At 45.0% G+C, this 72,089-nt stretch overlaps 1 protein-coding gene and 2 long non-coding RNA genes across 11 annotated transcripts; 1 reads left to right on the top strand and 2 right to left on the bottom strand.

The window, feature by feature from the left end:
- Positions 1-8,384: 8,384 nt before the first annotated feature.
- On the bottom strand, positions 8,385-13,195 carry LOC142913384 (uncharacterized). 3 transcript variants are annotated; one of them, XR_012934643.1, is made up of 6 exons: positions 12,971-13,195; positions 12,550-12,596; positions 10,624-10,763; positions 10,403-10,480; positions 9,925-10,017; positions 8,385-8,895 (listed from the first exon to the last, which is right to left on the bottom strand). It is a non-coding gene; the product is annotated as an uncharacterized LOC142913384 (long non-coding RNA). The 3 variants fall into 3 exon arrangements; XR_012934642.1 differs by lacking the exon at positions 8,385-8,895 and adding an exon at positions 8,903-9,244; XR_012934644.1 differs by lacking the exons at positions 8,385-8,895; positions 12,550-12,596 and adding an exon at positions 8,903-9,244.
- A 1,245-nt stretch (positions 13,196-14,440) lies between these two features.
- LOC142913359 (uncharacterized) lies at positions 14,441-34,231 on the top strand. 2 transcript variants are annotated; one of them, XR_012934634.1, is made up of 4 exons: positions 14,441-14,730; positions 19,748-19,952; positions 22,142-22,264; positions 34,153-34,231. It is a non-coding gene; the product is annotated as an uncharacterized LOC142913359 (long non-coding RNA). The 2 variants fall into 2 exon arrangements; XR_012934633.1 differs by lacking the exon at positions 34,153-34,231 and having other exon boundaries at positions 22,142-23,311.
- Positions 24,532-42,492, bottom strand: LOC142913358 (heterogeneous nuclear ribonucleoprotein L-like). 6 transcript variants are annotated; one of them, XM_076060869.1, is made up of 14 exons: positions 42,403-42,492; positions 40,345-40,745; positions 37,854-37,972; positions 35,369-35,606; positions 34,902-34,987; positions 34,674-34,770; positions 33,164-33,233; positions 30,661-30,747; positions 29,917-30,173; positions 29,440-29,561; positions 28,565-28,766; positions 27,896-27,953; positions 26,950-27,045; positions 24,532-26,493 (listed from the first exon to the last, which is right to left on the bottom strand). In XM_076060869.1, the coding sequence occupies exons 2-14, from the start codon at positions 40,594-40,596 to the stop codon at positions 26,438-26,440; spliced, it is 1,740 nt and encodes a 579-aa protein (XP_075916984.1). In that variant the 5' UTR covers positions 40,597-40,745; positions 42,403-42,492; the 3' UTR covers positions 24,532-26,437. The 6 variants fall into 6 exon arrangements, with proteins under 6 accessions (XP_075916984.1, XP_075916985.1, XP_075916989.1 ...); XM_076060870.1 differs by having other exon boundaries at positions 40,375-40,745; XM_076060874.1 differs by lacking the exon at positions 37,854-37,972 and having other exon boundaries at positions 40,375-40,745.
- Positions 42,493-72,089: the final 29,597 nt, after the last annotated feature.

Here is a 72,089-nt window from a genome sequence, read left to right as displayed (position 1 = left end):
TAAAAAAATGTGGACCCAATTTCAAAGCGGTATATTTCACGATGGCAACAACACGTTACAATTACACAACAAGTTACAAACGTAACAGTAGGGGTCTTCCCCCTTTTTTCTGACAACAAAACTGAAACCTTTTTAACAAGGATTCATGTCTACTGCATTAACCACAATACCTGCGGTCAAAATGCAAACAAAAAACATACTATGATCATATATGATGCATTGTCATTGGTGTGGACCAATCAGTTTCAAGGACAATGCCACATATATTATCATAGTATGTTTTTGTTTGCATTTTGACTGTAGGTATTGTGGTTATGCAGTAGACATGAATCCTTGTTAAAAAGGTTTCAGTTTTGTTGCCAGAAAAAAGGGGGAAAACCCCTATTGTTACATTTTGGTACTGGCAAAGGAGGTCTAATGAAGTTACAAACGCTTTAATGAGTTATCAAGATTTACTAACCATTTTATAAATTCTCTATGTGCCCTCCACCAACATCGAGACGATAGTTGAATTCGTCCCAAACGCCTCTCAAAGCGAAGTCTTCTCTTCCACTGAAGTCACCGCTTGCCGTGATTCTGTTTTTGAGGTCATCCAGATGAGTCGCTGATGGTAGCACCAAAATCACTCTACGGGTCTTTGACGTATCACCACAAGGACAAGTCGCAGGGTGTGGCCGGTGAATGACTGAGGCTAGGGGATGTTTGTGCGCTGGCAGAAGCATCTAGCGGTTATCATTTTAAACTCTATGCCCCGCCGTTTCAAGTGGTATTGCCCGATGACGTTGGATGTAATTACCAGCGTAACGTCACAGTACTAATCAAACTGTAAATGTTGTGGATTCACTCTTCAACCACCACCGGTGTGGGGCTAAAGTAGTGAACTAATTGTCTTTTTTCAACGTGACGCTTTTTTTGCTGATTGGCCGTGTCGGGTGGTGGAGGGTTACGACACAGTTATAAATAACACCATCTAACCCAGAAAACCTTTATTGTGGATTATTATGAAGAGTTCGTGGTTTGCAGAGATGTAGCGATTTCAAATCGGGTCAATGTATTTGAAACACCCTGCTCTAAAATCCTGACCCGAACCTTAATAACACGATTATATTAAAACATTATAGCAATGCATTGATAAAAATTACATATTTACAGTGGTGGTAAATATTCAACATGCAAAAATAATGTGCGGTGCTTCGAAAAGTATTACATTTGCATCTTCCGGCATAATTATGAAGACAACCTAGACTGGATCAGCCCATCATCTGTCGGGGGTAGATACTGTGGAGGAGAAGTCAACAGTGGTTGCCTTTATGTGTTTACTTGCCCCCGCCATAGTAACGTCGAATTTCCACCACGTGGCTCAGAGCTCTTAAACGGGAGATGAGCACCGCCTAAATGCTCACTTTGTAAAAAAAATATTTTTGAGATCAGAACGCATCAGTACAAATACAATATTACAGTAGAGTTCACATTGCAGCAGTACACAGACAAGTCACAATCATTCATTGTTATTATTTTATCCAGGCGAGATTGCAGGATTCAATCCATGCAACCTATCTTGGCCACGGATCAGTAACGAAGGGATGGGGAACCTTACGACTTCGGCTGATTGTTGATCCTTCAACAACAACCTTGTGCCATTGTAATGTTTTTTATTTAACGTAAAGGCATTTATGTTTTTTAACTTTATATTTTGAAAAGTAATGTCCGTTTGTGTTGACCCTGCAACCACAGCCTTCTGATTAATTATTAGACGGTTGGCTATTTTATCATTCGTTATTTTACAATAATTAACTTTACTTCTGAACAATCACTTCGCTGTCTCCTGTAAATCGTTCATTGAATGTTTTTGATATTTTTATTCTGAATCTGCTCGTGTAAAATCGATGTTTTCATTTTATTAAAAAATTTGAGCGATGCATCAATGCGTTTGTTTTTGTCAATTTCCCCGTGTCTAATCGGCACCAGTGATTCTGTCAAATTCGCTTCAGAACGATGGACCCACAAATCAACTTTGGTTACAGCCTGCTTTGTCGAGTCTTAGAAGATGTGCAGTTTGTGGATTAACGCTCCACGATTAATTGGTGATGTACAGTGGGATGATGCATGAAGAAATATTTCATACTGTGGGAATTGCAGGTTAAACTTCACAGACTGTACCCAGTCTTTGGGGGGTAGGGGAGGGAAAATGTCCTTCCTTGTTATAGTAATAGGTTTTACCCTTTTAATTGGCACAAAAACTGACACCTTTATTCAAGGCATCATGTTTGCAATAACCACAACACAAGCAGTCAAAATGCAAACAAAAGCGACAACTCTGATAATAATATGCACTGTCCTTGAATTTGATTGGGTAAAACCTATTACTATATCTTGTTACTGGCAAAGGAGGTCTCATAATGTAAATCTTTCCATGTTGTTAAACTCCAACCCTCGCTGTGACCCTGTTGAAGCAACGCTGGATGGCGCCCTATTCCCATTGTAGATCCTGAACTCGCGCTGTGCAGAGTGGTCCTGATGTCTTGTGACTCCCAAAATTAATTGACCCCTAACATATTTGTAATTTGCATGTTAAATGTTGGGTTTTAAATAAAGCCTCCCATTACAATATTAAGCTTTAGAGAATTCAATTAAGAACGCGAGACATTTGGACCACCCTGTATTTGTAGCCTGGAATTCCATGTTGCTGATGGTGGCCAGTTTACATTGGTTGGCTTCTCACAAAGTGATGCTCAATATACACAATAAATATGAAAATAATGGAAGATAAAAACATCTCGCATTCTGAAGGATTTCAGCTCAAAGTTCAGCTTTAAATGTGACCTGTTTTGTTGCCAGAAAAAAATGGGAAAACCTATTCTCATATAAATCAGCTAATGAACTGTCATTCCACTGAATTTGTATCTGAGATATAGACAGGGTTTTCATAATAAATTGATGGTGGATAAAACCAGCAAGTGGCAAATTCCGCAACAGGTTACTTTATAAATTTCTATAAATCTCGGAATGAAATGTGCGTGTGTGTTGCGGTTTTTCTGTTTAATTTTTGTTAAAAAAAAGTTACTTATTAACTTTGTACCCAGTGGTGTTGACAAGAATCAATGATCAAAGTTAATGACACACCCACAAATGAAAAGACGGCTGATAAGTTAAAGAGCCAAGCTCCATACTCTTTGGTTCTATTGGGTAAAGTCACGTAGGTAAAAAAATAAAATAACAAGCCAAGCTCCATTGGAAGTCGACAGTGACCAGTCATTTTATTGTCGAGATACGTTACACAAGTGCGCTACTTGGCGGGCTGCAGGCCAACAGTGGCCGTTGAAGATGAGATCAGATTGCTTCATTGATGTTTTGTTTCATCATTAGACCTCCTTTGCCAGTACCAAAATATAATAACAGGGGTTTTCCTCCTTTTTTTCTGGCAACAAAACTGAAACGTTTTTAACAAGGATTCATGTTACTGCATTAACCACACACAATACCTGCAGTCAAAATGCAAACAAAAAAACATACTCTGATAATATATATGTGGCATTGAAGCCTCGACCCAATTGGTGCTCGACCAGATGACGCCAAAAGGCTCAAAAGAAAGCCGTCCCTTGGTGTGGACCAATCAGTTTCAAGGACAATGCATCATCATATATTATCATAGTATGTTTTATTTTTGCATTGAGACTGCAGGTATTGTGGTTAATGCAGTAACATGAATCCTTGCAAAAAGGTTTCAGTTTTGTTGCCAGAAAAAAGGGGGAAAACCCCAATTATTATTATTATAGTTGTTTTGTTATTACTGGATTGGAGTCTCTCTCGGAGCCATGCCAGCATCACCACAGTTTAAACACTCGCACACAGATCATACATTCGAGATTTTGCCTCTACGGTGCAGTGTTCTTTAGATGGAAGCTTTCAATTTACGTGTGTACAGAATGTGAAAATTCCAGTAGCTAAATATATATTTGTGTGTGTGTGTAAAGAAGGATGACCATTGTGTGGGTGGAAGGCACCTAGCCCTGAAAGACACTGGTAACTGTCAGTCGATAAGGTATGTTACAATATACAGGAGTACTATCTGTATACTTGATGTATACTGCACGTACAAAACCCCTTTTGGCAATGTGCTGTTTGGATGAGGGCCCTCTCCACGCTGTCTGGGTCATGGACACGATTTTGCAGGATGGTGAAGGCAGGGAGTCATAGACGTGGCAGTTTTAGAAGTGCAGCACAATTTATTTTACTTCGCTGTCATCTGCTGCCCACAAAACTCGTCTTTAATAAGTGTCGTTTGTTTTTTATTAACATAAAATAGTCACGTTCCACAAGGTGCTCCAGATGTCTTGTGACCCCCCCCCCCCACACACTTAATTATCTTCATACGGTATATATTTTATGTAAGGTTTATTTAGAAACAGAAATTAATACGCAAATGAAACACATTTTCCGGCGTCAGTTAATTGGGGGTTATAAGACATCTGGACCGTCCTGTATAGTACACAACAGAGAGTCTGCTGTATTGTCACGTGGCTAAACTCTTAGTACTGGTCCTGATTTAAGATGGTATATACAGCATGGGGCAGTAAAGACACATTTGAGAAAAGCATACTGTATACAGTAGTGTATTGTTAAAGTTAATTAAAATAACATACAGTATATCTCCATATATATAAAAGGCAAAGTTGTGATTGTGTCAGTTTAACACGTAGCAAGCTTTCGCGACCAATATTATTCACAATAAAGGTTTTTTTTAGTTAGATCGCGTTATTTATGAATGTGTCGTAACCCTCCACCACCCGACACGGCCAATCAGCAAATAAATTAGTGAACTAATTGTCTTTTGTCAACGTGACACTTATTTTTTGCTGATTGGCCGTGTCGGGTGGTGGAGGGTTACGACACAGTTATAAATAACGCGATCTAACCCAGAAAACCTTTATTGTGGATTATTATGAAGAGTTCGTGGTTTGCAGAGATGTAGCGATTTCAAATCTGGTCGACCTATTTGAAACACACTGCTCTAAAATCCTGACCCGAACCTTAATAACAATACGATTGATTAAAACATTATAGCAATGCATTGATTAAAATTACATATTTACAGTGGCGGTAAATATTCAACATGCAAAAATAATGTGCGGTGCTTCGAAAAGTATTGTATTTGCATCTTCTGGCATAATTATGAAGACAACCTAGACTGGATCAGCCCATCATCTGTCGGGGGTAGATACAATGAGTAACACACTGTGGAGAAGTCAACAGTGGGGTTACTTGCCCCCGCCATAGTAACGTCGAATTTCCACCACGTGGCTCAGAGCTCTTAAACTGGAGATGAGCACCGTCTAAATGCTCACTTTGGAAATTTTTTATTTTCGAGATCAGAACGCATCAGTACAAATACAATATTACAGTAGAGCTCACATTACAGCAGTACACAGACAAGTCACAATCATTCATTATTATTATTTTATCCAGGCGAGATTACAGGATTTAATCCATGCAACCTATCTTGGCCACGGATCAGTAACTAAGGGATGGGGAACCTTACGATTTCGGCTGATTGTTGATCCTTCTACAACAGCCTTGTGCCATTGTGATGTTTTTTTTAATGTAAAGGCATTTATAATGTTTTTTAACTATATATTTTTAAAAGTAATGTCCGTTTGTATTGACCCTGCAACCACATCCTTCCGATTAATTATTAGACGGTTGGCTATTTTATCATTCGTTATTTACGATAATTAACTTTACTTCTGAACAATCACTTTGCTGTCTCCTGTAAATCGTTCATTGAATGTTTTTGATCTTTTTATTCTGAATCTGTTCGTGTAAAATCGATGTTTTCATTTCATTAAAAAATTTGAGCGATGCATCAATGCGTTTGTTCTTGTCAATGTCCCCGTGTCTAATCGGCACCAGTGATTCTGTCAAATTCGCTTCAGTACGATGGACCCACAAATCAATTTTGGTTACAGCCTGCTTTGTCGAGTCTTAGAAGATGTGCAGTTTGTGGATTAACGCTCCACGATTAATTGACGATGTACAGTGGAATGATGTATGAAGAAATATTTCATACTGTAGGAATTGCAGGTTTAACTTCACAGACTGTACCCAGTCTTTGGGGGGTAGGGGAGGGCAAATGTCTTTCCTTGTTATAGTAATAGGTTTTACCCTTTTAACTGGCACAAAAACTGACACCTTTATTCAAGGCATCATGTTTGCAATAACCACAACATAAGCAGTCAAAATGCAAACAAAAGCGACAACTCTCATAAAAATATGCACTGTCCTTGAATTTGATTGGGTAAAACCTATTACTATATCTTGTTACTGACAAAGGAGGTCTCATAATGTAAATCTTTCCTTCTTGTTAAACTCCAACCCTCACTGCGACCCTATTGAAGCAACGCTGGGTGGCACCCTATTCCCATTGTAGATCCTGAACTCGTGCTGTGCAGATTGGTCCTGATGTCTTGTGACTCCCAAAATTAATTGACCCCGAACATATTTGCATATTAAATGTTGCGTTTTAAATAAAGCCTCCTATTACAATATTAAGCTTTAGAGGAGACATGAGACATTTGGACCACCCTGTATCTGTAGCCTGGAATTCCACGTTGCTGATGGTGGCCAGTTTACATTTTTTGGCTTCTCACAAAGTGATGCTCAATATACACAATAAGTATGAAAATAATGGAAGATAAAAACATCTCACATTCTGAAGGATTTCAGCTCAAAGTTCAGCTTTAAATGTGACCTGTTTTGTTGCCAGAAAAAAAATGGGAAAACCTATTTTCATATCAATCAGCCAATGAACTGTCATTACACTGAATTTGTATCTGAGATGTAGACAGGGTTCTCATAATAAATTGATGGTGGATAAAACCAGCAAGTGGCAAATTCTGCAACAGGTTACTTTATACATTTCTATAGATCTCGGAATGAAATGTGCGTGTGTGTTGCGGTTTTTTCTGTTTAATTTTTGTTTAAAAAAATTGTTACTTATTAACTTTGTACCCAGTGGTGTTGACAAGAATCAATTATCAAAGTTAATGACACACCCACAAATGAAAAGACGGCTGATAAGTTAAAGAGCCAAGCTCCATTGGAAGTGGACAGTGACCAGTCATTTTATTGTCGAGATACGTTACACAAGTGCGTTACTTGGCGGGCTGCAGGCCAACAGTAGCCGTTCAAGATGAGATCAGATTGCTTCATTGATGTTTTGTTCATCATTAGACCTCCTTTGCCAGTACCAAAATATAATAATAGGGTTTTTCCTCTTTTTTTCTGGCAACAAAACTGAAGCCTTTTTAGCAAGGATTCATGTCTGCATTAACCACAATACCTGCAGTCAAAATGCAAACGAAAAAACATACTATGATAATAAATATGTGGCATTGAAGCCTCGACCCAATTGGTGCTCGACCAGATGACGCCAAAAGGCTCAAAAGAAAGCCGTCCCTTGGTGTGGACCAATCAGTTTCAAGGACAATGCATCATCATATATTATCATAGTATGTTTTATTTTTGCATTTTGACTGCAGGTATTGTGGTTAATGCAGTAGACATAAATCCTTGTTCTATGGGAGCCTTTAACATTGAAGTCTATGGGAGCCTTTAGCATTGAAGTCTATGGGAGCCTTTAACATTGAAGTCTATGGGAGCCTTTAATATTGAGGTCTATGGGAGCCTTTAACATTGAAGTCTATGGGAGCCTTTAACAGTGAAGTCTATGGGAGCCTTTAACATTGAAGTCTATGGGTGCCTTTAACATTGAAGTCTGTGGGAGCCTTTAACATTGAAGTCTGTGGGAGCCTTTAACATTGAAGTCTATGGGAGCCTTTAACATTGAAGTCTATGGAAGCCTGTAACATTGACGTCTATGGGAACTTTTAACATTGAAGTCTATGGGAGCCTTTAATATTGAAGTCTATTTGAGCCTGTAACATTGAAGTCTGTGGGAGCCTTTAACATTAAAGTCTATGGGAGCCTTTAACATTGAAGTCTGTGGGAGCCTTTAACATTGAAGTCTATGGGAGCCTTTAACATTGAAGTCTATGGGAGCCTTTAACATTGAAGTCTATGGGAGCCTTTAACACTGAAGTCTATGGGAGCCTTTAACATTGAAGTCTATGGGAGCCTTTAACATTGAAGTCTATGGGAGCCTTTAACATTGAAGTCTATGGGAGCCTTTAACATTGAAGTCTATGGGAGCCTTTAACATTGAAGTCTATTGGAGTCTTTAACATTGAAGTCTATGGGAGTCTTCAACATTGAAGTCTATGGGAGCCTTTAATATTGAAGACTATGGGAGCCTTTAACATTGAAGTCTATGGGAGCCTTTAACATTGAAGTCTATGGGAGCCTTTGACATTGAAGTCTATGGGAGCCTTTAACATTGAAGTCTATGGGAGTGTTCTATGTTGAACTTCTTTCGCTCCGTACGTGGCCAGCCATGCAAACCCACTGGCGGCATTCACAAAACAGACCCAGCACCCGTACCTCTGATTAGCACGGTTGGCCACGTAGGGTGCGAAAGAAGTTCAGGGCACGTACAGCCCTCGCGACAGGGAGCTTCGAGGCGCGTCGTCAGGGCCGTCGTTTGCGACATGGCTGGATAGCTTCTGAAAAACAGCTGCACGGCTCGGTGGGCATCAGGCGGTGAAATAAACAAAAAGAGTCTCCAGCGAGCGGAGAGCGAGAGGAGAGGCGGAGAGGGACGGACGCTCAGGCGCGGCGTTCGGTCTCACCACAGGATGGTGGCGGGCGGCCACACCAACACCGAGCACTCCATGTACACCGCCTCTCCCTCTCTCGCTCTGTACATCCTGTCTGGCTCCGACAGCATCTGCGGGGCGCTGGCTGTGTGAGGCTGTCGTCGGGGGGCTGCCGCGTCCCCCCCTACGAGTCGTGGAGGGGGGGGGGTCATAGAAGGCGATTCGCACAAAGTGGGTTTTTTAAAAATATAAAAAAATCGATTTTCAGAACCCTCTCTCTCTCCCTCTCGCCTGCAAGGTTCTGCGGCTCGGAGTGGTTGTTTCTCGCGTTGGCCTCTCGTCACCGTGGCGGTCGCGTGGATTTCTCCCTCCGGGTCCTTCCGGGCGTCTCTCCCCCCGCGCCGCACTCAGAATCGACGTCGCGCGTTTCAAAGCGTTTGGGCCGCAAAACAAAAAAATGTCCGCGCCCGCTGACGACGGCGACGGCCCGGTCGCCGGTGAAAAAGCGCCACGTAGCTCGGTGGGGCCCTTACCTGCCGGTCAAACACAAAAACAAAGTTTTTCGCAGTTTTAGTTTTCCTAACGAGGGGACGCCGGCCCGGCCCCCGGGGGTCGACGTGGGGGGGGTCACGCTGGGGTCGCGGGTCGTGAGCGACAACTCCGTTGTTGTCCGCCCGGCGGTGGGAGTGAGCTCACCGCGGTGCTTCCCGTCTAGGCGGGTGGCACGTGGTGGGGTGAAGTGTGGGACACTTCAAGAGGTTTGGCTGGCGTGGCGGAGGAGTGGGGTCCAACGTGCCCTGCCTAGAGGGGAGCTCCCTACAGCGCTCTGTGCAGTGAAGGACCTCCTCCTTATCCTCCTCCCCCTCCTCCTCCTCGTCCTCCTCATCCTCCTCCTCATCCTCCCCCTCATCCTCCTCCCCCTCCTCCTCCTCCTCCCCCTCCTCCCCCTCCTCCTCATCCTCCTCCCCCTCCTCCCCCTCCTCCTCATCCTCCTCCTCCTCATCCTCCTCCCCCTCCTCCTCCTCATCCTCCTCCCCCTCCTCCTCCTCCCCTTCCTCCTCCCCCTCCTCATCCTCCTCCCTCCTCCTCCTATTCCTCCTTCCGCCAACAGGGGCACGAGCAAGTACTTGCAGTGCTGCACCTTAACAAACTGCGTACTCAACTGGGCCCTGTACATGTGTATGTGTGTGTGTGTGATGTCGCAACCGTGCACCTTTCCGTCGTGTGTCCGGAGGTTGCTGCTTTGCTGCATACACCTGATGTGAGCTTCTTTGGTACCGTACGTGGCCAGAGATGATAACCGCAGCTGTGGGCGAAAATACAGCAGAGTGTTAGTAGGGTCTCTGTGTGAGTAGTGTGTGGGTCTCTGTGTGAGTAGTGTGTGGGTCTCTGTGTGAGTAGTGTGTGTGTCTCTCTGTGAGTAGTGTGTGGGTCTCTGTGTGAGTAGTGTGTGGGTCTCTGTGTGAGTAGTGTGTGTGTCTCTCTGTGAGTAGTGTGTGGGTCTCTGTGTGAGTAGTCTGTGGGTCTCTGTGTGAGTAGTGTGTGGGTCTCTGTGTGAGTAGTCTGTGGGTCTCTGTGTGTGAGTAGTGTGTGGGTCTCTGAGTGAGTAGTGTGTGGGTCTCTGTGTGAGAAGTCTGTGGGTCTCTGTGTGTGAGTAGTGTGTGTAGTGTGTGTGTCACACAGATACCTACAAGTGTTTCGAGTACTCGGCCCCGCTTGAACGTCGAAGTGCTTCGTTGAAGCCATCATTTGCAAGAGCCGGAGCGCTTCTGAAAAAAAAAAGCGCCACGAAGCTCAGTGGGCATTGCCTGGTGAAGTCAAAAGAGTCGAGTTTAGTCGATGGCCTTTAGTGGGAGTAGCGTTGAGAGGGGGCATCGTCTCAAGTGTGGTAGCGGCGCTGTTTGCTACTCACGGTCAAGGGGCAGGGCGAAGGGGTTGTGACGACGGTCGCCCAGCACAACGACCAGCAAGGCCACTAAACGGGTGGTGGTGGAGAAAGTCTCCATTGGGGGGAGGTGGCAGATGGTCGGCCTGGCGGCTTCCTTCACTTGGCTAGGAGGGGTGAAGGGGAGGGAGTAGGAGGAGCAGTGGGAATGATATTTATTTAGACTGCAAGAGGAGGAATCCAAAGCGCTACGAAGCTCTTTTTGTCACAGATGTCCAGCTGTGGCACTGGGTCAGAACATGACAACAAACACAAAACAAAAACACGGCGTGAGTGCAGAGTTACAGGAAGAGTAAAACAAATCACTTTAAAAATATATATACTAATAAAACTAACCAATGTTTAATGTTGCCACGGGAAGCACACCACCGTGCTACATAGCTCTTTTTTAAGAAGAGACCTTGGCCCATAAATGGTGGGCTGATATCAAGTGGACATTCAGGGCAAAATACTCTAAACGCGTGGCGTTTCGGAATGCGGAGGGGGAAAAACCGGAGGACTCTGGGAGAAAAATCCACGCGGCCGCGGGGAGCGAGAAACGTCAACCCCAAAGAAAGAGCAGGGAGTGTCAGGGTCGGTATCAAACCCCACGACCTCCTGTACACCAGGTGACAACCATGCCGGGTTAAAGACCTCCTCCTTCACAAGGGACAATTGGATGCATGCCTAAGGCTCCCTCACTGATGGACACGTTCCTCCTGTGTTGAGCAAAATGTTTAGGTTCTCATCGTTTCGCAGAGGCTGCATTTTTTGCCACCGCAGAAAACGAACGTTGGGGGAAACGCCTCCTCGCATCGGACTCTTTCTTTTTTTTTTGCTAAAGTCACGTAGGTAAAAAAAATATCTATAAAATAAATAAATGAAAAAAACAACTCAATTAAAATCACGTTTCGGAGGCAGCAGCACAAGCTTCCGTCTTGAGGTGGAAACCGTCACGGCAAAATTGCTGCATCAGGTGAAGAGAACTCTAAGACACCCGAGATTGTATACAGGTTAAGGGGGGGGGGAGAGACAAGAAGGGCCGTGGGGGGGGGCTAAGTTAAGCCACCTTCTGTTATGCTGCAGGGGGTTGGGGACGGAGAGATGGCCGTGTGCAGGTTGAAGAGCGTTACACACGTGAACCAGAGGCAGAAGGCAGTAGTTAAGCTGACAAACTGGTTGCCTTGCGGAGCATACTGCTGTAAACTATAAGGCTGCTAAAGTTTAACTTGGGTTTAACTTTATTTTTTTTACCAGCGCGACTTTACCGAAAAAAAGCTAAAGACTATGAATCCTTGCACATCACGAAAGCTTCAAATCTAGCGCCTCACATCGTGTTAGTTTGGCACCGATGTTCGTGCTGATGTTTTAAACTAGATCAATAAAACAACATTGATTACAGCCCCAGCTCAGGTTATTTTCCCATCAATGAAACAGCCCCTGGAGTGAGAGCACCTTCCAGGATATAAACCAACACTGCCGCACGTCTGTCCAAGAGCTGTGTAAAAAAACAATTGAGTTGAAAAAAATGTCAAGCCGACAGGGAAAGGGGCTCCTGGCAAGTGTGACCACCAGCCAGGTCGATGTATTGGTAATGAGAATGTGCAATTGTTTTTGTCCTTGGAAACACGAACTATGAATAAAACGAGATATTCTTAGCTCTTTCGGTAAAGTCACGTTGAAGGGAAACAATAAAATAATAAAATATATATAAAACAATAAAATTTCTCACGACGTTTCGACCATAACACAAACGGTTGTCATCAGGTCGAAACGTCGTGAGAATTTTAATTATTTTATATATATTTTATTATTTTATTGTTTCCCTTCAACGTGACTTTACCGAAAGAGCTAAGAATATGAATTATTGCAGTCACGAAAGCTTCAAATCAAAATTTAAAACGAGATACTCACAGAGTTTACGCTTCTGAATGTGCCCTTGTTCAAGCGGTTCACTCGGCCTAAGAGGCAGACGCACGGTAAATTATTGGGCGGCACTTTGTAAGCTGCTAAGGTAGACAAAGTGAGCTTGAACACGACGCGCTCGAGTGAAGTCTTTGAGCGACGCATCACCACGTTGACACGCGTGCATCGCAAACAATTAAAGTTTAAAACACGCAGCAAAGATTCGTTACAAAAAGCCGAGCGGCAGCCTTCACGCATCCTTTGGAAGCTTGCTAACCCACAACATAACCTAGAGACCATCTTCCAGGTCTCCATGGAGACCATCGCATGACAGCGGCATCTGTAGCCGGCCAAAGTGCCGCCTCGGCCGGCTGGGCAATCTAGCCGAGACCGGTGACACTCCCGGAATAGGCCTCAACGCGGCACTCACCAGCGCAACGCTGCGTAGGTGCTGGGGAGGGGGTCTTGAGCTATATCCTCCTTCGTGGTGAGGTTACAAACAAAACAATGTCCTCGTGTGGTCGTGGTGGAGGAGGAGATTCGACGTTCCGTGCCTCGAATCACGGGCAGGCGACTCGGCGGGGCTGTTATCACGTGAGGCCTTAGCAGGGCGCTTTTATAAATCGTAGTGTGGATAGGCGAACACGCAGTGCGAGCGAGGCTCAGATTCTGTAGAATTGATAAACACTGCCCATAGACTCAGCACTGCCCATAGACTCAACACTGCCCATAGACTCAGCACTGCCCATAGACTCAGCACTGCCCATAGACTCAACACTGCCCATAGACTCAACACTGCCCATATACTCAACACTGCACCATAGACTCAACACTGCCCATAGACTCAACACTGCCCATAGACTCAGCACTGCCCATAGACTCAACACTCCCCATAGACTCAACACTGCACCATAGACTCAACACTGCACCATAGACTCAGCACTGCCCGTAGAGTCAACACTGCCCTAGACTCAACACTGCCCGTAGACTCAACACTGCCCATATACTCAACACTGCCCATAGACTCAACACTGCCCCATAGACTCACCACTGTGATCTCTACATTGGGTCAAACTTAACATATCTTAATGTTCGACGGCTTGTGCACCAGATCTTATTTATTCACGATGTACTTACAAAAAATTCCGCAGACTACCTACTGGATCTCCTCTCTGTTTCAAAGAACAAATTTGACCTCAGGTCTTCGCTCATTTACCAGCTTCACATTCCCTATTGCCGTACAAAAACAGGAGGAAGGGCCTTTGCTATTGATGCCCCCAGGGTCTGGAATGCTATTGCCAATAAACTGCAACTTGAATCACTACCTATGAGATCTTCACTCAAAACTGCTCTAGAGGAGTTGTACACCCCTAGCTGCCACTGCTATTCAGTGGCCTAAAATATGGCTCTAGATTTTGGTGTTATAATTTATTTATGTAGTTTATTGTTAAAAATTCGGTCACAGTCCCTATGATCACTGTTACATTGCATTTATGGCTTTTATTTTGGTGATTTCGAAAAGTTTTTATTTTATTTTTGGCCATGTTTTTGTTTATTGTAGTACGGAGTTAGACTGATGGCCTTAATCTTAGTTGTCTTGTGGTTGTTGTTGTTGTTTGACTTGCATCCCACTGGGATTTTTTGCACACAGCGTTGGTGTACGGTGCTATTTCAGGAATATTTTTGATGTTTTTTTTTTCCTGTATTTTCTGTTTGCACAGTCACACATAATCACTTTAAGATGTTTTCATGTTCATGTTTTTTTGTTTGTTGAGGTTGCACCCGATTCAAGAGCCGAATGGCTCACAGGGCTATACCAAATAAATTAAACTATGAACTACGACCTCCTGTAGACCAGGCGAGGTTTTAAAAATTTCCCGCGCTTTTTGTGACTCCGGGTCACGTGGCCCCGGCTGCCTCCACCCCCCCTCGCGCCCTCGGCAGCGCCTCTCAGTCCCTGAAGGCCACCGCGAGGTTGTTTTGTTAACAAAGTAAATAATCTCCTCATCTTGTACATGTACACACGTGTGTGTGTATAGAGAGAGAGTGAGTCACGAGTGATAGATAATTAATAATTAAGCTGAAGTTAGCCGTCCAAGTGGGAACGTGAAGAGTTTGCGGCGTTGGTTTTGGTGACGGTTTGTTTTTGGCGGGAAAAGTGAAAACGGCTGCACTGGGGGCTCGCGTGAGGTAAACTTTTAATTAAACACAACTCTTAAATTACTCGCCTAATGTTTATTTTATCATCGTAATATACACGGCGTTTAATATTTGCGCAGGTTGACCAGCGTGGTGAAGTATGGTCAGGTCACATTGACCAGCGTGGTGAAGTATGGTCAGGTCACATTGACCAGGGTGGTGAAGTATGGTCAGTACACATTGACCAGGGTGGTGAAGTATGGTCAGGTCACATTGACCAGGGTGATGAAGTATGGTCAGGTCACATTGACCAGAGTGGTGAAGTATGGTCAGTCCACATTGACCAGGGTGGTGAAGTATGGTCAGTACACATTGACCAGGGTGGTGAAGTATGGTCAGTACACATTGACCAGGGTGGTGAAGTATGGTCAGTACACATTGACCAGCGTGGTGAAGTATGGTCAGTCCACATTGACCAGGGTGGTGAAGTATGGTCAGTCCACATTGACCAGGGTGGTGAAGTATGGTCAGTACACATTGACCAGAGTGGTGAAGTATGGTCAGTACACAGTGACCAGCGTGGTGAAGTATGGTCAGTCCACATTGACCAGGGTGGTGAAGTATGGTCAGTACACATTGACCAGGGTGGTGAAGTATGGTCAGTACACATTGACCAGCGTGGTGAAGTATGGTCAGTACACATTGACCAGGGTGGTGAAGTATAGTCAGTACACATTGACCAGGGTGGTGAAGTATGGTCAGGTCACATTGACCAGGGTGGTGAAGTATGGTCAGTCCACATTGACCAGGGTGGTGAAGTATGGTCAGTACACATTGACCAGGGTGGTGAAGTATGGTCAGTACACATTGACCAGCGTGGTGAAGTATGGTCAGTCCACATTGACCAGGGTGGTGAAGTATGGTCAGTCCACATTGACCAGGGTGGTGAAGTATGGTCAGTACACATTGACCAGCGTGGTGAAGTATGGTCAGGTCACATTGACCAGGGTGGTGAAGTATGGTCAGTACACATTGACCAGCGTGGTGAAGTATGGTCAGGTCACATTGACCAGCGTGGTGAAGTATGGTCAGGTCACATTGACCAGGGTGGTGAAGTATGGTCAGTACACATTGACCAGGGTGGTGAAGTATGGTCAGGTCACATTGACCAGGGTGATGAAGTATGGTCAGGTCACATTGACCAGAGTGGTGAAGTATGGTCAGTCCACATTGACCAGGGTGGTGAAGTATGGTCAGTACACATTGACCAGGGTGGTGAAGTATGGTCAGTACACATTGACCAGGGTGGTGAAGTATGGTCAGTACACATTGACCAGCGTGGTGAAGTATGGTCAGTCCACATTGACCAGGGTGGTGAAGTATGGTCAGTCCACATTGACCAGGGTGGTGAAGTATGGTCAGTACACATTGACCAGAGTGGTGAAGTATGGTCAGTACACAGTGACCAGCGTGGTGAAGTATGGTCAGTCCACATTGACCAGGGTGGTGAAGTATGGTCAGTACACATTGACCAGGGTGGTGAAGTATGGTCAGTACACATTGACCAGCGTGGTGAAGTATGGTCAGTACACATTGACCAGGGTGGTGAAGTATAGTCAGTACACATTGACCAGGGTGGTGAAGTATGGTCAGGTCACATTGACCAGGGTGGTGAAGTATGGTCAGTCCACATTGACCAGGGTGGTGAAGTATGGTCAGTACACATTGACCAGGGTGGTGAAGTATGGTCAGTACACATTGACCAGCGTGGTGAAGTATGGTCAGTCCACATTGACCAGGGTGGTGAAGTATGGTCAGTCCACATTGACCAGGGTGGTGAAGTATGGTCAGTACACATTGACCAGCGTGGTGAAGTATGGTCAGGTCACATTGACCAGGGTGGTGAAGTATGGTCAGTACACATTGACCAGCGTGGTGAAGTATGGTCAGGTCACATTGATCAGGGTGGTGAAGTATGGTCAGTACACATTGACCAGCGTGGTGAAGTATGGTCAGTACACATTGACCAACGTGGTGAAGTATGGTCAGTACACATTGACCAGGGTGGTGAAGTATGGTCAGTTCACATTGACCAGCGTGGTGAAGTATGGTCAGGTCACATTGACCAGCGTGGTGAACTATGGTCAGGTCACATTGACCAGCGTGGTGATGTATGGTCAGGTCACATTGACCAGAGTGGTGAAGTATGGTCAGTACACATTGACCAGCGTGGTGAAGTATGGTCAGTACACATTGACCAGCGTGGTGAAGTATGGTCAGTACACATTGACCAGAGTGGTGAAGTATGGTCAGTACACATTGACCAGAGTGGTGAAGTATGGTCAGTACACATTGACCAGCGTGGTGAAGTATGGTCAGGTCACATTGACCAGGGTGGTGAAGTATGGTCAGTACACATTGACCAGCGTGGTGAAGTATGGTCAGTACACATTGACCAGCGTGGTGAAGTATGGTCAGTACACATTGACCAGGGTGGTGAAGTATGGTCAGTACACATTGACCAGCGTGGTGAAGTATGGTCAGTCCACATTGACCAGGGTGGTGAAGTATGGTCAGTCAACATTGACCAGGGTGGTGAAGTATGGTCAGTCCACTTTGACCAGGGTGGTGAAGTATGGTCAGTACACATTGACCAGCGTGGTGAAGTATGGTCAGTACACATTGACCAGAGTGGTGAAGTATGGTCAGTACACATTGACCAGCGTGGTGAAGTATGGTCAGGTCACATTGACCAGGGTGGTGAAGTATGGTCAGTACACATTGACCAGCGTGGTGAAGTATGGTCAGTACACATTGACCAGCGTGGTGAAGTATGGTCAGTACACATTGACCAGGGTGGTGAAGTATGGTCAGTTCACATTGACCAGGGTGGTGAAGTATGGTCAGTACACATTGACCAGCGTGGTGAAGTATGGTCAGTCCACATTGACCAGAGTGGTGAAGTATGGTCAGTACACATTGACCAGGGTGGTGAAGTATGGTCAGGTCGCATTGACCAGCGTGGTGAAGTATGGTCAGTCCACATAGACCAGCGTGGTGAAGTATGGTCAGTACACATTGACCAGAGTGGTGAAGTATGGTCAGTACACATTGACCAGCGTGGTGAAGTATGGTCAGTCCACTTTGACCAGAGTGGTGAAGTATGGTCAGTACACATTGACCAGAGTGGTGAAGTATGGTCAGTACACATTGACCAGGGTGGTGAAGTATGGTCAGGTCGCATTGACCAGCGTGGTGAAGTATGGTCAGTCCACATAGACCAGCGTGGTGAAGTATGGTCAGTACACATTGACCAGCGTGGTGAAGTATGGTCAGTACACATTGACCAGGGTGGTGAAGTATGGTCAAGCAAATCCCTCAACCTCTCACTTGGGAGATTAGAATGATGTTTTGTGTTTCTCACTCGTGAAGAAATACAATAAAATTACATTAAAACAAAAAAAAACAATCACGACGTTTCGATCACAACGCAAGCGATCTTCATCAGGTGTCAAGAACAAATCGCGGAGGTAAATACAGCAAAAAGATGAGAGACGAGAATTCAACAAACCTGAAACAACATTACGTGAAGCACATCCAGTCAGGCCAACAACACAGTTAGACACTTCCTGGCGGACCACGAATTTCAGAAGAGTGTTACATTTCGTGTTCAACCTTTGGATTGCACATAGCAGCATAGATAGAATGAAAAATACGAGGTACACGGTGAGTAGAAATACATATACAAGTCCACCAAGAGGTAAGGAGAATTCAACAAACCTGAAACAACATTACGTGGAGCACATCCAGTCAGGCCAACAACACAGTTAGACACTTCCTGGCAGACCACGAATTTCAGAAGAGTGTTAAATTTCGTGTTCAACCTTTGGATTGCACATACCACCTGATGAAGATCGCTTGCGTTGTGATCGAAACGTCGTGATTGTTTATTGTTTTAATATAATTTTTTTGTATTTCTACATACGTGACTTTACCGAAGAAACCAATGAGTAATTTCATGCAGTCACGAAAGCTTTAATACTTTATTAAGTTCTGAATTGGCCTGTTGTAAGGTAGGGGCAACTGATGAGGGGTTGACAGCTGCGCCATCGAGAGGGAATCTTGATGGTGACGGTGTTTGTCTTTGTGGGTGAAGGACGCCAGTGGGAGAGCCTCGCCATGGACACGTCAGGTGACGAACTTGGCCGTGGTGGCAGCAGCAGCAAGGCTGCTTCTGACAGCCGGTGATGGCTCTGTGGTGATCGTGATGGGGTTGGTGGTGGTGATTGTGAGGGTGGTAGTGATGGGTGGTGATCGTAATGATTGTGGTAATGGTGGTGATCGTGAGGGTGGTTATCGTGATGGGGTTGGTGGTGATCATGATGATGGTAGTGATGGTTGGGGATCGTTATGGTGAATGTGAGGATGGTAGTAATGGTGGTGATCGTGAGGGTGGTTATTGTGAGGGTGGTTATCGTGATGGGGTTGGTGGTGATCATGATGATGGTAGTGATGGTTGGAGGTCTTTATGGTGATTGTGAGGGTGGTAGTGATGGTGGTGATCGTGAGGGTGGTTATTGTGAGGGTGGTTATTGTGAGGGTGGTTATCGTGATGGGGTTGGTGGTGATCATGATGATGGTAGTGATGGTTGGAGATCTTTATGGTGATTGTGAGGGTGGTAGTGATGGTGGTGATCGTGAGGGTCGTGGTGATGGTGGTGATTGTGAGGGTGATGGTGGTGATCGTGATGATGGTGGTGATCGTGATGGCGATGATGTTCATGACGATGGTGCACGTGATGGGGATGGTTATGATGGCGATCGTGGTCATCAGGGCCATAGAAAGTCATAGACGACAGTTAGGCAATACAAAAAAAAGATGTATTCCTGACCAGGGAGTATACATTTTGTGAAGTATAATTACCTTCTCAGGGAGTATAATTTCCAACAGTTTTGCACTATTGGACATTGTGCTCCCTAGTTGGATCGTATTCTCCCCGTACAGAAATTCACGATCACATTGTGTCTCGTACATTTTCTCTCCCACCTGTCACAATCCCAACACCAGGTACGATTCCAACACCAACTATGACCCTTCCACCCAATTATCTTCAGCCGCCGAGGAAGCCTTGACCCTGCTCTCAAGCCCCTCGGGTAGGCCCACCTCTGACGATCTGACAAACGAGCTGGAAGCACTGGTGCAGGAGATGAACGATAAACGCGCCAGGGACTTGGAGATGTTGAACGAGTTCCAGAATTCACTATTATTCGAGGTGAGAGGATGTTACTACGACCCAGGGTCGCCTTAATCTGGCTCTCTTGAGCCTCTGGGGCTTAACACCTGGGTCCTTAGGCGCCCTCATTCTGGCTTTGAAACTGTGCGAAGGATTTATGAAACAAGCCTCAGAGTTGTAACACTAAACCTGACGGGGAGCCTTCAGACCAAAATGTACGAGGGCAATTTTCAGGAAACGGTTGGCAAAAATCATCAATGATGATCACATGTGAAAGAAATGCTGTATCTTTAAAAAAAAACTGACTCAAATCTGATGACTGATCTCCCTTTTTTACATTTGGGTAAGCAACTTCCGTTGAGATCTTAGAAAGTCACCGTTCTTGAGGTGCACTCTTCAGATACCCAGTGGTCGCTCCTGGAACCCACGTAGCAACAAACTCGTTTTTTTTTACCAGCTAGACCAAGGGTGGGAAAATTTGTTGACTCGCGGGCCACAGTGGGTTCTAAAATTTGACAGGCCGGGCCAGGAACAGATTAAGTGTTTGTGTGAACTAAATATAAATGACGTGTTAAAAATCATTACGTGAAAGGATTTGGCCTTTAACAGGTAGCAAAGCATTCGTTTGCAAGGCAATTTAACAAGTTGCACGAACATAAACAATACAAAAACATACATTTTGATTTAAAGCTTTCGTGACTGCAGTAATTCATATTCTTAGCTCTTTCGGTAAAGTCACGTTGAAGGGAAACAATAAAATAATAAAATATATATAAAACAATAAAAATTCTCACGACGTTTCGACCATAACACAAACGGTCGTCATCAGGTGCGTCGGTTTGCAGTAATTTACTTATTTTTAAATATATATTTCATTATTTTATTGTTTCTCTTCAACGTGACTTTACCGAAAGAGCTAAGAATATGAAATACAAAAACGTGTCGTAACTCGCGGTCAAAGTTCGCCATCTAATGGGGAAATGGGGGCATTACAGGATAAAGGTAAAATTTAATTTAACAATAATATTTGGACAAGTTCGGCGGGCCGGATTAAAAAGCCCAGGGGGCCGTACTTTTCCCACGTCTGAGCTAGACACAACTCTTTCACCATACGGCAGGATTCCTCACATTGGCTATTAGGCTACGTGACATCACGCACGTTATCTCTGTCTTGGGGGAGCTTGGCTGTCATCTCGCTTTATCTCTTATCTCCAGCTATTTAACAACAAAAAACACTCAGTGGGACACTCCAAGAGCATTTGACTTACAGCCCACCGGTTGCGCATTTACTTACCGTAACAATGTGTGTTTCCCTCAAGTTTAGTTCAAATAAATATTTAACGAGGTGAGAACTCAAGGAACCAGGATAGTCTCATTATTCAAAATCGATCCCCCGAGTCCAAGGTTGACAAAAGAGTAAGCAACAAAGAAAGTACAGAAATTATCACTTAAAAAAATCGGCAGAAAAAAAACAACAGCAGCCGCCATTCACCGCTCAACCACTAACTGGTGGTAATGTCACCAAATAGCTTGCGCCTTTGAATCCATGGTGCCCGTTTCGAAGGCAAGAGGTCATTGGACAGGCCCAGATCATTGTGGGTTAACTGACCGAGGTAAATGGCAGATGCATGGCCTGTGATCCCCACTGTGCCAACTTGTGTGCTTTAGCCGCCCACTGCTCCACTCTCGAGCGTCGCTCCTCCACCCTACATTGATGCTTGCAGAGCGACTGCCTCTAACTGCCCAGTAGCATCCTTCATGAGCCTCCTCCACAGAGGCCGATTTTGACAACACTGGTACCAATCCTTGGCAAGTCCAATCAGCTTTATATTCTCCTGTACCACAGCAGCCCCTGTGTTCTGTAGCTTGTACCATGACCATTCAAGTCCCTTCTTTCTGGCTAGACAGAAACTGATTGGGCATGCGGTGGCTGGGCATGTGGGCTATGTGTCCCAGCTAACACACAGTCTAGCCTCATTGAGGAAGTCACTGGCGTGACTTTGTCCAGATCTTTCAAGAACATGTGAGTTCCTCACAACACAGCCTGGTTAAACGCAGGGTGGATTGGAGGAAGGCCAGCCTGAATGTTTCAAACCGATGCAAAATGTTCCTTTAAATGTGTTCAGTTCCACGAAAACAAAACACGATCATATGAGGAATTGAAAACATTTCCCTCCATTATTGCTTGTAAAATTGCCCTTTCGCCCCCCCCCCTCCCCCCACTGTAGGTGTCTCAGGTGTGCGATGCTTTCCGCTCCTCCGTCATGTCACGTCACGAAGGCTACAATATCCGCTTGACCATGCAGTTTGGGGAAATGGCGACGGTGCTGCAACAAGCTCGACAACAAGAGGTAGCCCTCGCCACCTCGTGGCAAGCCCTGGACTCAATCATGCAGTTACAACAGAGGCCCTAGAGGGCGTCAGTAATGGTCGTGTCAGACATGAGCCCTGGGGTGTTTATTTACAGAGAGAAAAAGCAACGTAGGAAGTTCACAACGCCCATGGCGGATTAACAACGGATTTGTTGGTAAAGTCACGTAAAATAGAAATAATAATAATAAAAGGAAATGAATAAAAATAAAACCTACGACGTTTCAATCGCAGCGCAAGCGGCGGTCGTCATCAGGGTTCATATTGGCCATGCCATGTTCTGACTGAGTTCGTACCGGATTGAGGCTTCACTTGAGCCTAACGAGGTGCAGAGTAATGGGAGAAAACTGGCAGAGGAAAAAAAACCCTATAGAGGAATCGAGCCGGAGGACTCCACCATCTGTGGAGGTGCAGATGTGCGTGTTTGGCAGGGGGGATTACACGAGACCAGCACTTGAAACATTCATATGCCAGGTTCCAAAACTTAAATACAAATTGTTGGCTAATCCTTCAAGCACAACATCTAAACATGATCCTGGCCCACTCAGTTTTTATAATTGTCAAGTTAAAGTTGATGTCCTGCTTAAATGTTCAATGGTGTTGTGTTTACAGCCCTTAGCCAGTGTTAGAAATGTCACATTTCAATGATGGGTGTGAGTCGACCCATAGGACAACCACTGTTTACTTCCCTACTTAGTAGTACTAATTGTATTGGCCCTTGAGGGCTCATAGGCTGAGTCAACCCCCAACCTTAGGATTTTATTGGTTTTTAATAAGCTATTAATTCCAAAATTGGATGTTATAAATTTGAGCGCTTTTCAGATTTGTTGCATAGATAGTATGAGTTTTCAGATTTTAGTTAGACCTTTTCGGCAATGTTAATTGTAGAATGTTGTGAAATGTATTCTAATATATTCTTAGCTGTTACTGCAACTGCTTTTAAAATTGCTTTGTACTTGCTGTGCTTTCGTGATGTTTCATGAGTGTTGACCCAGGGCTCACTGAAATAAAATACATCGAGACTCTGGGCTTACACTTGGTTATAAAGTTAATACTGGTAGGAACCTCCTGGTTATTACACCACCAGCCCACAGGGGATTATTGTTGTGTCCGTCCGTCGTGACATCCAAAAATGGGAGGGGTGGGGCTGGGTGGAGAGGGGAGGGTGGGGAGGGGCTGGGTGGGGAGGGTGAGGAGGGGCTGGGTGGGGAGGGGCTGGGTGGGGTGGGTGTGGCTGGGTGGGGAGGGGAGGGTGGGGAGGGAGGGTGGGGAGGGTGGGGAGGGGCTGAGTGGGGAGGGGTGGGGCTGGGTGGGGAGGGGCTGGTCACCCCGTGGTGCCCTTATAAAACTCAACGTTTCACCTACTCACGCCGGCTTGCGCCCGCCCTCACAGTCGGGCGTATTGTGCTGAATGCACCACGTGGTGGTGCCGCCATTGTTGACCCTGGCCATTGACTGAGCAGCCCAACGTTCCTACAACCAGCTCCCTCCCTCCGCAGGAGAATGTGTTATGTTATCTTATGGTTGTGCCTCTACGTGCCTTTGGCCTTGCTTTACATACCCTTTAACGCTCTAAACATTGGGCCTCGCTCTTTGGTTCTTTAGTTAAAGTCACGTGGTAGGTATAAAATAAATTAAATCCGCGACGTTTCGGGCGCAACGCAACAAGCGTCCGCCGTCAGGTGGGACAACCACAGCAAGAAAACAATTGCTGAAGTGGGCAAAAGGGCTGCTGTGACAAGAGGCTATGTAGGTAAGAGAGGGGTTCAGGAGCCAGGGAGGAGAGAGTGGAGGGTGTGGAGTAGGGGCAGTGGAGTGCTGCAAGTGAGTCACATCTAGATTGGGTCTTGCGTTTCATTATCAAGTTACATTTTCCGAAAGCGCACCAACCTGCTCTCATCCGCTTATTTTGTAAGTTTGATCCCAGGCGGCCTTCAGTTTTTTGCGTGCCTCTTATGGCAGCCAGGATGCGTTCTTGATAAACGGAACACTTCGTGAAACAGCGCTGTAGGAGGTCATCATAACATGCTTCCAATGGAGATGCATTACCGAATGAGCATTGGTTTTCCTCTGACCAAATATGAGCACTTTATTGGGGTATCAGTACCCGCCTTAATTACGATACTGTGCACATGATAAATGTTTAGAGTTTTTATATGTATTTAAAACAAGTTCAATGGTTAAAGACGTAAGAGTTATTCCTGTACATGTGTAGTGGGTTCTTTAAGACAGCGTAGAGACGAATCGGTAGAGGCAATGCTTATTTATTACAAAGGTGCTTAACACAATACAATACAGCCTTCTACTTGAAGGGGTAACGGCCCCTTCACCCGCTGCTAGCTGAGGAGGTACGGCTTCGGTCTAACTCGCCCTATTCCTGGGCTAGGGTCTCGGGGTCCTCCGGCTAAGGGGGTCCTAGGGGAGGCTAGTCTGACCTGACCCAGCCAAGGTACAGGTCTTGACCACTGGCCACACGGGACCCGTCCCTGATAAGCCACCCACACAGACACACAGTCACTCACCTAGCCACCCACACACTCAGTCACTCACTCACCTAGCCACCCACACAGTCACTCACCTAGCCACCCACACACTCAGTCATTCACTCACCTAGCCACCCACACACTCAGTCATTCACTCACCTAGCCGCACACACACACACACAGTCACTCATTCACCTAGCCACCCACACACTCACTCACCTAGCCACCCACACAGACACAGTCACTCACCTACCCACCCACACAGACACTGTCACTCATTCACTCACCTAGCCACCCACACAGTCACTCACTCACTTAGCCACCCACACAGTCACTCATTCACTCACCTAGCCACCCACACACTCAGTCACTCACTCACCTAGCCACCCACACACTCAGTCACTCACTCACCTAGCCACCCACACACTCAGTCACTCATTCACCTAGCCACCCACACACACTCATTAACACACTCACCTAGCCACCCACACACTCAGTCACTCATTCACTCAGTCACTCACTTAGCCACCCACACACTCATTCACTCAGTCACTCACCTAGCCACCCACAGACACAGTCACTCATTCACTCAGTGACTCATCTAGCCACCCACACAGTCACTCACCTAGCCACCAACACTCAGTCACTCATCTAGCCACCCACACACTCACTCATTCACTCACTTAGCCACCCACACAGACACTTAGTCACTCATTCAGTCACTCACCTAGCCACCCACAGTCACTCACCTAGCCACCCACACAGTCACTCATTCATGCAGTCACTCACCTAGCCACCCACACATTCAGTCACTCATTCACTCAGTCACTCACCTAGCCACCCACACACTCATTCACTCACCTAGCCACCCACACACTCAGTCACTCACCTAGCCACCCACACAGTCACTCACCTACCCTATGCCCAACTTCCTTCATGTCTCCACGCTCATGTTCAATCGATTCCAGTTCGATGTCAAACATGCATCTCTCCATACTTTTATTTTCAAACACTGTTCTATTTTCTCTTGGGGTTTATATTTGCAAGCGTATTAACCTGCTAAATACACGCACTGTACAGAATGGCAACCCATGTTTTTCAATGGGATTTTCAATGAGTCGGGGTATATTTTTACCAGCCCCCCCCCAAAAGGGTCTCTTTGGCATTTATTTCAGAGCTCTCCGTTATGAAATTAAATGGGCATATTAGTGCCATGGGCTACAGCAAGAAAGGAGCATCACTCGTGGTGGGAGCAAAAACTTTGGCTATGAGCAAGTTGAGAACCCCCCCAAATTGTAAATTAATTGGAGCCGCTAAAGTTACGGCACCCGAGGACTGCCAAGTGAAATCTGGTTTGGGGCTCATGGACAAAATAGCAATGCACACGGCAGACAAACTCGGCAGGTTAAGGAGACTAATCATAATTATTTTAATTTCAACATTCTTCATTTCCACTGCGACCTTTAAAATCTTTCGGTGCAGTCAATATAGAAATCTAAATTAATCCTCCAAAAAATGACAACTAAAATGTAAACGCGTCAAATTGCACTTTCGACCTATACCCATGGTTAACTTTCAACAAGAGTGATGGGACATTCACAAATAGTACACAAAGTGACAATGATGTTGACACCGACGTTCAATACGGCATGAAACATGTTGAGTTGTCTTCTATGAAGGCTGGGCAGTGGAGAAGCACAGTTTGAGGGTGTAGAGGTATGGAACATCTGAGAAAATAAAAACAGGGGAGCCACATGACGTCTTCACTGGAGCACACAAAAACTTAAAACAATGAAGCGATTCTTAGGAGGGTCTTTGTTGATGTCAACAAACTCGTTCAGGGAGCTAAGATAACGTTGAGTTGTGATAAGTGAAAGTGGTTGGATATGTCAACTTACAATCCCATTCTGTACATGCAAACAACAACGAAATCCAAATCGCCCATAAATAACAACCTGTTAATATATAATACAACAATCTACAACTGCTTTCACTTCCTGCAATTTCACCCAAGGCTGCTAGGCAGCCAGTGTACACAGATGGTGCTATGGTAATAACAAGCGCCCCCCCCCAAATCTGAACATTAGGTGCTCAACAGAGCGTACGACCAAAGATTTGCCGATAATGCAGCACCGCTTCAATGTCATCGCACCAACACAAATGGCCAACACCCCACAACTTACTTGCGTTCTTCAGGGGGTGATGGTTAATGCACGCCAGAGCCTCCATGGCATCGTTCTTGGTCTCCCACTCCGTCAGGCCGGACACACTCCTATCGGCTGGACACGTGGACGGACCGTCGCTCATGGAGTCATTTGGGTCGTGTAAAACGCAACGCCCTTCACCATTTTGATTCAAAGCTTTCGTGACTGCAGGGATTCATATTCTTGGTTCTTTCGGTAAAGTCACCACCACGTAGAAGGGAAACAATAAAATAATAAAAATATAAAACAATAAAATTATCACGACGTTTCGACTGCAACACAAGCAATCATCATCAGGTGTGAAAACCACAGCAAGAAAATTTGAAAAAAGTGGCGGTTATTTTTAACGTTAGCACCACGGAGAGCGATTTGGCAGTTGTTCAGATGGACGAGTCCATCTATGTTCTGAAAAGAGGAGGGGGGAGACGAAAATAATGGATGCGGTTTGAAAGCCACCGTAAGCGTGAACAATCAATTAAGACCCGAAATGGTTTATCAAATCCTTCCAATGATTGCTAAGCCAGAATCCATCTTCTCGGTTGAAATTGTCTGTGTTTGTATATATTTATTATTTTGTTGTTTCCCTTCTATGTGACTTTACCTAAAGAACCAAGAATATGAAACCCTTTGCCGTGTTTAAAGGGTGGTGTCAGTCGTCGGTGAATTTCTGCAGCAGGAAGGCTTCAGTCCGATGCCTTGGCTACGCTAACACGGTCCAGTCAGCCTGGGCGCGAGTGAATAGCAAGGATTGCTCTCGGGAGAGAATTTCTCACAGGGTTTCTTGAGCATGGCCTCATAGCACACGTTGCAGATCATCTGGTGTCGTGCTGTAAATCAAGCGACGATTGCATGGAGAATACAGTACACGATTTATTCTGTGCCATGACACGTAAGATAAATAATAAACATACTTTGCGGGACTTACTTTTTCCAGAAAACACTTTGAAAGAGCGGGGCCTCGCAATCGACATTTCGTCGCACAGCTGCGGGGACAGAACGGGCGGCGTTCACGTTATAGTTGGTAACAGTTAACGTGCACCGGTAAAGCATTCGGGAGATGTCATTTTAATTGCAGGCACAAATCCCGTTGTCCATTTTTAAATTTACATTCGCCAGCTTTGGAGCAGTCTTTTAAAGTGCTCAGATTATTGTGAACACCAAGCATAGACTCAGGGGGAATGCAACCATTTGCAGAAACAATGTCCAAAGACTTAAATATAAACCTTTCGAATACGAATGAATATGAATCGTAATGTATTAAACAGGACAAATTAACGCGAGGTGTTGTCTAGTCTGTAACAAAAAAGTCCCTTTGGAACATCGACTGCATTATTTATACATCTTATGTTTTAACCGCTGAAAGGAAACTACATTACACCATTTTACATTTGTCCCGTCACAGGAAACGTGTCATTGGCCACCACAAACTCCACAACATCAATAGGCTCATCTTAAAAACCCAGGATTGTTTCACGTGCAAACTTTGGACTTGAATATTTATAAAAGCTTCACCTGGGAAAACTTTTAAAGAAACCGAACGCGCTCCCCTTCTGCGCTGCTGGCAGCAGGCTGAAGGGGCGGCGGGGGCACGGACCTGCGCGAACATCTCGGCCGTGATGTCCGTGGGCGCGTTGAAGAAGTGCAGCACCGCGGTGGGACGCTGGTTGCGGTTCTTCGCCGCCTTCTCGCTGTTGGCGTAGCGGTGGTTGTGAGAACCTGCGTAGTCCCTGTAGCTGTCGGTGCCGTCCAGCAGCTCGAACGCCTGGCCCGGCACAATCGACCGCTGCCTCGACACGCTGCCGAGACGAGGGCGGAAGGGAGGGAATAGCGCGAAGAAACTGTTTTTATTTTATCACGTTCCAAATTTCACGTGCTCTTTTGTTCGATTCGGTAAAGTCACGTGGGTAAAAAATAAAATAACAAAAAATCACGACGTTTCGGCCACAACACAAGTGGCCTTCATCAGGTGAAGGGACCGGACTGTCCAGAGGACAGCGTTGGAGTGAAGACAGCAAGCCCAGGTCGCGTCCTTTAAGCTTGTTGTCGCGGCATCTTTTGAGGAAGGTCAGCGTCTTGATGAGCTTTGACTTCTTGTCCCGTTGTCTGTTGAAAGCTCTAACAGATAGGTGAAAGCCCTCCCCGTAGAGCTTCAAATCTAGAATCCAAATTTCACGTTCGCTATTTCAATAAAGGCCCTCCCCGTAAAGCTTCAAATCTAGAATCCAAATTTCATGTTCGCCACTTCAATAAAGGCTCTGGACAGCAAGTCACCGGGGTCCTCGTGAGCTGTGTGACAAGTGTTTCGTTCACGGTATTCATCAGCTCTCTTTTTCACCGTCCTAAAATTTAGTCACTTGCACTAAATATTTACTAAAGTTGTCTTCTCTAAATGGAAAGCAGTATCCAATTACATTAACAGGATATGACGAGTTACATTTACCAATTTAACACGGGAACAAAAAGGCTCACCAGAGGTTGATTTTATTTCCAAAGATCTGAGACATATTGAGGTGAAAAACCGCCCTGTGCACGGCGTACTGATCTCCCATCTCGACCATGGCGGCTCCCGGCTTGCTCTTCAGGAACTTAACCTACAAAAATAACAACCCGTAAGATGGTTCAGCATCGCGCAATCTTGCACGAAAATATCTACAAGTTTCGTTGTAACGCATTGTTGAAATGTGAAGTGTTGGCCGAGGGGCCATTAGAAAACATGCACAAAGAACACTTCGCATTGGGTACATTTTTGTAAAGAAAATGACCAAATGTGTATGTTGTCAATCGGTGAACAAATTTGGTCGTGTGAATCTCCCACTTTATATAACACGATCAGCGCACGACGTGCACCACACGCGTGCGTACGCATTGCACCGCGGTTGAACCTTTGGAAGAAAAAAAACGGGGACTCATTTCAAAGCAGGTGCGCGCAACACCCAGCGAAGGCACCTTCTCCACGTCGCCGAAGAGGCAGAGGATGTTAAACACGCGGTCGCAGTTGAAGCGTTCGGCGTCCAAGTCGTACACAATGAGGACCTTGTTGTCGGCCTGCTGGTTCATCATGGCCTGCACGTGCTGGCCCTGGGTACCACCCTGGGGCCCAACCTGGTTGCCCATGCCTACTCCCATGCCCATTCCTCCCCCACCGCCCATGCCGTCGCCGCCAGATCCGTAGTCGACGCCCGGTGGTGGTGGCTGCTGGTGGCCTGTGACGCAAACACACAAGAGGGGGAAACGCATCGTGAACTAGCTGAAACTCTCTAAACTTCTCTGAAAAACAGATTTATGACAGCCATCATCTTACACACGTGTGCCCTTTCCTATAAGGTCAGGTAACCCAGGAATCACCACTCTACTCCTTGGAGACACTGGAAAACATTGGTCCAGAAGACTCAGTTGCCTAGGGAATAGACTAAACTAGTTTTTATTTTAGGTTGAGGGCCACCAAGCTAGACCTCTTATTCAGCATAGCTTGTTTTAAATACCCAATACATCTGATAGCTATTGGAAATATCGTCTCTTAAAACACAAAGCAACTCATACGTTGCAATTGTTAATCGCAAAAAAAGGTTTTTAGGATGCACCTTAACACTAATTCCAAATAAGAAATGTTCTCAACAGGCAGCAGGTTCTTTCAATCTGACAGCAAGCTGAAGGAAACCGAAATTATAGCATTCGCAACAAGGGGATTACCTCCACAGTCGCCACCACCGCAAGCGTGTGCTTTGGGATGGTCGCCAAGGAGAGACGTTTGCTTCGCTGGCATCACTGCATTGTCCTCTGAAAACAACAAAAAAACGATCACCAAATTCACCCACGGGAAACATAAGCGCTCATTGCTGCACAAAATAAGGACAATCCAAAAAATGCATTCTGCACCCAGAACATTCACATGACCAACACATTAAGAAATTCCGGGCACACTCCACACGGGGGCGCGCTGCGTCTGTCGATAAAAACAATTGGCGGTATTTTTAAAATGCAGATTTCACACGGTGCAACATAAATAACGAGCACCATACAAAATACAGCGCGTAAAGAAACGCTCATCGCAAGAAGAAGAAAAAACAAAATTTATTGGAGGTGTACAGATGCACGCGACAAATTGTTCCGAGGTGCGGCGTCAGCGAGTGTCCGTGGTTGCCGCCTGCGATGCCCGCTCGTTTCTTACCCAGTCTACACTTCGACGGGAACACAAAGTTGCCCAGAGTCGGGCGGCGGCTGACAACCCATCGCGAGGAGGATGCAACAGAAAGGCCGGCGCCTTCTTTCCTGCGCCAACAGCAGTCACGCTCGGCACAAATGGACCCCCCCCGCGTTGTCCGTGCCACCGCACCTCTCGCTCTCCGGCGACCCTTTTTGGTTTGGGGCTTAAAATTGGGACACTTAAGTGGGCGACGGGGCCTTACAAACCTTTAAAATGAAAAAGATCGCCGCTTATAAACCGATGCGAAATGCGTTGTGTCTGGCATCTGCAATGTCAAAAGCCTCGTTTGCAAACAAAACTTTAGCAAGGCAGTCTAAACGTACGAGCGTCGAGGTAAATTCTCACCAACGGAGCGATTTTAAGCCCCAAACGCATCGGCACGCGTTCCGTTCGGCTTATTTCCAAGTCCCGTTCGCGGTGAATGCGGGCTTTCGTCGCTCCCGGCTTCTTCGCGGTGGTGCCGGTGCTTTGCCGGTCTGTCAGCGCCGTGTCCCCCGGTGCCTGCGGCTGGACGCGGGTTATCCGATGGCCTCTGCCAAGCGGCACGTGGCGGTTGCGGTGCAGCGGACGCGGCGTGCTGCGCCGAGTGTTCCGTGACGTGGCGCTGCAGGCGTGGGGGGGCGCGGGTCGGCCGTGCGTGTCACAGCGGCGGCGGCATGTTGGTTGCTTGGTCCCCGGTGCCTCCCAAGTGCCGACGAGGATGTCGCCAATGTCGCCGTTCGTGTCGTCGCCGTTCACGTCGGTGGCTGTTGGCTGCCGGGCGCTTGATTGCTCGTGTGTTGCTTGCAAATTGCCTCCGTGTGCTTCTGTGTGCGGCAATGCTCGCAGATGCTCCTTGTAGCGTTGATGTTGGGAGTGAGGAAAATACCCTTTGAAACGTTTACGAAAATTTGGCGATAAAATCAAACCGCACCGTGTCCCTGAAGCTCCCTTGATAAAGTGGCAAGACTTACCTCTTCGGAAACTAATATCTGTGCGTACACACAATGTACTCGGGACAAAGATACCATTTTCCTGTTCAGGTTCAATCGTACCAAATTAAAAGGGTTACTTTATAATAAGTGATATTTTCAATCGTAAATATCGGCTTTTCTGACATCCTCTAAGCTTCTCCGCTTAGTACCCAGACACCACATAACGCAGTCAAGGTTTCTCAACCCTACAAAATATAAAAACGCAACGTGCAATGTCCACCTCAAATATGCCAGTGAAAGTTGGCATCTCAAATATGCCAGTGAAAGTTGGTGGCGGTGAGCGGGAATCGAACTTGGGTCGCCGGGTTCGTAGCGCAGCGTAGCGCTAACCGCTACACTACGGGTCACGTGACAGATTTGACGTCACAGCTCACTTGCCGTGCAAAAAATAAATGCATTATCGAGCTCCCCCCCCCCCCCAAAAAAAACAAAAGTGTATTTGTGTAATGTTTGCACGGTGTACAGTCTGGAAAGTACCCACATGGCAAATTTCCAGTTTGTTGCATGTCGGGAAGTACGCTAAACATTTTGAACAGACACACATATTCACAACTTTGCCTTTTATATATATGGAGAAGATAGGTATAAACGAAAATAACCTTGACCAGCTCTACACAATTGCAGTGATTGCATGATTGATACAAAAGAGGGGAATGGCGTTTCAAATAACTTCCTGTGACAACGACCAAGTTCTGTAGATTGTAAACAGTACACCAATGTGCTTCAAGACAACCAAGTGTCTGCAGGTGTGACATTTTTCTGCAACCAAAATCTCAAGTGCAGAAGCTGCATTATCCTCTTGAGAACGCTCCAAACTTCCCCCTCTACTTGGCCACTGATCTTCAAGTATAACACGGCAAAGCCGGCCGCGTACAGAAAGTCAATGCCTGTTTCATCACGCCGTGCACACCCCCAGCCCTTGCGTTAAAAACGTCACCCCCCCCACACACCCGAGGGCTCACCACCACCAGCTGTCGAGAGAGCGCGGCTCTGATATGCTCAATATTGGTCTTACCTTGCTTGAGGCCAGGGTTGGTGAAGTCCCAGGTCTCAGAGTCATTTTTAAACACATTCAGACGCGTCGCCTGTAAAGAGGACACAGCAGGGGGAAAAGATAAACATTATTCGTGGCCAGCATATAGGGCATAGATGCTGGGAAAAAATTATATAACTTTAGAACCTTCTTTGGTTCTTTCGGTAAAGTCACCACGTAGAATGAGGATAAAATAATAAAATAAAACAATAAAATTCTCACGACGTTTCGGCCACAACACAAGTGGCCTTCTTCAGGTGAAAGGAACAAACCTGTCGTCCCGACCTTGTGTTGTGGCCGAAACGTCGCGATAATTTTATTGTTTTATTTTATTATTTTATTCTCATTCTACGTGGTGACTTTACCGAAAGAACCAAAGAAGATGAATCCTTGCAGTCACGAAAGCTTTAAATCGAAACTTTAGAACCATTTAAAATTTACAAGCTTAATAATTATTAAGCGGTCATTACCCCTGAGACAATTACGGCACGCAACTTGCGGTAAAGCCGAGGTACTTAACGCAACCCTTAACTTCCTGGGAGATGAATGAATAAGAGCTGCCACACGTAGCAAGTCAACGATAAGCTAAACTTTCGCACCGTACGTAGCAAAAGCGTGCTTATCGGAGTTGTGGGAAAACAGTGGCCTTCTGCCACCAGTTTTTTTTTTTAAGATCACGTGTTGATTATCCCTCTTCGTTGGAACAAGCTCCCTTCGTGTTTGCAGATAAAAATCGCTATCCCTCGGTGGCCTATTTAAATTCCAAACTTGTTTAATCGCACATAAGTTTGGCATGCTCTGCCTAACTCGGTATTATTTATTTGCAGTGTTCCTCGTGTACTGTAAAGCGTTAGCCTTGATCGTATACCTCAAAAATGTTGAAGTGCCATAACCCCGTTATGAAAATGATGCATTCGTTATTACTGTTCTGTAATTTTATTTCCTGCTAACAATGTAACATCTCCCCTCAGGTACTCTGCAGGTCTCGCAAAGCAGCCTATGGCTGAATGTTAATCACCCGTCACCAAATAAAATCGAATTGAAAACCAACTCTACCCTTCCCACTGGATGCGAATTTTCCATTAACTGGCTCAGGGCACTGGCTCAGATAAGAACCACCCTCACACGGTAATATCAATTGGGAAAAGTTTGACTTTAGACAATGGCAAGGATGCCCGTCATGCACAATGGGTTGTTGTAGGTTGTGGGGCTGTGTGGTGGGCAGCTGTAAAATCCATTGGGTGCATTGTATTTCTATGCTGCCACAATATATGCTACACTCCTTTACCCCGCACACAAGTCAAATAACCCCCACAACAGGCATCGAGTGCGGAAGCCCTCATCTAGCAATGAATTGCCGTGTGTATTCAGCATTATTTGCTCACCAAAGTGGTCAATTCAGAATATTAAATGAAATCTTTGGTCTGCGGGTGAAAAAACCCAGGTTGTGGTGCACACACTTGTGAATGTACAAAGTATCGGTTGTACTTGCCCTTGCATAGTCCACTATAAGAGTACAGCAGCCCGAATAGATGTCCGCTCCATTCAGAGATGAGTTCGCTCTCTCGGCGCTCTCAACCGAAACAAACGTGGCCAAAAATTAAGGAAAACACGACCATTTCATTTTAAAAACAATACATTTAGCATCTCCAAAATAACACGTAAAATTACGTGAATGGCGGACATATCGTTACGGTTATGCATTTCGTTGAAAGGATATTCCACAAAGGCCTGCAGGCCATTCTTCCTGAAGATAACAATGCGTTGCAGAGGCCCAAATGGTTTGCAAATGTTGTAAAGCACATCCTGCAGGACCACATGGAGCACACAAATGCAGCGAGGTGATTTTGCACGCATTACCAAGTAAATTTGAAAAGCTTTTTTTCCAGTGAATTTTTAAGATCGAGCCATACAGGACATCAACGCTTTCCAAAATCAACATTAGGTCTATATATTGTTTTTTATTCAATGCCATTGGTAGACTTCAAAGCACAAACAAAAAACACGACTTCAATTGCCTCAAATGAACCAAAGGATCAATGTAATTTCCTTAGCAAAGCCATTCACTGTAATCCAAAACGGACATAATTTCACTCGTATAAATGAAACATGCGCGTGTGTGCGTGGCACACCCGACAAACTATTCACACATTAATGTCCAGCTGCTGTAAGTGTAACAATGTCCACCGTGGTGATGGGGTAGATGGGGTTGAGAATGGTGAAGAGCAGGATGTGGTTGCTGTTGCCGTTGTCCCCCGGGACGCCAGGGCGCCAAAGCTTCTGGCTGGTAGAGAAGTTAAAGTAGGCCGGCTGCCCGCACACGTAGACGGAGCCCTTGGACGAGTAGTCGACGCAGCTGCGGGAGCTCTCCGGGTCTTCAAACTCCACCAGCGCCTGCCGCGTCTTGGGTATCATCACCACGAAGCTGCACGGAGGGAGCGATTCAAACGAGTGCCGTTATTCAAAGATGTGGCCGACTTTAAAACGCATGCCTGTTGTTAATGTTAAACACGAGGTTGGTCTGCTCCAAGTCACCTCATTTGATCTCAAGAAATGTTTCAATGCATGCAACGGAGTGGAGACTGGTTGGATGCAGGTTAGATGCTACGTCCCATTTCAGTTTGGCAGTGTAGTACGTTGGAATTGAATGTACTGTAAGAATATAATTATATTTAAAATACATCTTGAGGGTAATGTAGTCTTCTTCTGTCGATGTATCACCTGACAAACGAAGCCTCTTCAAACGTACATAAACAAGGTACGTGTGTGCACCATTTCAATACGAGATATTAATTTTTAACACGGTTACTAATCACAGTTGAACGTGTGCCGCTTTTGTCAGACGGCACAACAAAAGCAGCAGCGGCACTTTAATTCGGAGGGAATTCGTGACTTGGGGAAATTGAAAAACAAACGGTTTTTGTTTCGATTTAAAGCTTTCGTGACTGCAAGGATTCATCTTCTTTGGTTCTTCCGGTATAGTCGCGTAAAATGAGAATAAAATAATAAATTAATAAAATAACACAATAAAATTCTCACGACGTTTCGGCCACAACACAAGTGGCCTTCATCAGGTGAAGGGACGAGACTGTCCTATTTCAGTTTGGCAGTCTCGTCCCTTCACCTGATGAAGGCCGCTTGTGTTGTGGCCCGAAACGTCGTGAGAATTTTATCGTGTTATTTTAATTTTGATCGATTTATTATTTTATTCTCATTCTACGCCGTGGTGACTTTACCGAAAGAACCCCAAAGAAGATGAAGCGGTTTTTGGTTGGTCACTTCAGGCTGTAAAGGCCCCGAGTAAGCCACGCACGGCGTCGCCGATCACGCCGTGACGTGGGCAACGCCGCGCCCTCTCGTCCACCGCCACACGCGGCCACGACTTTTTATTTACGGAAGTGGTTCTTGAGCTTTAACCTGCAGCCTTGCCACCCCCCCTTTGGTTCTCAATATTTTTTTTTTAAACGTACAATGTTTATTAATTTAGAGGTTTGATGGAACAAAGTAGCGGTGCTTACGTGCCCGTGCTCAATGTGTTTCGATGATTTACCTTGTAAAAAATAATCTGGCATGTCTTGCACCCCCAGGAAGGGCATCTCCCACCCCGTGCTTAAGAACCATCGAGTATTTTCGTGTTATGCAATTTCTTGAGTTGTTGAACCGAAAATTGGTAATACTCGAATTTCCAAGGTCTACGTTCACTCCACGTCCGCAAACACCACCACCACAACAATAATAACAATAACAACAATAATAACAACAATAATAATAACAACAATAATAACAACAATAATAACACCAATAATAATAACTATAATAACAATCATCTTTGTTTTTTTCGGTAAAGTCACGTATAAATAAGAAATAATAAAATAACATAATAGCGTACGACGTTTCGGTTACAACACAAGCAGCCATCATCAGGTAAAGAAGAGCTAAATTTACGAGAGAGGGGAAACATAACCTCAGATGTATATACAGACACCCAAGTAGGGGGAACTAACACCGACACAATAGGGGACACAGAGAGAGAAGCATACCAAACAGACAAGAGTTTAGCAGAATTTGGAAACCATATGAAGCAACACAGACGGTCGGTCAAAACACAATTAACGCAAAGCCTGGTTGATTACGTTATTTCAAAGATTGCTAAATTGCAAGTTAAGTATGAAATTTAAGATACAGACGGCACACACACACAGACATTCAAGTAGAGCGGACCAGCATAGGTACAAGCACACAATGAAGTCGTCTTAAATAGGCAGAGAAGGCAAGGCTGAGAGACAATGGGACATATTTGCATGAGAAGGCAAGGCTGAGAGACAATGGGACATTTTAGCATGAGGTATGCATAGAGCAAAGTGGAGCACGGCAGCTAACATTCGGAAGCACCAAGACCTACCCACAGGCAGAGACAGCACAGATAAACAAATCCAAGCACAGACACAAAGGCAGATACACAAGCAGAGACAACACACAGACAACACAAGACAACACAAAGACAGAGACAAAGATACAGACCTTATACCTCCCCGTAGAGGCGGTTTAAACTTGGTTCGAAGCTTTCGTGACTGCAGGAATAAATCTTTGTTTTTTTTGGTAAACAACAATAATAACAATAATAATACAGCTTCCTTCCCCATGCGGGCAACGGTCACCACCGACTGGTCACCTGACTAGGCCAAAGTGCCGCACGGCCTCCACGAGGTCCGACTCGAGGGCTGTGTCCGAGAGTCCCCGCACGTGAACCACAGCCGACGGTGGGGGCTTGTGTGGGTCCTCAAACGTGTCCTGTGCACGTCGGCAAGGAAGCAAACTCAACACGACTATTGTGCAAAGCTGTTGTTTCCTCCTATACCGAGAAGACAGTTTTCAGTTTCATTTATTTGGTATAGCCCTGTGAGCCATTCGGCTCTTGAATCAGGTGCAACCGCAACAAACAAAAAAACAAAAACACGACCAAGAAAAACATCTTAAAGTGACTACGTGTGACTGTGCAAACAGAAAATCCAGTTAAAAAAAAAACATCAAAATATTCCTGAAATAGCACCGTACACCAACGTTGTGTGCAAAAATCCCAGTGGGATGCAAGTCAAATAACAACAACCACAAGACAACTAAGATTAAGGACATCAGTCTAACTCCGTACTACAACAAAACATGGCCAAACCATAAAACTTTTTCAAAATCACCAAAATAAAGCCATAAATGCAATGTAACAGTGATCACGGGGACTGTGACCGAATGTTTAACAATAAACCACATAAACAACATGTAACACCAAACCCTAGAGCCACAGCTGGCTGCATGAGTCACTCCACAACAACAGGAGCATCAGCCGGAGTATCACATTTTTCAATGCACCTTTAAGATCAGCACGCTAAATAAAAACACAGATCATACTTTGCAGCGGTCATCCGGAGCGAAACATTTCAGACAGACATGGTAAAGTGGTGCAGTGCTTTCAACGCGCGTTCCACTATGAACCGGGAGATACAAGTTCGTTTGCGGAGCCACGGCTGACATCGCCGGCAAGTGATATCGGAGCAGATGCAGACACTTGCATTAAAGGGCTTTTTAAATCTCCATCCGTTTGGCAAAAAAGTGGCCATAGCTCAGTGCCATTTCAGTAATCGCTAAGAACGTTCGCGAGTTTAACTTTAAATCTAAACGGCCCTCGAGTTATAAACTCTGGAACTCGCATCCCCCACCGCCAGGTGCGCTTTTGTAGACGCTGTAAAGTTTTATTATTCCACAAAGTGTTTAAACATATTGGGGAGGGTCGAAGAGCTACCCTACGACGCCATCGCGTGGGACATTTAACACATTGGTATTTTAACTTCATTAGTATTTTAACCTTTGATTTAAAGCTTTCGTGACTGCAGGGATTCATATTCTTGGTTCTTTCGGTAAAGTCACCACGTAGAAGGGAAACAATAAAATAATAAAAATATAAAACAATACAATTCTCACGACGTTTCGACTGCAACACGAGCAATCATCATCAGGTGTGAAAACCACAGCAAGAAATTTTGAAAAAAAGTGGCGTTTTTTATTTTTTTAACGTCAGCACCACGGAGAGCGATTTGGCAGTTATTCAGATGGACGAGTCCATCTATTTTGATTTAAAGCTTTTGTGACTGCAGTAATTCATATTCTTAGTTTTTTCGGTAAAGTCACGTTGAAGAGAAACAACAAAATAATAAAATATATATAAAACAATAAAAAATTCTCACGACGTTTCGACCATAACTCAAATGGTCGTTATGGTCGAAACGTCGTGAGAATTTTGTTTGTTTTATATATATTTTATTATTTTATTGTTTCTCTTCAACGTGACTTTACCGAAAAAACTAAGAATATGAGTCCATCTATGTTCGGAAAAGAGGGGGGAGAGGAAAATAATGGATGCGGTCTGAAAGTCACCATATGCGTGAACAATCAATTAAGACCCGAAATGATTTATCAAATCCTTCCAGTGATTTCTAAGCCAGAATCCATCTTCTCGGTTGAAATTGTCTCTGTGCTTGTTGTATATGTGGATAGCCTCATGAACGAATCTCTCCTGGTAGGCAATGTTTTTTATTTTTCGCTCTTTCGGTAAAGTCACGTTGAAGGGAAACAATAAAATATAAAAATATATATAAAACAATAGTGATATTTTTTATTGTTTTATATATATTTTATTACTTTATTGTTTCCCTTCAACGTGACTTTACCGAAAGAGCTAAGAATATGAATTACTGCAATCACGAATGTTTTTATTGTTTTATATTTTTTTATTATTTTAGTATTTTAACGTTCAGTGCAAAGAGAATACACACCCTTAGAAGAGAAAACGCCGTCTAAAAAAATTACACTGGAAATAGCCCAAAGTGTTAACGAACACGAAATCCACGTTTACCAAAACGCGTTTTACTGAACGTAAGCAGAGCCTAGCGATGCTGTGGTCCGCGTGGTCCATCCCCAACACCAACAACGAGAAGCTCTTCGCAACGGCACTGGAATGTGCGAGTTACAAAGCTAAACAATCACGTTAAATAATATAAACACGGCTGGTGGTGGTGGTGGCACGTCGCCTGAGTGAAGCCTCTGGCCCAGGCCTCACAACGAGGCTCTGGGCGAGGAGGAGTAAAAGAAACATCTTCTCGTTATAAAAACACCTCGTCAAGTCGCTCGTCACTGATGCTCACCATCGCGCCCGCCTGGACGCGGTCGTTGCCTTCGCCATTGACTCCCAGGCGCTTGGCCGCGTGCCGGGGGGAGGAGGCGGCGGCAGTGGTCGACATCGTCGTGGTGGCGTAGAGCGCCGGAGGGAATCGATTTGCGATCCTGTCGCTCGAAACCGACGCCCGCGCGGATCGCCGAGCGTCAGCAGCAGCGGGCGGCGGCGGGGCGATTCCAACGCGTGACATCGATTCTCGGATCGATGTGTCCTCTGGCGATGTTCGCGCGGCTTGGTGTGACCCCACAGCCACTCGTCACGTGACGCCTCTCTCGGCCGACTGGGGCCGGCGACGGAGATCTGAAGCAGTCGTGGGCCTCCCCCTAGGTCGGACTCAGACTACAATTAAATTTGATTATATTTTTATAATATTAAATAAATAATAATAAAAATGATAAATAAAAATACTCAAATTTGATTATTGTAAAATCATTATAAATAAATAAAAATAAATTAAAAATAATCAAATTTGATTACTTTTAAATAAGAATAAATAAAAACCAAATTTGATTATTTTAAAAATAAGATTAAATAAGTAAAAATTTATAAATTAAAATAGTAAAATTTGATTATTTTTTTAAATAATAAATGAATATCCATTATAAGTTAAAATAATCAAATTGGATTATTTTAAATAATAATTAATAAATAATGAAATAATTGCCCAATTTCGATCACTTTAACATAATAAATCAAGGCAGAAATATTTAATTAATAATTTCGCCTTTCTTTATAACCAAATTTTATTATTTTATAATAATAATTAATAAAACTTACAAATAATCACATTTGATTATTTTAAATAATAAATAAATTTTCCTTTAGTATGTAACTAATCAAATTTGATTATTTTTAAATAAGAATAAATATATAAAAATAATCAAATCTGATTATTATATGAATTAAAAAAGAGGGATGACATTGTCATCCTCTCAGCCGACAAGGTCAATGCCACTGTCATCGTGGATAAAATACAATATAACAACAAAATTCAAGAATTACTCAACGATGGTAGCTATACAAAAATAAAAAGAGATCCCACCAACAGCCTCGTCATACAATCCAACAAAATCATTTCTGATTCAACCGCATTAATTGATCAAACCAAACAGTTCTCGTTGAAACCTTCTGCTACATGAAGTAGATACACCCCATCGTCTCATCGTCTCTACTGCAGTGAGGGAAAAAGTATTTGATCCCCTGCTGATTTTGTACGTTTGCCCACTGACTCAACACTGCCCATAGACTCAACACTGCACCATAGACTCAATACGTCACCATAGACTCAACACTACACCATAGACTCAACACTGCACCATAGACTCAACACTGCACCATAGACTCAACACGTCACCATAGACTCAACACTGCACCAAAGACTCAACACTGCACCATAGACTCAACACTGCTACCCATAGACTCAACACTGCCCGTAGACTCAACACTGTACCATAGACTCAACACTGCCCGTAGACTCAACACTGCACCATAGACTCAACACTGCACCATAGACTCAACACTGCAACATAGACTCAACACTGCCCATAGACTCAACACTGCCCACAGACTCAACACTGCCCATAGACTCAACACTGCCCACTGACTCAACACTGCCCATAGACTCAACACTGCACCATAGACTCAACACTGCACCATAGACTCAACACTACCCATAGACTCAGCACTGCACCATAGACTCAACACTGCACCATAGACTCAACACTGCACCATAGACTCAACACTGCACCATAGACTCAACACTGTCCATAGACTCAACAATGCACCATAGACTCAACACTGCACCATAGACTCAACACTACCCATAGACTCAACACTGCACCATAGACTCAACACTGCCCATAGGGGGATCCCTGCCTAGGGGTGTGAGGGGTCAAGGGGATCCCTGCCTAGGGGGTGTGAGGGGTCAAGGGGATCCCTGCCTAGGGGGTGTGAGGGGTCAAGGGGATCCCTGCCTAAGGGGTGTGAGGGGTTTTACCGGCACGAAGTTTTCGCCGAGGAGGCTTCGCGGTCCGCCCCTCTAGGCCGCTGTAACTTTATTGACACCACGTGGTGGCTGTAACTTTATTGACACCACGTGGTGGCTGTAAACTTTACTGACACCACGTGGTGGCTGTAAACTTTACTGACACCACGTGGTGGCTGTAACTTTATTGACACCACGTGGTGGCTGTAAACTTTACTGACACCACGTGGTGGCTGTAACTTTAGTGACACCACGCAGTTACTGTAACTTTATTGACACCACGTGGTGTCTGTAACTTTATTGACACCACGTGTCACTGTGTGTCACTGTGTCGCTGTGTCACTGTTTGTGTACACTGTGTGTGTGTACACTGTGTGTCACTGTGTTTGTGTACACTGTGTGTATACACTGTGTGTGTGTACTGTGTGTCACTGTGTGTGTCGCTGTGTGTCACTGTGTGTGGGGAGCGATAGTGTAGCGGTTAGCGCGCTGCACTATGAACCTGGCGACCCGGGTTCGATTCCCGCTCACGGCCAACACCAGTGACGATTATCTGAACCGGTCCCGGGCTTCCCTTAGGTCGACTCAGCCTAAAATGAGTACCTGGTGCGGTGTGTAAACATTGCCACTAGGGAGACAAAGGCGGTCGGGCGTGGTGCTGGCCGCCCACCCCCTCGTGTACTGTTCAGGCCTTCATAGGTGCTCGCTAACAGCACTTGCCCCTACAGTCTAAGGCTATATGGGGGATCTTTGTATCTTTGTTTTTGTCACTGTGTGTCGCTGTGTCAGTTTGTGTACACTGTGTGTGTGTACACTGTTTGTGTACACTGTGTGTGTGTACACTGTGTGTGTACACTGTGTGTGTACACTGTTTGTGTACACTGTGTGTGTGTACACTGTGTGTGTACATTGTGTGTGTACACTGTTTGTGTCCGCATTGAACCGAACCCCCTGCAAGGCCATCTACTTAACGTTGAGAGAAAATTCACACGAAATGTCCTTTGCAATGAAGTCTTCCAGATGTAAATTGATACAAGCTTTTAATGAAGAAATAAAATCATTTAATTCAAAACACAACACAATTGAAAGATGTTTCATTTTAAAACTTCAAAACGGAGCATGGGGTACTTGCGTGAATGCGTCCTTCGTGTGCAAATGTTGTGACTTTCCTGGCCTGAAGGCCGTCAATGTGTTGGACCCTTAAATGGTGCACAGCGTCTCAACAACAGCAGTGGGGTTTGCTTCAACCGATAGGTTACGAACATCCAGACGTGAATCAGCAAGGAGCATTTCTAGTCCCAGTTAGACAAAATCTACGTCAACACGTAAGACAAAATTACAATTCGTGTTGTAGAGAATGTACCTCCTCCTATACGTGTAACTTTTAAGTGGTATGCCTTGTAACTGATGAATGATCCGAGCGTGCTCCCTATTTCAAAGACGATGAGTTGCTTCAGAGGCAGATGCTTCGTGAAACACAAAAGTACCCTTTGACCTGTATCACAAGAACAACGGGTCTCACCTGAGTTCTCTGCACAGGTTACTTCCAAACACACACACACACTTTGTCCTAACATCACTTATTCAATGTGTGACCCTCAGATAAAATGTTACATGTACGCGCACAATCAGACAAGTATTAATTCTAAATTATTGACGGGCATATTGACGGGCATATTAACAACATTGAATTACTGCAGCGAAATTGACTGCATCACGTTACATCGTATTAATAAGAAGCTATTTTACAAATACGCACCGTCTGCTTAACAGTGTATGTACAACGTACTATTGTTGCGTCATTCAAAACGAGTAGGCCGTTGCATGCTGGCGTCTGGGTCAAAATGTAGCAAATTCTAAACATTACGCTACAAATAATAGATCACGGCGTTTCGATGGCAACACAAGCAATCGTCATCAGGTGGGGCAAGCACAGCAGCAAGAAGAAGAAACTGCTGGAGTAGGCGCCTACTACTTCAGCAGTTTCTCTTGCTGTGGTTGTCCCACCTGATGACGATTGCTTGTGTTGTGATCTAAACGCCGTGATCTGTTATGTTTCTACCCACGTGGTGACTTTACCGAAACAACTCAAGAGTGTGGATTCCTGCAGTTACGAAAGCTTCGAATCAAGATTGCCTACAAACTACACAATTGAGATGACGCATCAATCATCGCCCCCTACTGACAGGCTCTTGTCCACATGCAGGCCGGTGCAGGGCCACCACCTTGTGCCACACAGGGGCAGCTGCTACTTGGGGATGCTCTTCGAGTGTTTCAGACGAGGTACGACAGGAAACTTCGAGTTGCTGAGGCGGTTAAGCAAGCACCGTGTAAATGCAATTATTATAACATAGTGAATGCTTGGGGGCTTATTGTCTCTCGCTCCTGGTTAGAGATCTACCCAACCCACAGGTCCACAAAGACTGGCCGCTCGCCCTTACTCTGCAGGTAGAACCTAGAAACTGAGTGTTCAACTTCACATTCTTGTCATTAAAGGCCTGTGACAAAGGTGCATCTATTGTAGCGACATCGTCTCAAGCTTACACATCTACCGGTTCTCCACTTGACTTTGTATTGTCTCGGAGGAAGTCCACCCACACCTCCACTTCCACAAACTGCTGGGAGTTGCCTTGCTCTGCCTCACAGTCAGAATTCTCCTCCTGCTTCACGTTGCCTCCATTGATGTGAAGGTCCCATTTTGGAGTTGAATCTTCATCTTCACATTTCACCTTCACTTCTTCGCTCTTCACCATCACTTCTTCCCTCTTCACCATCACCTCTTCTTCCGGTTCGTGTTTCATGAGGGATGGGCTCATGGTGGCACTTTGACTTTCACAAGCTGATTTCAGACTGCACTCCTTGTGGATCTTCTGATGCTTCGGTGTTCTCTGGTGTACTTTAAGATGTGACTGTGCAAACGCCATCCCACACAGAGTGCACCTGAAGGGTTTCCCTCCTGTGTGTGTACTCTGGTGTCTTTGCAGATGTGATGACTGTGCAAACGCCTTCCTGCACATCGTGCACTTGAAGGGTTTCTCTCCCGTGTGTGTTCTCTGGTGTTTTTTAACAACAAATGACCGTGAAAACGCCTTCCCACACACAGTGCACTTGAAGGGTTTCTCTCCCGTGTGAGTTCTCTTGTGCCGTGTGAAATCTCCAGTCCGATCCGTGCTGTATGCACACCGGTCATTGTGTGTGTACAGTTTGTGTATACTGTGTGTGCACAGTGTGTGTGTACACTGTGTGTATACACTGTGTGTGTACAGTGTGTGTGTACACTGTTTGTGTCTACACTGTGTGTACACTGTGTATATACTGTGTGTGTACACTGTGTGTGTGTGTACACTGTGTGTATACACTGTGTGTACACTGTGTATAAACTGTGTGTGTGTATACACTGTGTGTGTGTACACTGTTTGTGTCCACATTGAACCGAACCCCCGGCAAGGCCATCTACTTAATGACGAGAGAAAATTCACACGAAATGTCCCTTTCAATGAAGTCTTCCAGATGTAAATTGATACAAGCTTTTAATGAAGAAATAAAATCATCTAATTCAAAACACAACACAATTCAAAGATGTTTCATTTTAAAACTTCAAAACGGACATGGGGTACTTGTGTGAATGCGTCCTTCGTGTGCAAATGTTGTGACTTTCCTGGCCTGAAGGCCGTCAATGTGTTGGACCCTTATTGGTGCACAGCGTCTCAACAACAGCAGTGGGGTTTGCTTCAAGCGATAGGTAACGAACATCCAGACGTCAATCAGCAAGGAGCATTCATAGTCTTAGACAAAATCTACGTCAACACGTAAGACAAAACTACAATTCGTGTTGTAGAGAATGTATCTCCTCCTATACGTTTAACTTTCAAGTGGTATGCCTTGTAACTGATGAATGATCCGAGCGTGCTCCCTATTTCAAAGACAATGAGTTGCTCCAGAGGCAGACGCTTCGTGAACCACAAAAGTACCCTTTGACCTGTATCACAAGAACAACGGGTCTCACCCGAGTTCTCTGTACAGGTTACTTCCGAAACACACACACACTTTGTCTTAACATCACTTAGTCAATATTTGACCCTCAGACAAAATGTTACATGCACGCGCACAATCAGACAAGCATTCATTCTAAATCCTTGACGGGCATATTAACATTGAATTACTGCAGCGAAATTGACTGCATCACATAACATCGTATTAATAAGAAGTTATTTTACAAATACGCACCGTCTGCTTAACAGTGTATGTACACCGTACTAATGTTGCGTCATTCAAAACGAGTAGGCCGTTGCATGCTGGCGTCTGGGTCAAAATGTAGCAAATTCTAAACATTACGCTACAAATAATAGATCACGGCGTTTCGATGGCAACACAAGCAATCGTCATCAGGTGGGACAAGCACAGCAGCAATAAGAGGAAACTGCTGGAGTAGGCGCCTACTACTTCAGCAGTTTCTTTTGCTGTGGGTGTCCCACCTGATGATGATTGCTTGTGTTGTGATCTAAACGCCGTGATCTGTTATGTTTCTACCCACGTGGTGACTTTACCGAAAGAACTCAAGAGTGTGGATTCCTGCAGTCACGAAAGCTTCGAATCAAGATTGCCTACAAACTACACAACCGAGATGACGCATCAATCATCGCCCCCTACTGACAGGCTCTTGTCCACATGCAGGCCGGTGCAGGGCCACCACCTTGTGCCACACAGGGGCAGCTGCTACTTGGGGATGCTCTTCGAGTGTTTCAGACGAGGTATGACACGAAACTTTGAGTTGCTGAGGCGATAAAGCAAGCACCGTGTAAATACCATTGTTATAACATAGTGAATGCTTGGGAGTTTATTGTCTCTCGCTCCTGGTTACAGATCTACCCAACCAATGGGCCCACAAAGTGTTCAACTTCACGTTCTTGTCATTAAAGGCCTGTGACAAAGGTGCATCTATTGGAGCGACATCGTCTCTGGCTTACACATCTACCGGGTCTCCACTTGACTTTGTATTGTCTCGGAGGAAGTCCACCCACACCTCCACTTCCACAAACTGCTGGGAGTTGCTTCGCTCTGCCTCACAGTCAGAATTCTCCTCCTGCTTCACGTTGCCTCCATCGATGTGAAGGTCCCATTTTGGATTTGAATCTTCATCTTCACATTTTACCTTCACTTCTTCGCTCTTCACCATCACTTCTTCACATTTTACCTTCACTTCTTCACTCTTCACCATCACTTCTTCACATTTCACCATCACTTCTTCGCTCTTCACCATCACTTCTTCGCTCTTCACCATCACTTCTTCGCTCTTCACCATCACTTCTTCCCTCTTCACCATCACTTCTTCCCTCTTCACCTTCACCTCTTCACATTTCACCTCGATAACTTTAAAAGTGTCCAAGCTGGGATTTTCTTCTGGTTCGTGTTTCATGAGGGATGGGCTCATTGCGGCACTTTGACTTTCACAAGCTGATTTCAGACTGTACTCCTTGTGGATCTTCTGATGCTTCTGTGTTCTCTGGTGTACTTGAAGATTTGATGATTGTGAAAATGCCTCCCCACACACACTGCACTTGAAGGGTTTCTCTCCCGTGTGTGTTCTCTGGTGTTTTTTAAGAGTAGATGAATCTGAAAATGTCTTCCCACACACACTGCACCTGAAGGGTTTCTCTCCCGTGTGTGTTCTCTGGTGTGTTTTAAGAGCAAATGACTGTACAAATGCCTTCCCACATACAGTGCACTTGAAGGGTTTCTCTCCCGTGTGTGTTCTCTGGTGTGTTTTAAGAGCAGATGAATCTGAACATGTCTTCTCACACACACTGCACTTGAAGGGTTTCTCTCCCGTGTGTGTTCTCTGGTGTTTTTTAAGAGCAGATGACTGTGCAAATGCCTTCCCACACACACTGCACTTGAAGGGTTTCTCTCCCGTGTGTGTTCTCTGGTGTTTTTTAAGAGTAGATGAATCTGAAAATGTCTTCCCACACACACTGCACCTGAAGGGTTTCTCTCCCGTGTGTGTTCTCTGGTGTGTTTTAAGAGCAAATGACTGTACAAATGCCTTCCCACATACAGTGCACTTGAAGGGTTTCTCTCCCGTGTGTGTTCTCTGGTGTGTTTTAAGAGCAGATGAATCTGAACATGTCTTCTCACACACACTGCACTTGAAGGGTTTCTCTCCCGTGTGTGTTCTCTGGTGTTTTTTAAGAGCAGATGACTGTGCAAATGCCTTCCCACACACAGTGCACTTGAAGGGGTTCTCTCCCGTGTGTGTTCTCTGGTGTGTTTTAAGAGCAGATGAATCTGAAAATGTCTTCCCACACACAGTGCACTTGAAGGGTTTCTCTCCCGTGTGTGTTCTCTGGTGTGTTTTAAGAGCAAATGACTGTACAAATGCCTTCCCACATACAGTGCACTTGAAGGGTTTCTCTCCCGTGTGTGTTCTCTGGTGTGTTTTAAGAGCAGATGAATCTGAAAATGTCTTCTCACACACACTGCACTTGAAGGGTTTCTCTCCCGTGTGTGTTCTCTGGTGTTTTTTAAGAGCAGATGACTGTGCAAATGCCTTCCCACACACAGTGCACTTGAAGGGGTTCTCTCCCGTGTGTGTTCTCTGGTGTGTTTTAAGAGCAGATGAATCTGAAAATGTCTTCCCACACACAGTGCACTTGAAGGGTTTCTCTCCCGTGTGTGTTCTCTGGTGTTTTTTAAGAGTAGATGAATCTGAAAATGCCTTTCCACACACACTGCACTTGAAGGGTTTCTCTCCCGTGTGTGTTCTCTGGTGTGTTTTAAGAGCAAATGAATCTGAAAATGTCTTCCCACACACACTGCACTTGAAGGGTTTCTCTCCCGTGTGTGTTCTCTGGTGTCTTTGAAGATGAGATGAATCTGAAAATGCCTTTCCACACACACTGCACTTGAAGGGTTTCTCTCCTGTGTGTGTTCTCTGGTGTGTTTTAAGAGCAGATGAATCTGAAAATGGCTTCCCACACACACTGCACTTGAAGGGTTTCTCTCCCGTGTGTGTTCTCTGGTGTGTTTTAAGAGCAGATGACCGTGAAAATGCCTTCCCACACACACTGCACCTGAAGGGTTTCACTCCTGTGTGAGTTCTCTGGTGGGTCTGAAGAACTGATGGCCATGCAAATGCCTTGTCACACACACTGCACTTGAAGGGTTTCTCTCCTGTGTGTGTTCTCTGGTGTGTTTTAAGAGCAGATGAATCTGAAAATGGCTTCACACACACACTGCACTTGAAGGGTTTCTCTCCCGTGTGTGTTCTCTGGTGTTTTTTAAGAGTAGATGAATCTGAAAATGCCTTCACACACACACTGCACTTGAAGGGTTTCTCTCCCGTATGTGTTCTCTGGTGTGTTTTAAGAGTAGATGAATCTGGAAATGTCTTCCCACACACAGTGCACTTGAAGGGTTTCTCTCCCGTGTGTGTTCTCTGGTGTATTTTAAGAGCAGATGACCGTGAAAATGCCTTCCCACACACACTGCACCTGAAGGGTTTCACTCCTGTGTGAGTTCTCTGGTGGGTCTGAAGAACTGATGGCCATGCAAATGCCTTGTCACACACACTGCACTTGAAGGGTTTCTCTCCTGTGTGTGTCCTCTGGTGTGTTTTAAGAGCAGATGAATCTGAAAATGGCTTCCCACACACACTGCACCTGAAGGGTTTCTCTCCCGTGTGTGTTCTCTGGTGTGTTTTAACAGCAGATGACCGTGAAAATGTCTTCACACACACACTGCACTTGAAGGGTTTCTCTCCCGTGTGTGTTCTCTGGTGTTTTTTAAGAGTAGATGAATCTGAAAATGCCTTCACACACACACTGCACTTGAAGGGTTTCTCTCCCGTATGTGTTCTCTGGTGTGTTTTAAGAGTAGATGAATCTGGAAATGTCTTCCCACACACAGTGCACTTGAAGGGTTTCTCTCCCGTGTGTGTTCTCTGGTGTATTTTAAGAGCAGATGACCGTGAAAATGCCTTCCCACACACACTGCACCTGAAGGGTTTCACTCCTGTGTGAGTTCTCTGGTGGGTCTGAAGAACTGATGGCCATGCAAATGCCTTGTCACACACTGTGCACTTGAAGGGTTTCTCTCCTGTGCGAGTTCTCTGGTGCTGTGTCAAATTTCCAGTCCAATCCGTGCTGTATGCACGCTGGTCGCATTGTTGACTTGTCGTACCGAGCTGCTGTGCTGACTGCCTTTGCTCCATCAGACCAGCGTCAGCTTCAGACATAAAATAAGAATATCCACACCATCTACACGTCAGTATCGAGCCATGGAGGAATTAATATAGAGTCACACGTGACTTACACGTCTATATTCATTCATGTATTCACGACTAGCTGTACTACCCGGCTTCTCCCAAGACTTGGATCCACCACGTCCGGCCGCCTTTGTCTCCCCAGTGGCGATGTTCACACCACAGCAGTTACTCGTTTGAGGCCGAGTCTACCTAGGGGAGGCCCAGAAGCGGCTCAAATAATCGTCACCGGTGGTGGCCGTGAGCGGGAATCGAACTCGGGTCACCGGGTTCGGAGCACGGCGTAGCGCTAACCGATACACTACAATGCGTTACGCTTCCACACACAGACACACACACAGACAACAACAACAACCGCCATTCGCCACTAAGTGGCGGTGACGTCACCACGACGCTTGTGCCAGGCTATGTGCACCCTGAGGCCACGTGAAGTGTTGAACGCCCGCTGGCAGGAGGTCACGGGGCAGACCCAGGTGCCACGGGTCGACTGACTGAGATGACTGGCTGATGCACCACCTGTGCCTCCTACTGTGCCAACCTGCTGTGCTTTAGCCACCCGGCGCTCCGCTCGTTGTTCTGAGCGTCGCTCCTCCGCCCTCCGTTGTTTATGGAGGGCGACTACCTCCAACTGCCCAGTAGCATCCTTCACGAGCCTCCTCCACAGAGGCCGATCTTGACACCGCTGGTACCAGTCATCGGCAAATCCACTCAGCTCCACGTCCTCCTGTACCACATCACTCCATCTCTTCTCTAGCCCGTGCCGCGCCCGCTTAGCCCCCTCAATCCGGCCGAACAAAAGCTGTTTCGGCATGCGGTGTCTGGGCATGCGGGCTACATGACCCAGCCATCGCAGCCTTGCCCGCCGGAGCTCACCGATGGGACCTTGCCCAGATCTTTCAAGGATTTGTGAGCTCCTCACACAATCCAATCTGGTTAAACCCAGGATGGATCGTAGGCAGGCCAGCCTAAATGTTTCTAACCGGCGAAGATGTTCCATTAGGGGGGTCCACGTTTCTCAAGTGTAGAGAAGGGAGGGAATGACCGAGAAGACCTGAAGCTTAGTGCGGAGCGACAGACCAGGTAGCTTCCACACAGCGTTACGCAACCGATGAAAAGATATTGCCGCTCGACTGATTGGGAGTGAGACCTCTGCTGTTAAACTGGAGCCGGTCATAAGCACACTGCCCAGGTATGGGAAACTCTCCACTCTCTCCACAACTGCCCCATCACCGATTGGGAGTTGTGGGGGTGGAGTGTCCGATGGTACAAAATACCCAGGCAGGTGCTTAGTTTTGGTGGGGCTGATGGTAAGGCCCCACCTCTTAGTGGCACGCTCCAGTCTCAGCAGCAGCGTCTCCAACTCCTCCGAATGTGCAGCTATTACCAAATCATCAGCATACATAACGTGGTTGAGCAATAGAGAGCCATCCCTTGACCGCATACACACACAGACACACACAGACAACGCTAACTGCTACACTACAATGCGTTACTCTTCCACATGCGAGGGTCACGTGACAGATTTGACGTCACAGCTCACTTGCCGTGCAAAAAATAAATGCATTGAGCTCCCCTCCCCCCCCCCAACAAAAAACACAAAAGTGTATTTGTATAATGTTTGCACGGTGTACAGTCTGGAAAGTACCCACATGGCAAATTTCCAGTTTGTTGCATGTCGGGAAGTACGCTAAACATTTTGAACAGACAACACACACAATCACAACTTTGCATTTTATATATATATTTGGAGATGCAGTGAAAAACTTTCCCAAATTCATCACGCGGTTTCAGTTTTTTTTATTTTCAGTTTGATTTATTTTGGTTATAGTCCCGTGAGCCATTCGGCTTTTGAATCGGGTGCAACCACAACAAGCAACAAAACAAAAACACGACCAAGAGAATCATCTTACAGTGACTATGTGTGACTGTGCAAACAGCACTGTCATGGCACGCAATGAGAGGGCAAATGTCATAAATATTCCTGTAAGCCCTCGCATCTTCAACATTAATGTTGCCATAGAAACGTTGTGGGGTTTTTTGCTTCATTTAAAAAAAGATAAATTATTATCTGTTATTTTTATTTTATTTTCTATCTACGTGACTTTACCGAAAGAACCAAGAATATTAATTCCTGCAGTCACCAAAGTTTTAAGTCAAAACATTCACACACGTTGACAAAGCCTCACCTTGTGTTGTTGTGGGCAGGTCGCTTCTGATAACAAGAGCGGTATAGCAGCTCAAGCGGGCTTGGCCTGCTAACAAAAGAACGAAAATAAAAACTGCGTGAATATTTACAATAAAACAAAGTTACAAAGTGGCGAGCCGGGTGAAGACAAATTAAACTTAAGCGAGATAATTAAAGTAAACGCAATCAGGCGAGGGCAGGAGGCAAGGCCCCGCATGGCTAGGCCCCGCGTTGTAAAGTTCCAACCTGGACATCGATTCCCATGCTCGCTGCTACTCAACTGACATCCCTACGAGAGAGAGCGAGGCTCTACCTTGGTAAACAACAACCACCACCACCACAACGACCACCACCACCACAACCACAACGATGAGAATTTCTCACCTCGGATTTCAGTGCAAGCGCTCACACGGCAGCTTCCTGTTACCTCGCGACAGCAGGAAGTAGCATGACGTCACTTCCCTCCCACGAGCGGCTCTGTAACTGAATAAATTATATTTTGATTTAAAGCTTTCGTGACTGCAGTAATTCATATTCTTAGTTTTTTCGGTAAAGTCACGTTGAAGAGAAACAACAAAATAACAAAATATATTTAAAACAATAAAAAATTCTCACGACGTTTCGACCATAACTCAAACGGTCATCATCAGGTGTGTCGGTTTGCATAAATTTATTTTGAAAACGGCATATTTATTTATATATATAAAAAATAACGTTTGCGTCACGCGCAACGATTGGCTGTTTGCCAGGACTAGTCCATCTATTTTTTTGAAAAGAGGAGGGGGGAGACGAAATTTGTTTTTATGTATGCTGTCTGAAAGGCACTGTAAGCGTGAACAATCAATCAAGAACTGAAATGATTTATCAAATCTTTCCAATGATTGCTAAGATAGAATCCATCTTCTCGGTTGAAATTGTCTCTGTGTTTGTATATGTGGATAGCCTCATGAACGAATCTCTCATGGAAGCCAGATGGCTTACAAAGAACCTCCGTCTTGGAAAAGTCAATGGCATGTGAGCCTACTGAATTAGAACAATGATCTGCTACGGCCGAGGTGTTGGTCCTACCGTGTTTAAGGTCTGCTTTATGTTCACGAATGCGGTCCGAGATATGGCGTTTGGTTTCTCCAATGTAACTACTACCACAGAGGCAACTTAGTTTGTAGACACCAGGGTATTGTATGTCCGGAATCACATCTTTTACAGACGGAACCAGATCACGGATTTTATGTAATGTGTTGAAACGGACCTGGATCTTGTGTTTATTCAAGATTTTGGAGATCTTTTTTGTGATCCCAGCATAGAGCCCAATGCATATCCGACCAGGAACACATAAGCAGTGAACTCAAGCACGTACACCAAGCTCTTAGGGCTAATGGTTACTCCGACTATACAATCCGCAAAGCTATCACTCAAACCATGAAGGAGAACCCTCTTGAGGAGCCTTTCAAAACCATCACTTTACCCTACATTGCTGGGATCACAAAAAAGATCTCCAAAATCTTGAATAAACACAAGATCCAGGTCCGTTTCAACACATTACATAAAATCCGTGATCTGGTTCCGTCTGTAAAAGATGTGATTCCGGACATACAATACCCTGGTGTCTACAAACTAAGTTGCCTCTGTGGTAGTAGTTACATTGGAGAAACCAAACGCCATATCTCGGACCGCATTCGTGAACATAAAGCAGACCTTAAACACGGTAGGACCAACACCTCGGCCGTAGCAGATCATTGTTCTAATTCAGTAGGCTCACATGCCATTGACTTTTCCAAGACGGAGGTTCTTTGTAAGCCATCTGGCTTCCATGAGAGATTCGTTCATGAGGCTATCCACATATACAAACACAGAGACAATTTCAACCGAGAAGATGGATTCTATCTTAGCAATCATTGGAAAGATTTGATAAATCATTTCAGTTCTTGATTGATTGTTCACGCTTACAGTGCCTTTCAGACAGCATACATAAAAACAAATTTCGTCTCCCCCCTCCTCTTTTCAAAAAAATAGATGGACTAGTCCTGGCAAACAGCCAATCGTTGCGCGACGCAAACGTTATTTTTTATATATATAAATAAATATGCCGTTTTCAAAATAAATTTATGCAAACCGACACACCTGATGATGACCGTTTGAGTTATGGTCGAAACGTCGTGAGAATTTTTTATTGTTTTATATATATTTTGTTATTTTGTTGTTTCTCTTCAACGTGACTTTACCGAAAAAACTAAGAATATGAATAAATTATGTTCATGAGGCCGGCCCATATGTGGAGGGATGGGGGCGTGGGCGCTGAACCCGTCGCAAATAAACTCGCGACGGCTTTAATGGTAACATTATGTTAATGAGCCGCCAGTCACTGGGCGTAGCTTTGCCCAAATAAGGATTGCCACTAGAACGATATCGGCAGTGACACGGGCGGAGGTGACGTCACGCTCAAGAGCGCGGTGGACGGGGGAGGGGTGAATACCTTGGTGACATGACGTCCTAGCGAGGTACACCTCCCCCTGGCGTTTCACGCCGATGAGGTAATGCAGAGTGGTGACGTCACACAGTTGGAGTTTAAGTTGATTTAGATTCATTTTCCATTGCTCCCTCCCTTGGGTGTGTGAGCTCAGCAACAACAACGTGGACATTATTGTGTATACACTGTGTGTGTGTACACTGTGTGTATACACTGTGTCACTGTGTGTCGCTGTGTGTGTCATTGTGTCACTGTGTGCGTGTCACTGTGTGTCAGTGTGCTTGTCACTATGTCACTGTGTGTGTACACTCTGTGTGTATATATACACTGTGTGTGTACCCTGTGTGTGTACACTGGGTGTATCCACTGTATGTACACCGTGTGTACACTGTGTGTGTGTACACTGTGTATACCCTGTGTGTGTGTGTACACTGTGTGTGTGTGTACACTGTGTATACACTGTGTGTGTACACTGCGTGTGTGTAAACTGTGTGTACACTGTGTGTATACACTGTGTGTGTACACTGTGTGTGTGTACACTGTGTGTGTACATTGTGTGTGTACACTGTGTGTATACACTGTGTGTGTACAGTTTGTGTACACTGTGTGTGCACACTGTGTATGTACACTGTGTGTGTACAATGTGTGTACACTATTTGTATACACTGTGTGTACACTGTATACACTGTGTGTGTGTACACTGTGTGTGTACACTGTGTGTGTCACTGTGTGTCGCTGTGTGTCACTGTGTCACTGTGTGTCACTGTGTGTATGTGTCACTGTGTGTGTGTACACTGTGTACCCTGTGTGTACACTATGTGTGTACACTGTATGTTTGTACACTGTGTGTACAGTGTGTGTACAGTGTGTGTACACTGTGTGTGTGTACACTGTGTGTATACAGTGTGTGTGTACACTGTGTGTACACTGTGTATACACTGTGTGTACCCTGTGTGTGTGCACTGTGCGTGTGTGTACACTGTGTGTACACTGTGTATACACTGTGTGTGTACACTGTGTACAGACACTGTGTGTGTACACTGTGTGTTCACTGTGTGTGTACACTGTGTATACACTGTGTGTGTACACTGTGTGTGTGTACACTTTGTGTATACAGTGTGTGTGTACACTGTGTGTACACTCTGTGTACACACTGTGTACACTGTGTGTGTACACTGTCTGTGTACACTGTCTGTACATTGTGTGTACACTGTGTATAAACTGTGTGTGTACATTGTGTGTGTACACTGTGTGTGTGTTCACTGTTTGTGTCCGCATTGAACCGAACCCCCGGCAAGGCCATCTACTTAATGACGAGAGAAAATTCACACGAAATGTCCTTTTCAATGAAGTCTTCCAGATGTAAATTGAAACAAGCTTTTAATGAAGAAATACAAATTATCTAATTCAAAACACAACACAATTCAAAGATGTTTCATTTTAAAACTTCAAAACGGAGTATGGGGTACTTGCGTGAATGCGTCCTTCGTGTGCAAATGTTGTGACTTTCCTGGCCTGAAGGCCGTCAATGTGTTGGAGCATTAAATGGTGCACAACGTCTCAACAACAGCAGTGGGGTTTGCTTCAACCGATAGGTAACGAACATCCAGACGTTAATCAGCAAGGAGCATTTCTAGTCCCAGTTAGACAAAATCTACGTCAACACGTAACACAAAACTACAATTCGTGTTGTAGAGAATGTACCTCCTCCTATACGTGTAACCTTTAAGTGGTATACCTTGTAACTGATGAATGATCCGAGCCTACTACCTATTTCAAAGACAATGAGTTGCTCCAGATGCTTCGTGGAACACAAAAACACCGTTTGACCTGTATCACAAGAACAACGGGTCTCACCTGAGTTCTCTGTACAGGTTACTTCCAAACACACACACACACTTTGTCCTAACATCACTTATTCAATGTTTGACCCTTACAGATCAAATGTTACAAGTATGCACAAAACCAGACAAGTATACATTCTAAATTATTGACAGGCATATTAACAAAATTGGATTACTGCAGTGAAATATACTGCATCACATTACATCGTATTAACAAGCTTTGAAAAAAAAGTTGCAGTCTGCTTCAGAGTGTATGTAAAACATACTATTGTGTCATTCAAAACGAGTAGGCCATTGCATGCTGGCGTCTGAGTGAAAATGTAGCAGATTCTAAACATTACCTACAAATAACACAACTGAGATTACGCATCAATCATCGCCCCCTACTGACAGGCTCTTGTCCACATGCAGGCCGGTGCAGGGCCACCACCTTGTGCCACACAGGGGCAGCTGCTACTTGGGGATGCTCTTCGAGTGTTTCAGACGAGGTACGACACAAAACTCCGAGTTGCTGAGGCGATTAAGCAAGCACCGTGTAAAAGCAATTATTAGAACATAGTGAATGCTTGGGAGCTTATTGGCTCTGGCTCCTGGTTATAGATCTACCCAACCCACGGGTCCACAAAGTGTTCAACTTCACATTGTCATTAAAGGCCTGTGACAAAGGTGCATCTATTGTAGCGACATCGTCTCTGGCTTACACATCTACCGGGTCTCCACTTGACTTTGGATTGTCTCGGAGGAAGTCCACCCACACCTCCACTTCCACAAACTGCTGGGAGTTGCCTCGCTCTGCCTCACAGTCAGAATTCTCCTCCTGCTTCACGTTGCCTCCATCGATGTGAAGGTCCCATTTTGGAGTTGAATCTTCATCTTCACATTTCACCTTCACTTCTTCCCTCTTCACCATCACTTCTTCCCTCTTCACCATCACCTCTTCATATTTCACCTCGAAACCTTTAAAAGTGTCCAAGCTGGTATTTTCGTCCGGTTCTTGTTTCATGAGGGATGGGCTTATTGTGGCACTTTGACTTTGACAAGCTGATTTCAGATTCCACTCCTTGCAGATCTTCTGATGCTTCCGTGTTCTCTGGTGTACTTGAATATTTTATGAATGTGCAAACGCCTTCCCGCAAAGTGCACCTGAAGGGTTTCTCTCCCGTGTCTTCTCTGGTGTACTTTAAGATGTGATGACTGTGCAAACATTATCCCACACAGAGTGTACCTCAACGGTTTCTCTCCTGTGTTCTCTGGTGTACTTGAAGATTTGATTAATGTGCAAATGCTTTCCCGCACACACTGCACTTGAAGGGTTTCTCTCCCGTGTGTTCTCTGGTGTTTTTTAAGAGCAGATGACCGTGAAAATGTCTTCCCACAAACACTGCACTTGAAGGGTTTCTCTCCCGTGTGTTCTCTGGTGTTTTTTAAGAGTAGATGAATCTGAAAATGTCTTCCCACACACACTGCACAAGAAGGGTTTCTCTCCCGTGTGTGTTCTCTGGTGTGTTTTAAGAACAGATGACCGTGAAAATGTCTTCCCACAAACACTGCACTTGAAGGGTTTCTCCCCCGTGTGTGTTCTCTGGTGTTTTTTAAGAGTAGATGAATCTGAAAATGCCTTCCCACACACACTGCACCTGAAGGTTTTCTCTCCCGTGTGTGTTCTCTGGTGTTTTTTAAGAGCAGATGAATCAGAAAATGTCTTCCCACACACACTGCACAAGAAGGGTTTCTCTCCCGTGTGTGTTCTCTGGTGTTTTTTAAGAGCAGATGAATCAGAAAATGTCTTCCCACACACACTGCACACGAAGGGTTTCTCTCCCGTGTGTGTTCTCTGGTGTGTTTTAAGAGCAGATGACCGTGAAAATGCCTTCACACACACACTGCACTTGAAGGGTTTCTCTCCCGTGTGTGTTCTCTGGTGTGTTTTAAGAGCAAATGAATCTGAAAATGTCTTCACACACAAACTGCACTTGAAGGATTTCTCTCCCGTGTGTGTTCTCTGGTGATTTTTAAGAGTAGATGAATCTGAAAATGTCCTCCCACATACACTGCACTTGAAGGGTTTCTCTCCCATGTGTGTTCTCTGGTGTGTTTTAAGAGTAGATGAATCTGAAAATGTCTTCCCACACACACTGCACTTGAAAGGTTTCTCTCCCGTGTGTGTTCTCTGGTGTCTTTGAAGATGAGATGAATCTGAAAATGCCTTTCCACACAAACTGCACTTGAAGGGTTTCTCTCCCATGTGTGTTCTCTGGTGTGTTTTAAGAGTAGATGAATCTGAAAATGTCTTCCCACACACACTGCACATGAAGGGTCTCTCTCCCGTGTGTGTTCTCTGGTGTGTTTTAAGAGCAAATGAATCTGGAAATGTCTTCCCACACACACTACACTTGAAGGGTTTCTCTCCCGTGTGTGTTCTCTGGTGTTTTTTAAGAGTAGATGAATCTGAAAATGCCGTCCCACACACACTGCACTTGAAGGGTTTCTCTCCTGTGTGTGTTCTCTGGTGTCTTTGAAGATGAGATGAATCTGAAAATGCCTTTCCACACACACTGCACTTGAAGGATTTCTCTCCCATGTGTGTTCTCTGGTGTGTTTTAAGAGCAAATGAATCTGAAAATGTCTTCCCACACACACTGCACTTGAAGGGTTTCTCTCCCGTGTGTGTTCTCTGGTGTCTTTGAAGATGAGATGAATCTGAAAATGCCTTCCCACACACACTGCACTTGAAGGGTTTCTCTCCCGTGTGTGTTCTCTGGTGCGTTTTAAGAGCAAATGAATCTGAAAATGCCTTCCCACATACACTGCACTTGAAGGGTTTCTTTCCCGTGTGTGTTCTCTGGTGTCTTTGAAGATGAGATGAATCTGAAAATGCCTTCCCACACACACTGCACTTGAAGGGTTTCTCTCCCGTGTGTGTTCTCTGGTGCGTTTTAAGAGCAAATGAATCTGAAAATGCCTTCCCACATACACTGCACTTGAAGGGTTTCTCTCCCGTGTGTGTTCTCTGGTGTTTTTTAAGAGTAGATGAATCTGAAAATGCCTTCCCACACACACTGCACTTGAAGGGTTTCTCTCCCGTGTGTGTTCTCTGGTGAATTTTAAGAGCAGATGACTGTGAAAATGCCTTCCCACACACAGTGCACTTGAAGGGTTTCTCTCCCGTGTGTATTCTCTGGTGTTTTTTTAAGAGTCAATGAATCTGAAAATGCCTTCCCACACACAGTGCACTTGAAGGGTTTCTCTCCCGTGTGTGTTCTCTGGTGTTTTTTAAGAGCCGATGAATCTGAAAATGCCTTGTCACACACAGTGCACTTGAAGGGTTTCTCTCCTGTGCGAGTTCTCTGGTGCTGTGTCAAATTTCCAGTCCGATCCGTGCCGTATGCACGCTGGTCGCATTGTTGACTTGTCGTACCGAGCTGCTGTGCTGAGTGCATTTGCTCCATCAGACCAGGGTCAGCTGCAGACAGAAAATAAGAATATCCACACCATCGACACGTCAGTATCGAGCCATGGAGGAATGAATATATACAGTCACACGTGACTTACACGTCTATATTCATTCATGTATTCATGACTAGCTGTACTACCCGGCTTCGCCCGGGACTTGGATCCACCACGTCCGGCCGCCTTTGTCTCCCCAGTGGCGATGTTCACACCACAACAGTTACTCGTTTGAGGCTGAGTCGACCTAGGGGAGGCCCAGAAGCGGTTCAAATAATCGTCGCCGGTGGTGGCCGTGAGCGGAAATCGAACTCGGGTCGCCGGGTTCGTAGTGCGGCGTAGCACTAACCGCTACACTGCAATGCGTTACGCTTACACACACACACAGACACACACACAGACACACACACACACAGACACACACACACAGACACACACACACACAGACACACACAGACACACAGACAACGCTAACTGCTACACTACAATGCGTGACGCTTCCACATGCGAGGGTCACGTGACAAATTTGACGTTACAGCTCACTTGCCGTGCAAAAAATCTATACATTATTGAGCTCCCCCCCCCCACCCCTAGAAACAAAAGTGTATTTGTATAATGTATGCACGGTGTACAGTCTGGAAAGTACCCACATGGCAAATTTCCAGTTTGTTGCATGTCGGGAAGTACGCTAAACATTTTGAACAGACAACACACACAATCACAACTTTGCCTTTTATATATATTTGGAGATGCAGTGAAAAACTTTCCCAAAATTCATCACGCGGTTTCAGTTTTTTGATTTTCAGTTTGATTTATTTTGGTTATAGTCCCGTGAGCCATTCGGCTCTTGAATCGGGTGCAACCACAACAAGCAACAAAACAAAAACAGGACCAAGAAAAACATCTTACAGTGACTATGTGTGATTGTGCAAACAGCACTGTCATGGCACGCAATGAGAGGGCAAATGTCATAAATATTCCTGTAAGCCCTCGCATCTTCAACATTAATGTTGCCATAGAAACGTTGTGGGGTTTTTTGCTTCATTGTAAAAAAGAAAAATTATTATCTGTTATTTTATTTTCTATCTACGTGACTTTACCGAAAGAACCAAGAATATTAATTCCTGCAGTCACCAAAGTTTTAAGTCAAAACATTCACACACGTTGACAAAGCCTCACCTTGTGTTGTTGTGGGCAGGTCGCTTCTGATAACAAGAGCAGTATAGCAGCTCAAGCGGGCTTGGCCTGCTAACAAAAGAAAATAAAAACTGCGTGAATATTTACAATAAAACAAAGTTACAAAGTGGCGAGCCGGGTGAAGACAAATTAAACTTAAGCGAGATAATTAAAGTGAACGCAATCAGGCGAGGGCAGGAGGCAAGGCCCCGCGTGGCTAGGCCCCGCGTTGTAAAGTTCCAACCTGGACATCGATTCCCATGCTCGCTGCTACTCAACTGACATCCCTACGAGAGAGAGCGAGGCTCTACCTTGGTAAACAACAACAACCACCACCACCACCACAACAACCACAATCGCAATGAGAATTTCTCACCTCGGATTTCAGTGCAGGAAGCGGTAGCTTCTTGTTACCTAGTGACGTCACGCGGGAGCAGGTGACGTGACGTCACATCCGGGGTACGAGACACGCTCCTCCCACAATGAGCGGCTCCGTAACTAAATAAATTAGATAATTAATAAATTATGTTAATGTTACTCGTCGCATATGTTGTGAGTGCTGAACCCGTCGCAATAAACTCGCGACGGCTTTAACGAATACATTATGTTAATGTACCGCCAGTCACTGGGCGTAGCTTTGCCCAAATAAGGATTGGCACTGGACCGCAATCGGCAGTGACCCAAGCGGAGGTGACGTCACGCTAAAAAGATCGGTGGAATACCTTTGTGACATGACGTCACTAGTGAGGTACACCTCCCCCTGGCGTTTCACGCCAATGAAGTAATGCTGAGTGGTGACGTCACAGAGCGGGATTGGAGTTTAAGTTGATTTAGATTCATTTTCATTGCTCCCTCCCTTGGGTGTGTGAGCTCAGCTACAACAACGTGGACATTATTGTGTGTACACTGTGTGAGTACACTGTGTGTGTGTGTACACTGTGTGTGTACACTGTGTGTGTGTACACTGTGTGTGTGTATACACTGTGTGTGTACACTGTGTGTGTGTGTACACTGTGTGTGTACACTGTGTGTGTGTGTACACTGTGTGTGTGTATACACTGTGTGTGTGTACACCGTGTGTGTGTGTGTACACTGTGTATACACTGTGTGTGTGTACACTGTGTGTGTGTGTGTACACTGTGTGTGTACACTGTGTGTGTGGACAGTGTGTGTGTGTGTACACTGTGTGTGTGTACAGTGTGTGTGTGTACACTGTGTGTATACTGTGTGTGTGTACACTGTGTGTGTGTACAGTGTGTGTATACTGTGTGTGTGTACACTGTGTGTGTGTACACTGTGTGTGTATACTGTGTGTGTGTACACTGTGTATATACTGTGTGTATATTGTGTGTACACTATGTGTATACACTGTGTGTGTACACAATGTGTGTGTACACTGTGTGTGTGTACACTGTGTGTACAATGTGTGTGTGTACACTGTGTGTACACTGTGTGTGTGTACACTGTGTGTGTATACTATGTGTGTGCACACTGTGTGTGTGTGTACACTGTGTGTGTGTACACTGTGTGTGTGTGTACACTGTGTGTATGTACACTGTGTGTGTACACGTACACACTGTGTGTGTGTACACTGTGTGTACACTGTATGTGTGTACTCTGTGTGTGTGTACACTGTGTGTATACACTGTGTGTGTGTGTACACTGTGTGTATGTATACTGTGTGTGTGTACACGTACACACTGTGTGTGTGTACACTGTGTGTACACTGTATGTGTGTACTCTGTGTGTGTGTACACTGTGTGTGTACTCTGTGTGTACACTGTGTGTGTACACTGTGTGTAGTGGGGGGCACAGGTGGTGCATTGGCCAGTCATCTCAGTCAGTCGACCCATGGCATTTTTTCATCAATTTATGATTTTTATTTATTATTTTATTCGTTAAATGTTAATTTATTATTTTTATCTTTTATTTTTCTAGCTACGTGACTTTACCGAAAGAACCAGGAATATGGTAGCGCATTCTCTATTCGTTGCCGAGGTTCAAATCCGACAGGCATATCTGGCTACCCCAGTAACATTCACCACAACATGCGCAGTCTACTAAACAGCGGGTGTCAAACAAACCACTGTGTCACTCACAACGCACATTGCATGTTGGTGTCACGGTCAAAATTGTGGCAATTCCAGTAACACTATCCAGAAACACCACAGGGAGATGACACGTCAATGATCGCCCCCTATCGACAGACTCATGTCCACGTGCAGGCCGGTGCATGGCCACCTTGTGCCACACAGGGGCAGCTGCCACTAGGGGGCGCCCTTCCATTGTTTGAGATGAGGTTCGATACGTAACACCCGAGTTGCTGAGTGCAATTGGGCAAGCGACTTATGAGTGCAAATATGTTGTTTATAACGTAGTGAATGCTTGGGAGCTTAATTGTCTCTCGCTCCTGCTCACAGATTTACCCAGCCCACAGCTCCACAGATACCAGCCGCTCCTCCTGGGCAGGTTCGGTTACGTACGGTGCAAAATAAGTTCCAGATACACACACAGAGACTCACTCAGAGACCCATAGATTAACACGGTTGGATAGGTATGGTGCGAAAGAAGTTATATACACACACAGAGACCCATGGATTAACACGGTTGGCTACGTACGGTGCGAAAGTTACAGATAAACAAGTTTGAGTCGCGGGCCGTGGAAGTTGACCAGGCGCGTGTTGCTACTGACAGTCGTTGAATACGGTTGGATAGACGCTGATAGACACACACACAGACAAGACAGGCGGACAGACACAGACAAGAGGAACACAGAGATGACAGAGAGACACAGGCAGAAACACAGAGGCAAACAGATGACACAGACGGACAGAGACAGAGAGATGTTGAATCGAACACACTGAACTCGCTCCATTGAAAGAGATTCCTCGATCATCGCAATGCCCGGAAGTTGTTCTTATTTTTATTGATTTAATTGCGTGTGGTGTGTACGTGCAAGCAATGTGGGATATCGATGTACGCAGATATGAACAAGATCAGCAGACAAGACGTCTTTAGTTTAACATGTAGGCTTTCGCGACCGATATTATTCATAATAAAGGTTTTTGGGTTAGATCGTGTTTATTTATAAATGTGTCGTAACCCTCCAACACCCGACACGGCCAATCAGCAAAAAAAAGTGTCACGTTGACAAAAAGACAAATAATTCACTACTTTAGCCCACCGGTGTGTTGAAGAGTGAATCCACATTTACAGTTTGAGTACGACATTTCGCTGGTAAATACATCCAGCATCATCAGGCAATTCGCCAGAATGGTAAAGCCCTCGCTTGCTCCCGGTTTTAATCGGTCTCTCCACTAAACAAAGGAATGTTTAACACGAAATATAAATCCCACGGTCTTCGTGCGAGTCCATAATTACTGCAGCATTGCTTCAGTGCAAGCCAACTGTGGACCGGTTTTGGTGGACACTGTGTGTGTACACTATGTGTGTGTGTGTACACTATGTGTGTGTGTACACTATGTGTGTGTGTGTACACTGTGTGCATACACTGTGTGTGTGTACACTTTTGATTTAAAGCTTTCGTGACTGCAGTAATTCATATTCTTAGTTCTTTCGGTAAAGTCACGTTGAAGGGAAACAACAAAATAATAAAATAAATAAAACAATAAAAATTCTCACGTTTCGACCATAACACAAACGGTCGTCATCAGGTGTGTCGGTTTGCATACATTTATTTATTTTTAAACGGTGTATTTATTTATAAAAAAAAAACGTTAGCGCCACGCGCAGCGATTTGGCAGTTTATTTAGAAGGACTAGTCCATCTATGTTCTGAAAAGAGGAGGGGGGAGACGAATTTTCTTTTATGTATGCTGTCTGAAAGCCACTGTAAGCGTGAACAATCAATTAAGACCTGAAATGGTTTATCAAATCTTTCCAATGATTGCTAAGCCAGAATCCATCTTCTCGGTTGAAATTGTCTCTGTGCTTGTATATGTGGATAGCCTCATGAACGAATCTCTCATGGTAGCCAGATGGCTTACAAAGAACCTCTGTCTTGGAAAAGTCAATGTCATGTGAGCCTACTGAATTATAAGAATGATCTGCCACGGCCGAGGTGTTGGTCCTACCGTGTTTAAGGTCTGCTTTGTGTTCACGAATGCGGTCCGAGACATGGCGTTTGGTTTCTCCAATGTAACTACTACCACAGAGGCAACTTAGTTTGTAGACACCGGGGTATTGTATGTCCGGAATCACATCTTTTACAGACGGAACCAGATCACGGATTTTATGTAATGTGTTGAAACGGAGCTGGATCTTGTGTTTATTCAAGATTTTGGAGATCTTTTTTGTGATCCCCGCAATGTAGGGTAAAGTGATGGTTTTGAAAGGCTCCTCAAGAGGGTCCTTCTTCATGGTTTGAGTGATAGCTTTGCGGATTGTATAGTCGGAGTAACCATTAGCCTTAAGAGCTTGGTGTAGGTGCTTGAGTTCACTGCCTATGTGCTCCTGGTCGGATATGCATTGGGCTCTATGATACAGAGTCTTGATGAGAGAATTCTTCTGTGATTGATGGTGGTGGGAATCCTGTTTCAGATAAGCATCCGTATGGGTAGCTTTCCTGTAGACAGAGTGGCTCATTGAACCATCAGGTCTCTTTTTAATTAGGACATTCAAAAAAGGTAGCTTGCTCTAGACCAATTCTTCGACCACATCAATTCCATACACCCAGCCATCAGATTTACCATGGAAGTCGAAATAGATGGCAAGCTACCTTTTTTGGATGTCCTAATTAAAAAGAGACCTGATGGTTAAATGAGCCACTCAATGTTTGACCCTTATAAAAAATAAAGTGATGCATGTACACACAAAATCAGACAAGTGTTCATTCTAAATTTCGATTTAAAGCTTTCGTGACTGCAAGGATTCATCTTAAGTCACGTAGAATGAGAATAAAATAATAAATAAAATAACACAATAAAGCAATTTACAAGACCAGTCTATTTCTATGACCAGTCACAAGCTAATCACTCAGCTATTTCAATGCTAAATTCTCCTGTTTTATATGTAAACCCCTTTGTCAAGGTGCCTCACTTCTCTAAACCAGCTTAAAAGACGCTACGAATCTTAATGTTCATTGAAGCTCTGTCGTCCCGACGGGTTTGTTCCTTTCACCTGAAGGCCACTTGTGTTGTGGCCGAAACGTCGTGAGAATTTTATTGATATGTTATTTAATTAATTTATTATTTTATTCTCATTCTACGTGACTTTACCGAAAGAACCAAAGAAGATGTTCATTCTAAATTATTGACAGGAATTTTAACAAAATTTAATAACTGCAGTGAAATCTACTGCATCAGATAGCATCTGATTAAAAAGCTATTTTAAAAAATATGCACCGTCTGCTTAACAGTGGATGTAAAACATACTATTGTGTCATTCAAAACGAGTAGGCCATTGCATGCTGGCGAATTCTAAACATTAGCGACAAATTACACAACTGAGATGAAACATCAATCATCGCCCCCTACTGACAGCCTCTTGTTCACATACTCTTTGGTTCTTTCAGTAAAGTCACGTAGGTAGAACAAATAATAATAGATCACGACGTTTCGATCGTAACACAAGCGGTCGTCCTCAGGTGGAAAAAATAAATGCAGGCCGGTGCAGGGCCACCACCTTGTGCCACACAGGGGCAGCTGCTACTTGGGGATGCTCTTCGAGTGTTTTAGACGAGATACGAAACTCCGAGTTGCCGAGGCGATTAAGCAAGCACCGTGTAAATGCAATTATTATAACATAGTGAATGCTTGGGGGCTTCTTGGCTCTCACTCCTGGTCAGAGATCTCCACAATCCACGGGTCCACAAAGACTGGCCGCTCGCTCTTACTCTGCAGGTTGAACCTAGGAATTGAGTGTTCAACTTCACGTTCTTGTCATTAAAGGCCTATGACAAAGGTGCATCTATTGTAGCGACCGTCTCAAGCTTACACATCTACCGGGTCTCCATTTGACTTTGTATTGTCTAGGAGCAAGTCCACCCACACCTCCACTTCCATGAATTGCTGGGAGTTGCCTCGCTCTGCCTCAGTCAGAATTCACCTCTGGCTTCACGTTGCCTCCATCAATGTGAAGGTCCGATTTTCGAGTTGAATCTTCATCTTCACATTTCACCATCACCTCTTCCCTCTTCACCATCACCTCTTCATATTTCACCATCACCTCTTCATATTGCACCTTGATACCTTTAAAAGTGTCCAAGGTGGGATTTTCTTCCGGTTCGTGTTTCATGAGGGATGGGCTTATTGCGGCACTTTGACTTTCACAAGCTGATTTCAGACTCCACTCCTTGCAGATCTTCTGATGCTTCTGTGTTCTCTGGTGTACTTGAAGATTTTATGAATGTGCAAACGCCTTCCTGCAGAGTGGACCTCAAGGGTTTCTCTCCTGTGTGTATTCTCTGGTGTGTTACAAGAGGAGATGACTGTGCAAACGCCTTCCCACACACACTGCACTTGAAGGGTTTCTCTCCCGTGTGTGTTCTCTGGTGTACTTTAAGATGTGGTGACTGTGAAAACGCCTTCCCACACAGAGTGCACTTGAAGGGTTTCTCTCCCGTGTGTGTTCTCTCGTGTACTTGAAGATGTGATGACTGTGCAAACATCATCCCGCACAAAAAGCACCTGAAGGGTTTCTCTCCTGTGTGTATTCTCTGGTGTTTTTTAAGAACAGATGACAGTGAAAATGCCTTCCCACACACAGTGCACTTGAATGGTTTCTCTCCTGTGTGTGTTCTCTGATGTTTTTTAAGAACAGTTGACTGCGAAAATGCCTTCCCACACACAGTGCACCTGAAGGGTTTCTCTCCCGTGTGTGTACTCTGGTGTCTTTGCAGACTTGATGAATGTGCAAACGCCTTCCCACACAGTGCACCTGAAGGGTTTATCTCCTGTGTGTGTTCTCTGGTGTCTTTGCAGACTTAATGAATGTGCAAACGCCTTCCCACACACAGTGCACTTGAAGGGTTTCTCTCCCGTGTGTGTTCTCTGGTGTCTTTGCAGACTTAATGAATGTGCAAATGCCTTCCCACACACAGTGCACTTGAAGGGTTTATCTCCCGTGTGTGTTCTCTGGTGTTTTTGCAGATTTGATGAATGTGAAAATGCCTTCCCACACTCAGTGCACTTGAAGGGTTTCTCTCCTGTGTGAGTTCTCTGGTGGATCTGAAAAACTGATGGCCATGCAAATGCCTTCCCAGACACACTGCACTTGAAGGGTTTCTCTCCCATGTGTGTTCTCTGGTGTCTTTTAAGATTATATGACTGTGAAAATGCCTCCCCACACACACTGCACTTGAAGGGTTTCTCTCCTGTGTGTGTTCTCTGGTGTCTTTGCAGACTTAATGAATGTGCAAACGCCTTCCCACACACAGTGCACTTGAAGGGTTTCTCTCCCGTGTGTGTTCTCTGGTGTCTTTGCAGACTTAATGAATGTGCAAACGCCTTCCCACACACAGTGCACTTGAAGGGTTTATCTCCCGTGTGTGTTCTCTGGTGTTTTTGCAGATTTGATGAATGTGAAAATGCCTTCCCACACTCAGTGCACTTGAAGGGTTTCTCTCCTGTGTGAGTTCTCTGGTGGATCTGAAAAACTGATGGCCATGCAAATGCCTTCCCAGACACACTGCACTTGAAGGGTTTCTCTCCCATGTGTGTTCTCTGGTGTCTTTTAAGATTATATGACTGTGAAAATGCCTCCCCACACACACTGCACTTGAAGGGTTTCTCTCCCGTGTGTGTTCTCTGTTGTCTTTTAAAAGCAGATGACCGTGAAAATGCCTTGTCACACACACTGCACTTGAAGGGTTTCTCTCCTGTGCGAGTTCTCTGGTGCTGTGTCAAATTTACAGTCCGATCCGTGCTGTATGCACGCTGGTCGCATTATTGACTTGTCATACCGAGCTGCGCTGAGTGCATTTGCTCCATCAGACCAATTCTGCGGAGGAAGCGTCAGAGGAAGCGTCAGCTGCAGACAGAAAAAAATAATATCCACACCATCTACACGTCAGTATCGAGGCACAGAGGAATGCATATATACATTAACATGTGACTTACACGTCTATACTTATTCATATATTCATGATGCAGTGAAAAAGTTTCGCAAATTCATCACAGGGCTGTTATGGCACATAATAAGAGGGCAAATGGTCATAAACATGCCTGGAAGCCCTCGTATCTTCAAATTGAATGTTCACCCAAAACTCCGAGCACACAATTTCGGCTGTCTGGCTACAAAAGGAATTTTTATGAGAGCTAAATTCAGCTGACATAGCAAAGGGTGTTGAAAAAATACCATTTGTGTTATGCATAAATTAATGTTCAATCGCAACTTAGAGGTGTGAATCCAGGCTCAGATGTCCTTGAATGCTGGGATGAACAGTTCCGATTTCAGCTGCATGTGCGTACTGTGTTCACCTCCTGTTTCCATTCTTATAAAAAGTTCCAGAGGAAAACAAAGGTAAACTATTGTTACGTAATAACCTCCGTGTTCAACAGAGTTAATAGACGTTACTGCAAACACAAACTGTACACTGTCACTGGGTAAACAGGCGGTGGCGTGTCTAGAATCACGCCTGGCCACCTTCATCTGCTCGGCATGAATGCTTCCTCACTCCACCAAGTAATTAATTGAGGATCAACGAACATAGCTGAGGCTAACTGGAGTTTGCGTGTCTCTCTCCGTGGTGTGATGTTAACTACCTCACCTGGTATACAGGAAGTCGTGGGTTCGATTCCGACCCTGACGCCTGCTGTATATTTGGAGATTGCGCGTCTCTCCGTATAGCGTCTTTGACCGATAGACATTGACACACGTATTCTTGTTTCTTTCAGTAAAGTTACGTAGATAGAAAATAACAATAATTGATAATACAATTACATTAAAGACTTGTGTTGCGATCAAAACGACGTGAGTTTTTTTGCTTTATTTACATTCATTTTTATTGTTATTTTCATTTAATTTTCTATCTACGTGACTTTACCGAAAGAACCAAGAATATTAATTCCTGCAGTCACCAAAGTTTTAAGTCAAAACATTCAGACACGTTGACAAAGCCTCACCTTGTGTTGTTGTGGGCAGGTCGCTTCTGATAACAAGAGCGGTATAGCAGCTCAAGCGGGCTTGGCCTGGTGAAAAAAATAAAAACTGCGTAAATATTTACAATAAAACAAAGTTACAAAGTGGCGAGCCGGGTGAAGACAAATTAAACTTAAGCGAGATAATTAAAGTAAACGCAATCAGGCGAGGGCAGGAGGCAAGGCCCCGCTTGGCTAGGCCCCGCGTTGTAAAGTTTCAACCATGGACATCGATTCCCATGCTCGCTGCTACTCAACTGACATCCCTACGAGAGAGAGGCTCTACCTTGGTAAACAACAACAACCACCACCACTACCACCATGAGAATTTCTCACCTCGGATTTCAGTGCAAGCGCGGATCGGCAGCCTCCTGTTACCTCGCGACGTCACGCGGGTAAGCAGGTAACGTGACGTCACTTCCGGGGTAAGAGACACGCCCCTCCCATAATGAGCGGCTCTGTAACTGAATAAATTATATTTTGATTTAAAGCTTTCGTGACTGCAGTAATTCATATTCTTAGTTTTTTCGGTAAAGTTACGTTGAAGAGAAACAACAAAATAATAAAATATATATAAAACAATAAAAAATTCTCACGACGTTTCGACCATAACTCAAACGGTCGTCTTCAGGTGTGTTGGTTCGCATAAATGTATTTTTAAACGGCGCATTTATTTATTTAAAAAAAACGTTAGCGCCACGCGCAACGATTTGGCAGTTTACCCAGGACTAGTCCATCTATATTCTGAAAAGAGGAGGGGGGAGACGAAATTTTTTATAATGTATGCTGTCTGAAAGCCACTGTAAGCGTGAACAATCAATTAAGACCTGAAATGGTTTATCAAATCTTTCCAATGATTGCTAAGATAGAATCCATCTTCTCGGTTGAAATTGTCTCTGTGCTTGTATATGTGGATAGCCTCATGAACGAATCTCTCATGGAAGCCAGATGGCTTACAAAGAACCTCTGTCTTGGAAAAGTCAATGGCATGTGAGCCTACTGAATTAGAACAATGATCTGCCACGGCCGAGGTGTTGGTCCTACCGTGTTTAAGGTCTGCTTTGTGTTCACGAATGCGGTCCGAGACATGGCGTTTGGTTTCTCCAATGTAACTACTACCACAGAGGCAACTTAGTTTGTAGACACCAGGGTATTGTATGTCCGGAATCACATCTTTTACAGACGGAACCAGATCACGGATTTTATGTAATGTGTTGAAACGG

Source organism: Petromyzon marinus, unplaced genomic scaffold, assembly GCF_048934315.1.
Source record: "Petromyzon marinus isolate PM22_M1 ecotype Great Lakes invasive population unplaced genomic scaffold, UKy_Petmar_22M1.pri1.0 PM_G_Scaffold_25, whole genome shotgun sequence".
NCBI lineage: Eukaryota > Metazoa > Chordata > Hyperoartia > Petromyzontiformes > Petromyzontidae > Petromyzon > Petromyzon marinus.
This window is presented reverse-complemented; position numbering and strand designations above follow the sequence as displayed.

What these genes read in the sequence shown, in the direction of transcription:
- LOC142913358 (XM_076060869.1), bottom strand. Translation starts at nt 40,596, where the DNA reads ATGTCACGCGTTGGAATCGCCCCGCCGCCGCCCGCTGCTGCTGACGCT. An exon ending in GTGACGAGCGACTTGACGAG is followed by an intron (nt 37,973 to 40,344) that starts GTGTTTTTATAA and finishes CGACGTGCACAG; the next exon opens with GACACGTTTGAGGACCCACA. An exon ending in CGGTGGTGGCGACTGTGGAG is followed by an intron (nt 30,174 to 30,660) that starts GTAATCCCCTTG and finishes TTTGCGTCACAG; the next exon opens with GCCACCAGCAGCCACCACCA.